At 42.9% G+C, this 72,089-nt stretch overlaps 2 protein-coding genes across 2 annotated transcripts; one reads left to right on the forward strand and one right to left on the reverse strand.

Annotated features, from left to right (window-relative positions):
• Positions 1–2,280: 2,280 nt before the first annotated feature.
• On the forward strand, positions 2,281–4,137 carry C3H19orf67 (chromosome 3 C19orf67 homolog). Its single transcript, XM_040342053.1, has 2 exons — positions 2,281–2,419; positions 3,463–4,137. Exons 1-2 carry the CDS (start codon positions 2,301–2,303, stop codon positions 3,683–3,685), a joined length of 342 nt encoding a protein of 113 aa, XP_040197987.1. The 5' UTR covers positions 2,281–2,300; the 3' UTR covers positions 3,686–4,137.
• A 2,610-nt stretch (positions 4,138–6,747) lies between these two features.
• PTGER1 (prostaglandin E receptor 1) lies at positions 6,748–39,197 on the reverse strand. Its single transcript, XM_040346339.1, has 3 exons — positions 38,684–39,197; positions 35,504–36,397; positions 6,748–7,425 (listed from the first exon to the last, which is right to left on the reverse strand). The coding sequence occupies exons 2-3, from the start codon at positions 36,308–36,310 to the stop codon at positions 7,180–7,182; spliced, it is 1,053 nt and encodes a 350-aa protein (XP_040202273.1). The 5' UTR covers positions 36,311–36,397; positions 38,684–39,197; the 3' UTR covers positions 6,748–7,179.
• Positions 39,198–72,089: the final 32,892 nt, after the last annotated feature.

Below are 72,089 nucleotides of genomic sequence, written 5' to 3' on the forward strand. Positions count from 1 at the left end.
ATGAAGAAAGAGGAATAGGTTACCTCAGACAGTCCCTTATATAGGCTACGGTCTGGGAGGGGCTACACTGGCCCAGGGACTGCTGGGAAGGGTAGTTCTTTGAATTTTTTAAGTTACAATAAATGTTTACTGTATTTCTGCTATGTGCATTATTAAAGAAAGATAATGCATAAGATACTCGCCTCCTGTCTTCATATAATTAATATTTTCCGTCACAAGCTAGGAAAATCTCGAATTATAATTATACAATCATCTGACAAATTGTATGTATGAGTAATGCCCCTGGAAGAAGCGGGCAATATAAGAAACCGCGAAATAGCATATGGAAACCCTGGGCCATATACTATACGCCAGACACTTTTGACTCAAGAGTTCTCATGTCATGGTATTGATACCCTTTCATGGATAATAGTGAAATAAAATAAATGAAATCCACCTTCGGAACACCACTACCCTCTCCCTTCCCTCCATTAGTTCCCATTCCCATTTATTAGTAACTTTTTTTATTTATGTTTATTTATATCTGTATAATACTTCAACTCCTACAACAGTACAATTATTATTGCATTTATCTGTATTTCAATGCTGTATCTCATTCTAAGTTGTTGTCATCTGACATACTGTAACTGTTGTAATCTATTACTTTAAAATAAAAACATTATAAACAAAGAAACCGCGAAACATGTTGAGCTCTTCTCAATATAAACTAGATGATGTTGACATTCTATCTACAATGACAGAATGTCTTTTAGGCACTTTATAGTTGTTATATTGAGGCGATTAAGTTCGCATTGTTGCGCTATATAAGTTACTCACTCACTCACTCTATGACTAAAGAAGTTTATTTTATGAATATGTAAATTATGTATATGTTTTTTGTAATAAAACCTTCTTTATACTTTTCTAATTTTGACTGGTAATCAGTTGATATATGGTACCATACAAAAACAATTTTGTGGCGCTAACAAAATTGTTTTTGTATATTTTGACTGCTTTCTTGTTTCACTGGATTGTTTGTGGCTGCTTATTATTTGGATAGCGCAGATTTATTTTTGTTTTTGATATATGGTACCATCAAAGTCCAAACCCCAGCCGCCCCCCAAATGCATATTTCATATATGTCAACAATAAAATTCATGTTTTTTATATATACAACCAAATTCGCAGTGCCTTAAAATTCCAGCTATGGGATATTCTCTCTTTGTTCAGTTGATTTGGATGTGGCACTCTACAGAGACATACTTACCGATATAATTATCCATTTATATGTCTGTACATGGGGGGAAAACATATTTTTCTCATCACAATTTCAGGCGGCGCTTCCAAGTACTGCACAGTGATTGTACTTTAACGTTTTTCTTTCGTAATGCAAGCCTATTAGGCTGGCCATATATTATTTTTTTTTCTCCTTTAGCCAACAGACTGATGAATGCATTCCCCCATCCACACAAGTGAGTCAGAATACAACAGCTACTACTGTCAGAATACACTGATCAGCGCTGCAACCGATTGTCTACAGCCCGGTGATCGAGAATTTTTTTTTTTCAGCACTCCTTCTACTTCTTCTTTTCTTCAGCACTCCTTCTACTTCTCTCGAGCAGAAATGGCCATAGATGTATTGAAATGTAGGCATCCCAGTCGAACTGGCTGAATTTGAATCCACCTATGGCCAGCTTTAGCCTGCTTTGATTGGACTGACTGATACCAATAGACTTGCTACGTGGCTCGCTGATTTTATCGCAGCAGTTGTTGAGCAGAGCTGTAAATCACACTCCTTGACATACAAATAGTCGGTAGGGAGAATCTAAAATGTACGGAAATATTACGCATATATATCAGATAGACAAATCTCTTTCTAAAAAACGATAACATAATAATAAAAAAAAATGTTATTAAACATGCTATAGTTTCCCTTTAATATTGTACAAAAGGTAAGGAATAAAAAAAAAAAAGTGTGCAAATAATTGCAGTGCTGAATGCGTGCCCTTCTATCTGTCCCCCAGTATGCCCGCTGTCCTCTGTGGGAGCTTCTGTATTGACGGCAACTATCAAATATCAATCTTCCGATATTTCAGCCAAGCACCATACTCTCCATCTCTGCCTAACCTCTACAAGAGACTGCGTTGGAACGTAGAGGTCATGACAGGGAGTGCTGGAGGAAGCATGAACACTACCCAATAGTATGACGTTGTTTTTTATAAACCGTGCATCTATCTTTATGGAAACGTTCAATTACTGGTCCACCTAAACTTTCTGCCTCTCTTCACAGTTACTTCTTATGCTGTAGAGAAGAAGCGATAATGGGAGTATCTGAGGTTTTCAGTGCACCCGGTTCCTCTGAATCTCAGAAACAGATGGTATGGTCCATAGGAAAATGGGGTGCCCTGGATCCAACAGAAGATGCAGATATGGAGTCCTGGTGAGGATGGCATTGGGAATTAGTAATAAAAGGATCTTTAGCTTACAATGATTTGTCGTCCCAGATAGCAAAGATAACTTGCCACAAAATTGTGGTAGTTGAATTGTAAGTCTTGTTAACTTGCTGCACATTTTCATTGGCACGTTGTACACTTGCAGAGCACTTGAAGCACAAATTCTAGTTGACACTTTTCCAAATTTAGGGATGACTCTGACTCTGCAGACTTGCAGAATGTTTGCAAAGAAAGTTGATCTGAAGTCATGCGATGCAGACTTGCAATTGTGCAACAAACTCGTGAACCCTGGCAAGTCTAGCAATAGCTTAGCAAGTCATTTTCAAACTTCCAGCTCAATTACTTGCTATCTGGGGTGTCTATCTCAAGGTACACCATGTGGCCAACTTAGGCCCCTTTCATACAATCGGCCGCAAAGATCCACCTGTGTGTTTTTCAGGTGGATCTATGCGGGCCTCCCATTAACTTGTATGGGCAGGCGGATGTCAGCGGAGATGTGTCCGCTGACACCTGCCTGCCATCCGATCCGACAAGATCCGCTGAAAAGAGACGGCGATACGTTTGCCAGCGGATCAGATGGGATAATGTGAAATGTGTTATCTCCATTACAAATGCTACTTTTACTCCCGTCTCATACTTTATTCTGAGCATGCGCGGGTTTCTTAGCATACACACGCTCGAGTTTCTCGTCGGAAACCAGCCCGACGAGAAACTCGACGAGCCAATTTGAGACTCCTGTCGAGGAAAAAGAGAACTTGCTTTTTTTTTTTGCTCATCGAGTTCCTCGACAGTGTCCTCGATGAAACATTTACACACGACCAGTTTCCTCTGCAAAAAAGCTTTCCCACCAAGTTTCTTGATGGATTCTGCCAGGAAACCGGTCGTGAGGTACGAGGCCTTAGTCTTGCCATTTAGACATTTTTCTGCATTATGTCGTGTTTTGTGTTTGTACTGATTACTAGGGATGCATTATTATATTCTATGCTACTAAACCTTCATATTGTATGTGTGATCTCTACCTGTCTTTCAGGATCTTATGCTCACAGCCGACTGCATACTACAATCTTCTTTTCATAGTTGGCTTCCATGAGCCTTCTCACACTGCTGCCACTGATCTGCTGGTACAAATCCTCAGTGTCTCTAAGGAAAGCAATTCAACTTTGCAAGCAACACCCCCTGACTTCAGTGCTATCATGCCAACATCTGATACTCCAAGTCCAGGAAAAGATGAAGAGAGAAATGAGACACCATAGTTTATTAATGTAATCTTGTATACAAAATGTCGTGCAAGGTGACATATTCATTGTGTTTTCTCTCTCTCTGATATAAGTTTGTGAGGTTCCATCAAATTTGTGAAGGCTTCATGTAGCAGCATCTTTGACTGGATGGGCTTGTAATCACAAGTGTGAGCTTGTCATTCCTACAAAAGTTTGCCATGGCATTCGTCCATGGATATTTATACAGCTTCCCTCTCCTGGTTGAGCTGCAGCGTGCTCTTTGGCCAATAAACTCAGTGACTGCCCAGGCCACAGAGCAGGCCACAAGGGCAAAACAGTGTAAAAATTTAGTTGTATTCTATCTGCAGGAAATGTACAGTAGGTTCTATATCAGGGGTCTCAAACTGGTGGCCCTCCAGCTGTTGCAGGACTACAAATCTACATGAGACATTGCCAGGCTGACAGTTACAAGCATGACTCCCATAGGCAGAGGCATGATCTTCACGGCGCCTGCGCAGTCAGCTCCTAGTCTGTGCGCAGGCGCCGTATAGCGCCGTGAAGAGCCGAGTCCTACTCCGGCTATTTTCAGGAAGCGTGACGCGCCATAGCCGGCCCTCAATCATGTTCCCCTCTGCATAGGAATGCCTACTCCCTGCGGGGAGTCTGAAACTTAACTACGGGATTAAACTGTGAGTACGGCGCAAAAATAAAATAAAGGCATACTGTAGCTCACGCTAGTATGCTGGATTTCATGGTAGAAACTTGTTTTTTAGGGTGAACCACCGCTTTAAAGGAAGTGTGTAGTGCTTTTGTGTATATGTACAGTGAATATTTATTCTTTTTTTTAGGACTCAAAACCCGTTTAAAAACTTCTTAACTTCTTTAAAATTGTACAGTATTGCCTTTTAATATTTCAAAAATACTTTTCCTGCCAGCAGGTGGAGCTCAGGTTCTTTTTCACACATTTTGCAGGCTCATCTCAGCTGCTTTGTTGAAATAAAACCTGTTGTTTACAGTGCTAAAGTTAAAATTTACATACAGTTGTATGAAAAAGAGCAACGAGGACATACACCTGAATCTTGAGCCATTCTGACAGGCAGAGCTCCTGTCCTCCCCTGCAGTGTGGTAGCTTGACTGATCCATCCCACCCTCCACATATTCCTATTTGCTCTTTACTATGATGGGCTGCCTCACTGGGAGGTAGAAGGGAGGCGCAAACTTCAACAACACCAGGGAGTGCCAGAGGTCTACACATCAGAATGGCCTGGCATTTGGGCATGGAGGCAGGACCTAGAGTCTTCTGCAAGTATATGTAAGCATCATTACATGTAGGAAGGTTAATTATATGAAAGATTTTCTTTAAAGGGGTTGTAAAGGTTTGTTTTTCATTTTCTAAATAGTACTAGTGCATTGTTGATTCACTTACCTTTTCCTTTGATTTCCCTTCTAATTTTTTTTTTCTTTGTCTGAATTTCTCACTTCCTGTTTCTTCTTAGTAAGCTTGCCCCCATCATCTGAGCCATTCTGGCTGGGGGTTAGTCAGCGAGCTCACCCCCTCGCTTGGGACTACATCCCTATGGGGAGACGCTGTGTTCACAGAACGGTTCGAATGATGGGGGCAAGCTTACTGAGGAGAAACATGAAGTGAGAAATTCAGACAAAGAAAAAAAAAAACATTTAGAAGGGAAATCGAAGGAAAAGGTAAGTGAACTAACAATGCACTAGCTTAAAGCGGGAGTTCACCCGGAATTTTTTTTTTAACATTAGATTTTAAACAAAACACCCGATTCTGCTTCCCGTAATTAGGCCCAATCTAAAGTTAAAAATGTATTTTTTGGGTGAACCTCCACTTTAAAGGAAGCTATTTAGAAAATAAAAAACAAACCTTTAAAACTCCTTTAAGTCTTATCCTCTGGTATCTCAAAAAGCTATTGGAGCAGCCTATATTGTCACCATTATGGTCAATGACATGTGGTTTCAGTTTTGTCTAAATTGCAAGTATCTACATTGGATGGAGCAGGCCACAGGTCAGCTGGAGAGATAACACTGGTCAAATGTCCATAAGCCCTAAAGCTATCTATACATGGAGCAAGAACTATTACTTTGCAATAATTTCACAGTGTATGGGGTATGAAACATCACATCAGAGAACCTCAGAAGAACATTGTCACACCTTAATCTCCAGTATATTGGAGATTTTCATCAAATTACCCAGTGTCCTCTGTTAAATATGCAGAGATAATCTAGCCCTGAATAGAGATAAGCCACTAGGGAAAGCTCTTCCAGTAGACAAAAAGAAATAATGGGCTAGATTCAGAGAGAGTATCAGTAGATACGGCGTCGTAACTCTGAATCTACGCCGTCGTAAATTTAAGCGTATTCTGGAAACCAGATACGCTTAAATTAGGCTAAGATACGAGCGGCGTAAGTCTCCTACGCCGTCGTATCTTAAGGTGCATATTTACGCTGGCCGCTAGGTGGCGCTTCAGTTGTTTGCTTTTTGTTTGTTGAGCTAGATACGCCGATTCAGAAACATACGTGCGCCCGGCGGATTTTTTTACGTCGTTTACGTAAAGGCTTTTTCCGGTGTAAGGTTACTCCTGCTATATGAGGAGTATCCAATGTTAAGTATGGACGTCGGGATAGCGTAGAATTTTGCGTCGTTTACGCCGTTTGCGTAAGTCGTTCGCGAATAGGGCTTTGCGTAAATTACGTTCACGTCGAAAGCATTGACTATTTGCAACGTGATTAGGAGCATGCGCACTGGGATACGGACGGCGCATTCGCGCCGTTCGTTAGAGACGTCATTTACGTGGGGTCATGTTTTATTTACATAAAACACGCCCACCTCTTCAGAATTTGAATTTGGCGCGCTTACGCCGGCAGATTTACGCTACGCCGCCGTAACTTAGGGCGCAGATTCTTTGTGAATCCAGCCCCAGCCTCACTAAGTTACGGAGGCGTATCGTATCTGAGATACGCTACGCTCGCACAAACTTACGGCGGGCTATCTGAATCTAGCCCATTGTGTATTTGAGGTGGGAAAGGATCTTCTGAGGGTATGGTCATTTCATATATGACCAACTTAAGACTGCAACGAGCAGCAACATTTTATTTTCAAGTCATCCAAGTCTTATACTGTATGTCTAAGCCCATGATCTGATTCCTTGATTTCTAGCATTCTCAAGACTACTATCATGCACATTCAAAGTTCTAATGAGGTGTCCAATCGTTTTTCTCTCAAGGACTTTTGCATTCTTGTGCAAGATCCATATGTACAGCAAGAGGTTGTCTTCTCTGCAGTGTTCTTGTATTTCGCCTTGTAATCATCCAAGGCCAAAATAAGACACATTCTTTGATTTGTAGAACTGGTTACTACAGCCATTCATGGGAAAAATTCCAATGATGTGTGCAATTTTTAATTTTCCAAGATCTTTGCATTCCTGTGTAAGATCTTTATGTACAACAAGCAGTTTTCTCCTCCACAGAGTTTATAAATTGTTCCTGTATGATGTTTTGGTGGAAGGAATCTATAGATGGCTGACTGCACTGCGGTCAGAGCTCTGGAAGTCTCCAGGATCCCAGCGGATTGGTTTTCCCCCTCGTACTCGAGCCACTCTCACAAAGATGCTGCAAAGACGGTGAAGCACCGAGCGGCGAAGGAGAATATACACCCATGGATCTAGGATCTGGTTGCAGGAGGCTAGGCGTACAGTTAACAGCAGCCAGTTGGGACCAGGGAGAGGGGTACCAGTCTGTAACATCACCACGGAGACCTGCGGAGAGGAAGACATTGAGAGTATAAAGACACATGTGATACAATCTAACACCTCATTAAAAAACACCTAAATGTACCTTTAAAGAAAATGATATGCTATAAATAAGGGAGTCGGGGAAGTGTTTTTGTTTTTTTATTTTACTAGGTCTTTAGTCATTTGGAATGGTAATATTAAAGCGGGAGTTCACCCTAAAAAAATGTTTTAACATTAGATTGATGCTCATTTTGTCTAGGGGAATCGGCTATTTTTTTTTAAAAACGAAGCAGTACTTACCGTTTTAGAGAGCGATCTTCTCCGCCGCTTCCGGGTATGGTCTTCGGGACTGGGCGTTCCTATTTGATTGACAGGCTTCCGACGGTCGCATCTATCGCATCACAAGTAGCCGAAAGAAGCCGAACGTCGGTGCGGCGCTATACGGCGCCTGTGCACCGACGTTCGGCTACTTTCGGAAAATCGTGACGCGATAGATGCGACCGTCGGAAGCCTGTCGGAAGACTGTCAATCAAGAAGGAATGCCCAGTCCCGCAGCCCATACCCGGAAGCGGCGGAGAAGATGTATCTCTAAAACGGTAAGTACGGCTTAGATTTAAAAAAAACTAGCCGATTCCCCTTGATAAAATATGAGCATGAATCTAATCTTAAAAATTGTAATTTCCGGGTGAACCTCCACTTTAAGCTCTTCCTTTTGCTCCACTTTTGTCGTAGACAAATTAAGCCCCATTGCTCAACTTCAGCCAAAACGTTTCCTTTTAATTCTTACAGAGTGGGGAAAGGGAAAAGCACTTATCAGGCTTTTATTATTTTCTGCTTTCCCATTTAGGGTGTTGTAAGGGCAGGAAATAATTAGATATAATTCCAATGGGAATAGGAATAGAGGGAAAGTCCATTTATTTAGTAAAATGATCTGGGGTTAAAACATCAGTAGGGTTTTTATTGCTTTCTTTTTCCTGGCCACTCTCATTCTTGTCCTGGTGTCATAAAGACAGGAAGAAAAGGAAATGTATCTAACTGGGACACAGGCAGCCATTAAAATCCGATTCTTAGGGCCCTTTCCCATATACGGATCCCGTGAGGAGCTGTACCGTTCTTATCCGCTTGCTCAGCGTGGACTGCTCCGTTGATCCCTGCTAAGCCGACAGGGACCGTCCTATCAGATCTCCGCTCTCCCCTATGGGGGGATCAGAGGAACACGGACCGTCTGTCCGTGTACACCCGATCCTGCAAAATAGGATTTTCCTCCGTCTGCAGAATCGGAGCATAGCGGACACCGATGAGATCAGATGTTCATCCGCTGACACCCGCTATCTCATAGGGATACATGTATGTCCCTTTTTCATCCGTAAACGGATGGATAAAAAAACGGACATACGGTCCGCTGGTGTGAAAGGGCCCTTATCCTCTTTTTAAAAAAAAGGGTGGAGATGGACTTTGAGCTCCACTAAAGTTGTATATCAAAGCTGTAATTCATTCAGATTAATCAGAAAAAAGATAGATATTGAGAACTACACCCAACCTGAAACTTGAGATAGGAGACAATCATCCATGCAAAATCCATACCTTCTAAGCAAGACCAGATAATGAGAATTAGATCTTATATAGAGAACATGAGGCAAGATGATACTATGCAGTATCCATACACGTAGAATAAGAACAGAATTAGACCCTGTGTACAGAACATGTAAAGCGGTACTATGCATTCTCCATACATACAGAATAAGAACGGATACTGAGAATTATACTGAGTATACAGAAAACATGCATTTTATATCCAGCACGTATAACAACATTTTCAGTATGGAACATCTATTTCAGCCTTTCAGTGTTCTTTCAGAGGTTGCTAGAGTTTCCTGGATAATTAATTTCTTTCTCTTAGATAAGTAACCAATGACACCAATGGTTACCATTTTTTATATATCTGTAATGACCACTATATCTTCCCAATATAGGGGACATTCTTCACCTTGATCACCAGAGTAATGGAATCCCTTACCAATGAGCACCAATGTAAGGTGAGATTTCTCCCACTGACTGCCAATCTAAGGGCACCCTTCTCCAATCCCCACTAAGTCTAACCGGACCACTCTCCACTGACCACCAAAGTAGGGGAGCTCTTCACTAACCACCAATGTAAGGGAACAGTATTTTTGGCCATTACTATTTGTTTATTTTCATTATTTTTACTGAAAAAAATTGTTATATAGAGCAGACCTGGGTGTAAAAGGGGTTATGTATGCCACATTCTTTATTTGGTCACGCCAACAGATATAGATCACTGTAGATATAGTAAATATAAGCAGGGGTTCCCTAAAACCCAGAAGATAGTTCAAGGGTTCCTTAATTTTTAAGGCTGGATTCACACTTGTGCAGTGTCCTGCTTCAGATGTGGGGCCATAGAAAATGGTACGGTACAATTAGGGCGGAGCTACTGGCGTCACACGATACATTCCACTGATTGGCAGACAGAAAAACTTCAAAGCGCACGTCAAAGGAAAGTGCAAAACAGACACCACGTTTTTTTCTAAACCCCGTATGGCCCCTATGGCAGTCCGACTTGCAGTGCAAACGCTCACCTGAATAGGCCGGACCATTCTAACCCTTCCAAACTGTACCGACCCGAACCGCTCCACTCAGTGGAAACGATGCATTAGTGAACTGACCCTGTATGTGACCTGCTATGATCCAATGGGCAGTGCTAATGTACTAACAAATATTTTGGGCTTTTGTCTGCACTTAAAGTAAAACTCCAGCAAAAAAAACTTTTTTGTTTATTTTTTTTTGATAGGCCAAGGAATATTTAAAACTTTGGTCACAAATGTACTACATGTGGCCTTGTTAGGGAGATTTCCACCATTGCTTCCTAGCAAGGAAACAAACCAACAACACATTTTTTTTTCTAGTAAAGCAAGGGAAGGTAGTGAAAGTGGATATATCCAACTCAAAGTGGGGTAAACCCCAGAACCATTACGGGCCAACATGTTGCCACTGCTGAAGGCCAAACCATTCACAATTACCTGCGGGAAAATCATTACATCAACCTGTCCTATGTGATCAGTTAGCCAGTGTCCACTAATACCTTAAAGAGACAGATAGCGTGCTTTGGGATTCTTGTGTTTTCTTGGGATATCCTGTTTAACACTCACCTTCCTGCCCACAAGTGATGTTGTTTGGATAATAAATTCTTCAAACACCCGGATTCTTTAACCCATTATATGCCAAGAAACTCAGCATGAGATGAAATAGTACTTGGAAGCTTCCAAAGCAATATGCCCTTGAAACCTATTTTTGGGTGAACCTAAGGAGTGAGTTTGCTCGATCCCAGATTCTGTTTCTCAAAAAGGTCGAAAGGATTTTTCCATTGTATTCAATGAAATTGCTCTGCCTTAGTTAAGTTATATTAAAGACTGTGTATACCTACCTAACTCAGTTGTCATAAATGAAAAGAAGCTTTGCTGGTAGTCCTGTTGAAATGTTGAGTGTTTAGTCTATGTTTAAGACTGTCCACTAGTTATGAACCTCAAACCGTATTAATGTGCCTTCGGCCCATGTACATGGATTGTGTTCTACCTTGTTGTTATTAAACAGTGTTATTTACTTCCACTCTTACATTCCCTTTGTGAGGAAATGGCATTTGATTGAATGTTGGAACCGTGCCCTGTTATGATGTTTTGTCACAGAGATCCTTTGATGAAGGAATGTCTCTTATGATTATGTTGAGAACATGAACTTCTGTACCATTGTCACTATCGTATGTTGATTGAAGGGATGTTATTTTGATGCACTACACTCAAAGGGACCGAAGAAATAGGCTTAGCCCACCTTACTGGACTGTAAACTGTATAAAGTGTGTCAAAGTATATAAAGTTAGGTTGCATTATTTTTTCATTACTGTGGGTCAGAATTATATTCTTTATTTTAAGGGTTATGTTAAATGAACTCAGATTTGTTAGTTTCTCTTAGAAGGTCTGATGTCTCCCCTTACCCTTCCGGACCTTCCAATAGTTCAGGGGTCAGTAATTTGTGATGCACAGTTAGGGGGTCAGTGATTTGTGACCCACAGTTCAAAGGTCATTAATTTGTGATGCAGAGTTCAGAGGTCAATAGTAAGTGACACAGTTCAGAGGTCAGTAGTAAGCAATGTCGACTTCAGGGGTCAGTAGTTGGTGGCGCAGAGTTTAGGCGTCAGTAGTTTGTAAAGCAGAGTTCAGAGATCAATAATTTGTGATGCAGAATTCAACGGTCAGTAATTTGTGATACACAGTTCAAGAGTCAGTAATTTGTGATGCACAGTTCAGGAGTCAGTGATTTGTGACCCACAGTTCAGGGGTCATTAATTTGTGATGCACAGTTAGGGGGTCAGTGATTTGTGACCCACAGTTCAAAAGTCAGTAATTTGTGATGCAGAGTTCAGGGGTCAATAGTAAGTGACACAGTTCAGAGGTCTGTAGTAAGCTACGACGACTTCAGGGGTCAGTAGTTGGTGGCGCAGAGTTTAGGCATCAGTAGTTTGCAAAGCGGAGTTCAGTAATTTGTGATGCAGAATTCAATGGTCAGTACTTTGTGATACACAGTTCTGGGTTCAGTAATTTGTGATACACAATTCAGGGTAGGGTTGCACCGATACTAGTATCAGTATCAGTGCCGATACCAAGTATTTGCACAAGTATTGGTACTCATGAAAATGCACTGATCCCTAAAACCGATACTTTCAGGCTCGGTTCTTTGAGCTGTCAGTGGGTCTACCCTGTTGACAGCTGAAGTGTTAAAGAAGTCCAGTAATTGGAGCTGTCAAAAAAAAAAAAAGCAGCTGGCAATGTTTATTAACAACATTGCTCAGCCACTGAAACACTAAAATAAAAAGAAACATTGTTTCTTTTTGTATCTTTCTGTTTCTTGATCTGCAGATCAAAGGGATGAACACATGTGGGTATGGCGCGATATGTGGCTCCAAACAAAAATAAAAGTCTGATCCACCTGCTTGCCTTAAAAGTTGGGGCAGCTTTCAAGCATTTTCCTGGGGCACCCCTGGAGACCTTAGATGGCACCCCAGGGTCCAAGGACACCCCTGTTGAGAAAGGCTTCCTTGGATGTGTGCAAGTGCCCCTCAGCGGTCCATTTATAAATGTTTTCACACAAGATTCACACAACTTTCACCCAAGGTTCATGTATTTTTTATATTTGTTCTCAGCTGGTAACGTGTGAAGCCTGGGTGAACGTTGTGTGAATATTGTGTGAAAACATTTATAAATAGTTTTTATACCAGCTACTGTTGATTAGTTCCAGCAGACTTTGCCAAAGAGAATATGAGTTATAAATATTAATTAGTTTTCAAATCTCTTTTAATGGGTTGCGCTAGAGAACTAATACATATTTGTGGCTGTGAAATTTCTAAACCTTCCAGAGGAGCTTTCTTTAAAAGCATATGTGTATTGTTTAAGCCTGCTTTTGGTCTGCATTTAGACTAAGGTGCTTTAGGCTGGATACTTAGGGGAAGTGGAGCTGAACTGTCCAAAAGAAGTGAAGCAAACCACAGGAAAATTCACAGTTAGTGATATTTAGGCCGTCTACAAGAACGTTGATGAACAATCACTGCATAAAAGCCTTGCTGTATGTACAGGGTGCCTGTACTTGCTATTCCCCTATGAAAACATATGCCTGGGAATTGTTGTAGGGTACCCTATTTAACTATCACCCTCCTCCACAGAAGTATAAAAAAAACTTTTTTAATAAAAAATTGTCGACTTACTAAAATGTATTAGGAGGAAATGTTCGCACACAGTATATAAGTTACTGATGTCTTTATATAAATCGGCACAGTCTGTTGGCAGCACAAATAAACTGTCCTTCAGCACTAGTATAAGTGTAGCGCCCTCCTAGGTAGGTGCTAGAAGAGAGTATAGTTTTTGATCTTTCTGCTTACCAGGAAGATGGTAAAACCATCTTTCTGCTTACCAGGGAGCAGGATCGATTGGTTAGGTCTGCTCATTGTACTCAGGTGCAGCTCAGCTTGTTTGACTGTCCCTCACTGGTCCAATAGGGGGGCATATTGGACAGTGGGAGGGGACCTGACAAGTGAGTGCAAAGGCTTTGTTACAGTCCTGGCAATTGGCAGAGAAGTGCTGCATTGCATGCTGGGATACTGTATTAATGCCCCAGGCATATGTGCTCAGGGTTAGTTGAGCTGGAGAACAGAGATCTGGAGGAAGGGGGGAGGGTTTTCATGCAGCCTTTGGTGGTTGACCCAGGGGCCTAGATAGATAGAGAAGCTGAACCCAGAGGTCATGCAGAGCTGACTGGAAGGGAGACACCAGGAAAGATCTGATTCTGCCTACTGTGAGTACAGATCTGTGTCTTTGGGGCTTGTCATGTGAGGGCCACCCCTTCAGCTAGAAGAGTCAGTGGACAGGTGTCAGTAAAGGGGATGCTAGAGAGTGTCCTGAAGATAATGTAGTGTATCAAGTCTGCTGCTAGTGAGAGCAAGAAGACTTAATTCCTCCATACCTGTGGCTGTATGGTTAAAGCAGTGTGACTGCTTCCACAGATAATCCTGTGAGGCCAAGTAAGAGTTGCCCTTATCCATTGTGAATAGTATCAGTTGGAGTATCCCACTAATCCCTGCTCCCATTCAAGTACTAAAATAAAATACAAAAACCTAAATACCCTGGACTGGTCATTGAGTAAAGCAGGAGTAAGGGTGGTATAGGTGGAAACTAGGGTTGTCCAGATACCGATACCAGTATCGGTATCGGGACCGATACCGAGTATTTGCGGGAGTACTCGTACTCGCGCAAATACCCCCGATACCTAAATAGAATACTTCCCCCCCTCTTCCCCCCCCGCCGCTGCCGCCGCATCGAGGGACATGGCTAGAGGGACATTGCTGCATATGTGAGGGACATGGCTAGAGGGACATTGCTGCATATGTGAGGGACATGGCTAGAGGGACATGGCTGCATATGTGAGGGACATGGCTAGGAGGGACATGGCTGCATATGTGAGGGACATGGCTAGGAGGGACATGGCTGCATATGTGAGGGACATGGCTAGGAGGGACATGGCTGCATATGTGAGGGACATGGCTAGAGGGACATGGCTGCATATGTGAGGGACATGGCTGCATATGTGAGGGACATGGCTAGAGGGACATGGCTGCATATGTGAGGGACATGGCTAGAGGGACATGGCTGCATATGTGGGGGACATGGCTGCATATGGGGGGGACATATTTAAAAAAAGTATCGGTATTCGGTATCGGCGACTACTTGAAAAAAAGTATCGGTACTTGTACTCGGTCCTAAAAAAGTGGTATCGGGACAACCCTAGTGGAAACCCCTAGCAACCAAGTGGAAACCCTTAGCAACCAGCTGCAGGTACCCAGGGAGAGGCCTATGAAGTCAACACTCAGAAAGCCCTACAGGGACAGTGCTACACAAGCAATCCAGAGAATATACTGTACCGGTATTTTACAAGAGATATTACTGGAGGGTGGATTCTGCTACCAGGGATAGTGACCCTTCTTGGCATAGGCCGTAGATGTTTCTGCTATCTGTACTCCACACCTCCATACCAGAGTGTACAAAGTGAAAAAGAAACCTTCGCTTAGCTATCACCCCTCATATGGAATCTGACCCTATGCCAAGCACTGTCCGTAAAAAGAGGGTTCCTTTCCCTACCACACACTTGCCAGAAGCATTCCAAAATGACATGGGGTCCCCTATTTAAAAGATTCCCTCACCCAAGTTGGCAGCCAAAATCTCTTAAAAGTTCAGGGCCAAATCCACAAAAGAGATACGCAGGCGGAACTGCTGTTCCGCCTGCGTATCTCTGTGCCTAACTTTGGGAGCGATCCTCAAAAGGATTTTTCCCAAGTTAGGCAGAAGATCCGACATCCGTAATTTAGTTACGCTGTTGAATCTTCGGATGCAGTACCGCATCCGCCGCTGGGGGCATTTCGAGTCGAAATCCCTCCTTGCGTATGCAAATTAGTACTTACGGAGATCCACAAAGCTTTAGGCATTGTGTGATTTGCGTAAGTTACGAATTTGCTTGCGCAAAACTAAGGTTGGTTTTATATGGACTAACTTTAGTAGACCATGCAAAACCATACCTTTTTTTCGATCGCCGCGTTTTTTTTTCAAATTTGATTTTTTTTTCCCGTCGCGTAACTTTTTTTTTTTCCCGTCGCAACTTTACGAACCCGTCGCTATTCACAAAGCCCGACGTAAACTACGTATGCGCGATGCACGTCGGGAAAAATGACGTCACACGCATGCGCAGTCCGTCCGGCGCGGGAGCGCGCCCTAATTTAAATGGGAATCGCCCATTTTAATTAGGGATCGCTTAAGATGCAAGGAGATCAGCTACACTGGCGCAATTTTAGAGGTAAGTGCTCTGTGGATCGCTACCTAAAATACTAAAATTGCGCCAGTGTAACTTTTCTGCCTAAAACTAAGATCCGCAATTTCTTTGTGGATTTGGCCCATAGTGTCCAATCAGGCTACTTTCCTCTCTCAAGAGTGTCTTGTACGGAATCACTAAGCGATCAATTCCCTTATGAGACCACCCTTGCCATGCAATAATGGCATGAAGCCACCTACAGGTGGGAAGGCTTACTGCACCTGCTCACAGACCAGAACCCAGATTATTCAACCTACTGTATTCCGAGGACTATTTCTAAAGTTGAATAATACTGCTTGGAAGCTTCACAAATTCTTTTAAATGAAATCTGTTGAGAACCCTGGAGTGATAGTATATCATTTGTGTTTACATTGGCATTCAGAGGCGTCTTACATACTTCATTGGGGTGAAAGTGGAAGGTTCCTTCGGTGCACCAAAATACCATGACAGATCCAAATATATAAATACATCCTCTGACAGTGTGTTACAAGTCACAGTCTTGGGAATCCAAGGACAACGTGTGGCTCCCAAAACACTGAGTAGAGAGACGCTGTTCTAGAAGAAAGGGAAGTTTCAATCAAATTGCTTTTCATAAATGTTTATGTATGAGAATAGAAGGAAAAGTAAGCCATAAACATCAAGAACATCTGAGAGAAGATGTGGAAACCAAAATAACTCCCATGGAATAGCACATAGGAAGATACTCGATAAGCAGTCAAATAAAAAAATGCAACCAAAAACCCTCCACTAGAATACTTTGAAGTACAGCAATGGGCTCTTTAAATAGATATAATATAGAGCACAATTTAAAAAAAGATGTTAACCACTTAAGACCCGGACCAATGTGCAGGTAAAGGACACTGCGTCGCTTTAACTGACAATTGCGCGGTCGTACGACGTGGCTCCCAAACAAAATAGAGCTTTCTTTTGGTGGTATTTGATCACCTCTGCGGTTTTTATTTTTTACGCTATAAACAAAAATAGAGCGACAATTTAAAAAGAAATTCAATATTTTTTACTTTTTGCTATAATAAATATCCCCAAAAAATTGATAAACATTTTTGTTTTCCTCAGTTTAGGCTGATACGTATTCTTCTACATATTTTTGGTAAAAAAAAAACGCAATAAGCGTTTATTGATTGGTTTGCGCAAAATTTATAGCGTTTACAAAATAGGGGATAGTTTTATGGCATTTTTATTAATAGTTTTTTTTACTAGCAATGGCGGCGATCAGCGATTTTTTTCGTGACTGCGACATTATGGCGGACACATCGGACACTTTTGACACTATTTTGGGACCATTGTCATTTTCACAGCGAAACGAGCTATAAAAAATGCACAGATTACTGTGAAAATGATCCTGGCAGTGAAGGGGTTAACCAGGAGGGGGGCGCTGTAGGGGTTAAGTGTGTTCTGAGGGAGTGTTATTACTGTGGGGGGCGTGGCTGTGCGTGTGACGTCACTGATCGTCTTTCCCTAACACAGGGAACAGACGATCACTGACAGCCACACTAGGAAGAACGGGGAAGGTTTGTTTACACTCACCTCTCCCCGTTCTTCCTCTCTGTGACCCGATGGCGGGACACCGGCGGCGATCTGGTCCGCGGGTCCCGCAGGCGTGGTCACGGAGAACAGGACCAGGTCGCAAGCGTGCCTCCAGCAGCGCGCTCGCGACCGGGCTCTTAAAGGCGACGTACAGGTACGTGCTTGAGCCCAGCCGTGCCATTCTGCCGACGTATATCGGCGTGAAGGGATCCTTAAGTGGTTAAATAAAATGAATAAAAAGGGGAGGTAGGAAAAGAAAGACATCTTAGTTTGTTAACTATCAAGATAGACATACAAGATAGTTAACAAGCCAAGATGAAGAGAGAGACATGAATAACGCATAACACATACTTAAACATCAATACTGAGATCATTAGTACACAGACACATGGAGCTTTGGAAATACTCCAAAGATTATGGGCGCAATGGCAAAGTGAGTGTTGTTAGAACAAGGACTAAGAGAGAGTGATGGAAAAAGCAAACAGAATGTTGGAATGAGTCTAGACAAGAGATCAGAATGAACACAAACTATCAGTACAATAGAGACAGCAAGCTGAAGCACTCAGTATTAGACAGACGGAACAATTAGAGTATGTCCCACAGGACATATATGAATGTATAATGGGCTTCATGTACAATAGAATCTAAAGTTCCTAGCCATTTTTATAGCCACATCATAGGAAATTGGAGAACAACATGTGGCTCCCAAGCCAGTAGTTTGGAGCCGTTGCTCTCAACTGTACTGGAGAAAAGACAGTAGAAATATGATCATTACTTTTTATATATGACAGGACTTTGATGTAAGGGGGACTCCTCCTAAGGTGCACTCTGAAGCAAGGAAGTCCCTGATGTAAGGTGAACTCTGATGGTGATCCCGATGAAAGGGGGAAACTTAAAGTGGACTTTGATGTAAGGGGAGCTCGGATAGTACCCTGTTGTAAGAGTGTAGTCCTAAGATGGATTCTGATAGGGACCCTGATGTAAGGGGAGCTCTGATGGTACCCTGATGTAAGAGGGTAGCCCTAAGATGGATTCTGATAGGGACCCTGATGTAAGGGGAGCTCTGATGGTACCCTGTTGTAAGAGGGTAGTCCCAATATGGATTCTGATAGGGACTCTGGTGTAAGGGGAGCTCTGAGGGTACCTTGTTGTAAGAGGGTAGTCCTAAGATGGATTCTGATAGGGACCCTGATGTAAGGGGAGCTCTGATGGTACCATGTGGTAAGAGGGTAGTCCTAAGGTGAATTCTGATAGGGACCCTGATGTAAGGGGAGCTCTGATGGTACCCTGTTGTAAGGGGGTAGTCCTAAGATGGATTCTGATAGGGACCCTGATGTAAGGGGAGCTCTGATGGTACCCTGTGGTAAGAGGGTAGTCCTAAGGTGAATTCTGATAGGGACCCTGATGTAAGGGGGGCTCTGATGGAAACCTTGAATGGGACTTTGATGTTATGATTGTTTTTCATTACTTTTTATATTTTATAGGACTCTGATGTAAGGAGGACTGCTAGGGTGGACTCTGGTGTAAATGGGGCTCTGATGAGGACCCTCATGCAAGGGGGTACTTATGGGGATCCTGAATTAAAGCCTGGTACATGCGGTCTGAATATCAGCAGGACCGGCCGACATTTGGACCTTGTGTATAGCTGCCCTTCCAACAGAAGCCGGTCTAAGGACCGGCTTTTGTCGAAGGGACATGCTGGAAAACCAAAGCCAATGATTGCAAGTGCCGATTATTGTGTTCTGGTGAGGGGGGAGTCCCACTGTCAGAACACAAAGGCACAGAAGGAGAGATTGTGAATGTGTGTACCAGGCATGGTGGACTCTGTTGTTAAGGGACCTCTGATGGGCACTCAAATGTGATGCCGCATACACACGATCATTTTTCGGCTTGTAAAAAACAACGTTTTTCAGCCTCTAAAAAAAACAAAGTTTTCCCAACTTCATCATTAAAACGACGTTGCCCACACACGATCGTTAAAAAAAAATGCTCTAGCAAAGCGCGGTGACGTACAACACGTACAACGGCACTATAAAGGGGAAGTTCCATGCGGATGACGCCACCCTTTGGGCTGCTTTAACTACTTTACCACTCTTATGCTGATGACACGCAACTGTATTTTCGCATATGCAACAAAAAGGATCATTCTCTTGGACTTGAGAAATGCCTTAATCTGATAGAAAACTGGATGACAAAGAGTTATCTTAAAACGTCGTTAAAAAATGCAGCATGTCTGAATTTTTTTTGTCGTTTTTCATAACATGAAAAATGATGTGAAGCCCACACACCATCGTTTTAAATTTTTTTTTTTTTTTTAAACGTCGTTTTTTACATGCCGAAAAATTATCGTGTGTACGCGGCATAAGGGAGGTTCTGGTGGAAAAATCGAATGTAACAACAGATTTCTAAGGTGGACTCTAATGCAAGGTGAACTCTGATGGGGATTCTGATGTAACAGGGGACTCCTAAGCTTGACTTTGCTACAGGTTCAACTCTGATACACCCTTTTTTGGGGGGAGGGGTATGAGAAGTGACCCTCCTCGAACAGGATATTGCACTTAACCTGAAGGAAAACAATAAAACCAGAACCTTTGGTAAGTGGAAGAGTATGTTTGATACTACAGTTGGCAATGCCTCCACCCATGAGAGGGCCTCTGTGTACAGAGGCGATCTCCTTCTTGGGAAATTAACCTAGTAATCTAATCAAAGTAATTGGGGGAAGAGACCAGCATTTAACATTAAAGGAGTTCTCTAAGCTAAAACTTTTAACCCCCGCTGTGCCCGGGCTGTAAAACTATACAAAATAAACTTTCACTTACCTGCCTACGATCCCCCGTTGTTCCGATATCGCTGTCCCGTTCTCCGGTCCCGGTCTGTTCCAGACCGGGACCGCGGCCGCAGCAATGTCCCGTCGCGGCCGCTGATAGGCTGAGCGCACTGTGAGTCACTGACCCGCAGGAAGTGGAACAGAACGGGACGGCGATATCGGAACAACGGGGGATCGTAGGCAGGTAAGTGAAAGTTTATTTTGTATAGTTTTACAGCCCGGGCACAGCGGGGGTTAAAAGTTTTAGCTTAGAGAACTCCTTTAACTATAAGTATATACTAGATGCACACCAATATGGAAGTAATATGAGCTGGATAAAGATTATTAACAGTACATACATCCAATGTACAAACAGGTAATATCAGCAAAGCGCCCATCGGTAGTCCTGGTGGAATTGTGCACATATACCTGGGTATATATAGTTATTAATAAATCTTTATTAATCTTTATTTTTTTACCTTCACATGAATTTTGCAGCAAAGTACAGTTGCATTGGGGCCTGTGGATGATTGCAATGTGGTGCCTTTCTTGGTGTTGGAGACCTGAAGACAATGGCCCGGATTCAGAGAACACTTACGCTGGCGTATCTACAGATATGCAGCGTAAGTGTCCAGATGCGCCGTCGTATCTATGCCCCTTATTCACAGCACTAGATACACCTGAAATATGGCTTCCTCCGACCGATGTAAGTTGCCGTACGCCGTCGTATCTTGGGTGCATATTTACGCTGGCCGCAAGGGGCGCTTCCGTTGATTTACGCGTCGAATATGCAAATGACCTAGATACGCCGATTCACGATAGTACTTGCCCCCGTCGGATTTAGCTACGCCGTTTACGTAAGGCTTACGTCCGGCGTAAAGTTACCCCTGCTATATGAGGCACAGCCAATGCAAAGTATGGACGTCAGGACAGCCGTCGATTTTTACGTTGTTTACGTAAGTCGTACGTGAATGGGGCTGGGCGTAGGCTATGTTTACGTCACAGGCATTGAGCCAGCGTATGTTAGGGAGTAAATTCAACGTGATACTGAGCATGCGCGCGCATGCGCCGTTCGTTCGGCGCTTAATTTACATGGGGTCATGCTTCATTAGAATACTACACGCCCACTGCCTTGCTTATTTGAATTAGGCGGGCTTACGCCGGCCCATTTACGCTACGCCGACGTAACTTTGGGAGCAAGTGCTTTCTGAATACAGTACTTGCCTCGCAATGTTACGTCGGCGTAGCGCATATGAGATGCGCTACGCCGCACTAAAGATACGACAATGTATCTGAATCGCGGCCAATATCTGCAGTGATGGGGAGATTTTTCAGCTGTCCAACCAGCCTGGAACACAGCTTCTCACCAGCAGGGACCATGGTGTGGAACTGGAACTCAGAGTTGGCCTATCGACTCTATCTTAGTCCTTAGCAGTTTCTTACCGAGAAAACAATACCTGCCAACTTTTTGAGATGGGAATGAGGGACACCAATCAGCAAAAGTATGCAGGCATAGGACACACCCCTTGCCACGCCCCCTTAAAGGAGAAGTGAACAACAAAATAAGATTGGTTAAACCCACAAGTTTTTTTTTTTACCACTACTATTCCTTTATAATGGCTTTTGGAATTTACAAATGCAGCAATTTAGAAATCAAATGAAAGGTTTAGCACTGGAAAACACTTTTTGATAGATAAAAAGTGCATTTTATATACAATTATATAGATCAGACCAAAATAAGGGACAAATGAGGAGGAATGAGGGACAGAGGGACATTGCTCTAAATCAGGGACAGTCCCTCGAAATCAGGGAGCTATTGAGAAAACAAATCATACACAAAATTCCTAGCCGGTTGTCAGAGCTGACTCAAGGTTGGATAGGAGAGCTGAGTGGTGCTTATGCACCTGATGATTTCTATGTGCTCTACTTCATTTTGAGACACGAGTGACTAATTTTAAGCAGTTTTACTGATTAAAGATTTAAATTACTGCACTTAGCTGCACCATCTTTTTATTTTTGAGTTGATTCTAATCTGTCATGCAACTGCACCTCTACCTATCAAGTGGCTGTCAAATGTCTAAGCTGGCTCTAGCCTATACAAATTTTTGATCCCTAAGCTAAAACTAGTTATAGAATCCCAGACCAGAGGGGATAGGGTTAGCCAGAATAACAGGAGCTGCATATAAACTCTATAGCAATAAACAGGTTCACCTACCAATATACTGGAAGGTGACCACTACACACATGTAGGGGGATATTTACTAAAACTGGAGCACGCAGAATCAGGGGCCGCTGTGCATATTAACCCCCTTAGCGGTGTTCCCGAGCGTGACTCTGTGTTTTTTTCCTGCTGTAATCGGTATCCCCGAGTCACGCTCGGGGTAGCTGTGCAGAGCCTGCAGCGGCGCGGCTTACCTTCTCCTGGCGATCCAGCGATGATCTCCCATTGCTGTGATCGCCGCCGAGATCCCCGCCGCGCTGTCCATCGGACTTCCTGGTTCCGTTCCCTGCAGCAGCAATGGTGCATGGGAGCAGAACTGGGAGGGAAATTCAAATGTTGCACAAACACAAACACATAAAAAGGAGGTGATACAATGTAATCTGAGAGGTTTAGGCCTCGTACACACGACCGAGGTTCTCGGCAAAAACCAGCAAGAAACTTGCTGGGTTTTTTTTTTTGACGAGGAAACTGGTCGTGTGTACATTTTTCGACGAGGAAACTGTAGAGGAACTCGTCGAGCCAAAAAGAGAGCATGTTCTCTTTTTCCTCGACGGGAATGGAGAAAATTGGCTCGCCGAGTTCCTCGACAGCCTCACAAGGAACTCAACGAGCAAAACGATGTGTTTCGCCCGTCAAGTTCCTCGGTCGTGTGTACGAGGCCTAACACTGTATCACCTTGGAATCTGACACAGTGCCCTTTCAGTGTCCCTTGCCATTGTCATTTGTGCCCATAAAAAACTTTTAAAAATGGCATCAAAAAAGCGCTTTCTTACAAAGGCGCTTTTGGATGAGTTGAGCGACAGCGGCAGCGACGCGGAGTTGCTCGCAGAACAGAGCGATAGTGAGTCGTGGGGAGATTTGTCATCTGGATCTGACACTGACACTGATCCAGAAAGTGACAACGGCGATGATCCCGCACCTGACCTAAGTGATGTGCGCACTTGGTGCCCTATAGACAGCGGTACGGACCAGGCAGCGCCCCCGAGATTCCAATTCACTTGATCACCGTGGGATGAAGGTAGATGTGGAGAGTGACAACCCTCTGGCGTACCTGAAATGATTTCTTACTGAGGAGGTAATTTTAAAAATCGTCACAGAAACCAACCGCTACCATGATCAGCAATCCGCTACGCTGCGTGCCAGGTTTTCCAGAACCAGAAAGTGGGAGCCGGTGACTAAAGAGGACATCTGGCAGTTTCTGGGACTCATCATCCTTCAGGGGGTGGTGGGGAAACCGCTCCAGAAATTATATTGGACCACCAATAAGTTACTGGCCACTCCATTTTTTGGCACCGTGATGTCCGAATACCGCTTTTCGCTCATCATGAAGAATTTACACTTCACCAAGAGTTTGATGAGGCCACGTATCCTGCACCCCAACTAAAACAAATATGGGAGGTGTGCCAAATGATTGTCACCAACTTCCAGCGGACCTACGTGCCAGAAAGGGACATCAGTGTGGACGAAAGTCTGATGGCCTACAAAGGACGCCTGAGCTGGATACAGTTTATTGCATCCAAAAGAGCGCGGTTTGGCATCAAATTTTACATGCTCTGCGAATCATCCACCGGATATATCTGGAATGCGTCATTTACACCGGTAAAGGTACCAAGTTCAACGCCAGGTACAGCCGCTATGGGACGGCCACATCATCTGTCCTTACACTGCTGGACCCATTGCTGAACCAGGGGTATTGTGTGACAATGGAAAATTTTTACACATCTCCGGAACTATATAAGGTTTTGCTCCTAAAAAAAACGGATGGGTATGGTACCGTGAGGCCAAACCGACGTGACATGCCATCAATGTTTGGCAAGAAAATACTAAAAACTGGAGAGATGGGCAGATTTTTGTCAACCACCCGACGCCATCAGTATCTGCTAACAGACCCGGATGACGCGCTGTTGACGTTGTCAACCCAGAACGCCTGACAGGTCGTCATTTTATAGACTATATACCGCCAACCTCAAGAAAGTTAGCGCCTACCAGGATGTGCGTCGTTTGCTGTTCCAAGAGAGATGGCAATGGAAAAAAAGTCCGAAAAGAAACAAGGTACTATTGTCCTGATTGCGACGTCGGACTTTGGAACCATGCTTCAAAATGTTTCACACTCAGGATGTTTATTGAATTTCTTTGTTTGACAAATTTAATTATTTTTCATTGCATTATTGAATAAAATTATATTATTGATTAGATTATAATTCATGAGTTTGTGTTTTAAATTTATCACATCTGGGATGTCTACTAGAGTCTTGTTTGGTCAGGTTTAAGTAAGGATTAATAAGAATTGCAGGCCTATAATACATATCACCAAATTTCCATGCAAAAAATTGTACCGAAAGAAGCCGAACGTCAGTGCGGCTGTATACGGCGCCTGCGCACCGACGTTCGGCTACTTTCGGAAAATCGTGACGCGATAGATGCGACCGTCGGAAGCCTGTCGGAAGACTGTCAATCAAGTAGGAACGCCCAGTCCCGCAGCCCATACCCAGGAAGCGGCGGAGAAGATCGCTCTCTAAAACGGTAAGTACTGCTTCGATTTTAAAAAAACTACCAGATTCCCCTAGACAAAATGAGCCACAATCTAATGTTAAAAATTTGCTTTTCGGGTGAACCTCCACTTTAAGCTTTGACAAATAAAAACTAGACGCTGATAGATTACTATGCACAGCTTCATCAGAGTCTGTATGCACCAGTTTTAGTAAGTCTCTCCCTATAGTAGCAGAGACCTAGCTATCTGGCAATGTGCATGTAAGATATTAACAATAAGACAGAGCCTTGCTGTCACTAGGATTCAGATCAAGAAGTTATGGGCAGCTACAGTTAAACAACCAGAACACAGGAACAATTACCTAATAGTCTCTGCTTCTGGCCTGAATAAAACACAGCGGCAGCTCCTGTATGTGGACATGTGTTCTTAGCTCATCTTTCTCTTTCACCAGTTCCCTCTTCTAGGTATTCCAAGCCAGCCTGGCAGTGACAGGAAGTGTTAATACATAATTACATAATGAATATTATAGATATTATTTGATTTGCGCATAGTTTTTTTGGTATCTGAGCTTATAACTTGATTTGTTCCGTGTATTATTTATTGCGAAGTGGAGATTATTTTAATTATAATAATACATAGCTAGTTTATTCACAAATAAAAAAGTGAAGGGTATCAAATCCCTACATGTGGATTCTGATGTGAGGGGGAACACCTAAGATAGACTGTGATGAAAGAGGAGCTCTGATGGTGACCCTGATGTAAGGGGAACCAAGCCTGAGGTGTAAAATACCTATGATCTATCTATCTATGGGCATATATGTAATGAAAGATTGGATGATCTTTTAAAATTTTGATGAAGATGTAATTTCAGATATATTTGGGAGCTTTGGGCCAGATTCAGGTAGAAGTGCGGCGGCGTAACGTATCGTAGATACGGTACACCGCCGCAAGTTTTCATCGCAAGTGCCTGATTCACAAAGTACTTGCGATGAAAACTACGTCGGCGGCCTCCGGCGTAAGCCGTGTAATTTAAATGGACGTGTGCCATTTAAATTAGGCGCTCTCCCGCGCCGGACCTACTGCGCATGCTCCGTTTCGTAACTCCCGCCGTGCTTTGCGTGAAGTGACGTAATTTTTTCGAACGGCGACGCGCGTAGCGTAATTCCGTATTCCCGGACGGCTTACGCAAACTAAGTGAATTTTTAAGTTTCGACGCGGGAACGACGGCCATACTTTATACAGCAATACGATTGCTGTGTAAAGTTAAGGCACCAAAAACGCCGACTAACTTTGCGACGGGAAACTAGACTAGCGGCGTTGTAGCGAACGCGAAAATCCATCGTGGATCGCCTTAACTCCTAATTTGCATACCCGACGCTGGTTTACGACGCAAACTCCCCCAAGCGGCGGCCGCGGTACTACATCCTAAGATCCGACAGTGTAAAACAATTACACCTGTCGGATCTTAGGGATATCTATGCGTAACTGATTCTATGAATCAGCCGCATAGATACTCTGAGAGATACGACGGAGTATCTGAGATACTCCGTCGTATCTCCTTTGTGAATCTGGCCCTTTATCTTTACTTTCTGCTCGTAGCCAAAACAAGCAGGGAGATGGAAATCCCTTCAAATTAAGGAAATCCATTAATTCCCCCCAGTCACCAGAACTAGTGTCCCCATTGGAAGATTGTCCCTCGATTTAGTGGTAAATAAATTCAATGTACTGGTACGGGTTAGAGTAAGTGATAGTAGAGGCATAAATGAGCTATTATATAGCCTGCCAGAAAATGTAATAGCTGTGCCAAAGCAACTTAGAATAGAGTATCACTAGACTGGGATTTACTCATGGCTCAACAATGTCAGCAATAAACAGTGCAAATAAGCAATAACTGCAATGTTAATGATAATACTATAACTAGTCTAGAGTGCACTCCATGACAATACCAGGGATATGGTGCAATGCCCCCTTGTATAAGCAATAGGTAAAGGTCTCTGTGTAGCAGCTGTAAATTGACAGTCTTTTGTCCTAACTCTTTAGCCAGCTAGCGTTAGGGCCCAGTTAAACCGCTGGCGCACATGAGAATAGTTCCAGTCAAGCATGCAGGCAGCAATAAGGCTACGAGATGGCTGTATGGTCAGTTCCTAAAGGGTTAAGTCCCTCTAGCAGCAGCTAGAAAATCCGCACAGCAGTAGCTTACCAGTCCTGCCGATATTGCAGCTCACCATCCATTCACACACAGTGATTAGTCTCTGCTCTGCACCCAGGTGACTCTGTCAGCATTCCCAAACTCAGCACACCAGATCCTGCTCAGGACACCCATATGCAGCAGCATACCTCCCAACATTTTGAGATGGGAATGAGGGACACCTACTAACAAACGTATGTAGGCATAAGACACGCCCCTGCCACACCCCCTTAAAGGAGAATTAACAAAACAAAGTTAATTAAATCCACAAGGACTTTTTTTTTACCAGTACTATTCCTTTTTATTGGCTTTTAAAATGTACAAATGCAGCAATTTAGAAATTGGATGAAAGGTTTAGCTCTGGGAAACACTTTTAGAAAGTGCATTTTATATACAACTATATAGATCAGACCAAAATGAGTGACAAATGAGGGGAAAGAGGGACAGAGGGACACTGCTCCAAATCAGGGACAGTCCATTGAAATCAGGGACAGTTGGGAGCTATGTGCAGCAGTGCTGGTGCACATTGCACAGCGATAGGCACTCTCTGGTCTCCCTCACAACAAAAGGTTGTGTTCTATACAGCCCGAGAAAATACAGCTCTTTCCCCTTCTCCTGGCAATCTCCCTCTGGGAAATGCTCTTGATTACAGTAGAGTTTCTCCTCTGGACTACAATTCCCACAGTGCAGTGCTTCCTGACTCAGTCTATTAAACTCAAGCAGCTCCCTCCCTTTGCTGATATACCGTAGCTGTTAACCACTTCAGCACCACAGGACAGAAGCTACAAAGAGCAGCTGCAGCCAGTGTTTCTCTCACTCTCCATTCTTAGCCAAGCACCTGTTTACGTTTGGGATTTTCTTTTACTTTCACTTTTGATAGAAGTAAACAGAACAAATAGAGAAAGTGGATCTCTCTAACAGGGGCACAGACAGCAATAAAAGCCTAACATGTTCTATTCCAAACACATGCCAATCAATTGCCCCCAAAAAAGGCCGCCACATCACCGCTTTACTCACTGACAGTACTTGTCGTGGCCGGGAATGCCTGGAGGAGCACAATCCTGCCCTCTGCTTGTGATTGGAGAAATCATAAATCCCGTCCTCTTGTGTCCAATCACTGTGCTATGATTTGTTACAGCACAAGCTGATTTTTGGGACGGGAGGGTGTCCCTGAATGGTAGTTTGGAAATGTGGTCACCCTACTTGCAATATATTATTATGTGATTATCTTTATTAAAATAGAGTTTATATGCAGCTTCTGTTACCATGGATAACGGTTATCCTGTCTGGGATTCTTTAGCTAAATTTAGCTCAGGCCTCAGTAAATAGCATAGGGCAGGGCCGTGTTAGGCATCAGACGACCCATAGGTAGCTTGTGGTCCAGCTGCATGGCAGATTAGAAACTGTTAGGGACTAAGAAGCAGAGTAGATAGGCTGACAATGAGTTCCAGTGTCACTCACACCACAGGCTTTGTCGGAAGAAGCTGCATCACCACTGACCCAGCATTCTGTTCTTCTACACCAAAACAAACGCTGCACATGTAGTCATCTCCCAGGGGCTCCTGCAACTAGACTTTTGTTGGCACTTTCATCTGGAGGTATCTTTTCTAACCACTTGCTGTCTGCCCTATAGCAGTTTTACGGCAACAGGGTGGCAACTGTGTGCCCAAACACACATATATATATATATATATATATATATATACGTGATTATTGACTTCCGCCTGCAGGGGGTGCGCATGTGCCATTGGCGGGTCGGTTCTGCTGTGATAATTCACAATCTGCGGGTGACGGGCACTGGTTTTCCTCTGGCACCCACCGATCGTCAGCATTACACCGAGAACTGAGATATGCCTAAGAAGGCATATCTCCTTAGTAAAAGTAGAACATAGTTAACACAGGCTAGGCACACAGTTAACCCCTTGATCACCCTAGATGTTAACCCCTTCCCAGCCAGTGTCATTAGTACAGTGACAGTGCATATTTTTTAGCACTAACCACTGTATTAGTGTCACTGGTGTCATTAGTGTCACTTTTGACACTAATACAGTGTCAAAAGTGTCAGTATCTCTCCATATCTTCTGGTCATGCTCCCGCTTACAACATTTCTGGACAACAGTTAGAACGATCACCCAGAAGTTCACAGACCATGTAATTGGCGACGACCCCGCCTTCATTCTGAAGGCCTCTTGAGCCCCCCTAGGGAAAGAGAGCCTTGACTGATGGGGGCATGGCCAGGTACTGGACAAGGCGGTGGTCATGGTAGGATTGGCTACTTGGGGGGTTGGGTTGGGCCTGAGCTCAGATAAAAGGGACCGCCCCAGGGAATTCTGGGTCTTTTGGAAGCGCGCTGGGAAGAGCTGGTCACGCGACTTCCATACCGGCACGGAGTTACAAGAAGTCGATCATTAGACATCTATTGAACGCGGCCAAATCATGCATCCCCCTTAGATGGAAGAAGAGTACTCCCCCGTCAGTGGGAATGTGGTTGCGCAGGGTGGAGGATATTAAACAATTAGAAGACTTGGTCCTCACGGCCCAAAACAAGCAGAAGAAGCACACTGAGGCGTGGAGACTCTGTTCATCTACTCAGATGAAGGATCGGCTCTACTTGATTCTTAGTCTGGCAGGGAGATACAGCTGTGGTGGCTTTTGCGACTAGAGACGAGTCCCCGTCCCTGGGTCATCCCCCCCCCCCCATCTCCCCTTGGCTGTTTCTTTTTCCCATGTCTGTCTTTTTATGTGTGAGTGTGTGTGTATGTATATGTATATATATATGAGTATGTTGTTTTTGTTTTTTGTTTTTAATTAAGACGTTATGAGTATTGGACGGCCGATAGACGCGACAGGGTGTCAGCCCCCTCCCCCCGACTTGATGACTCTAGTGCAATGCGGAAAATATCTAAGGGGGTCATTGAACTGATGACTGGGAGCTTTACGTTAAGGGCCTCCTAAGTTGGGTTATCTACTCCAGTTTATACGTCCAGCTGTGTCTGAGATTTATATGTGTGAACTTTGCATGTACGTTTAAATTGTGTGGTAATGTTGTTATTGTATGTATGTTTCTATAAAATAAAAATAAATTATATTTGAAAAAAAAAGTGTCAGTATCAAAATGTCTGCCCCAATATTGCAGTCCTGATAGCTGACATTACTAGTATAAAAAAAAAAAAAAAAGATAAAAATTCCATAAACATATCCCATAGTTTGTAAACGTTATAATGTTTGTATAAACCAATCAATATACGCTTATTGGGATGTTGTTCAATTTTGAATTTTTTTTTGATAGGATATGTTTTATAGCAGAAAGTAAAACATTGTCTGGATTTTTTCATTTATAGTGCAAAAAAAAAAGAAAAAAAGACCAACAAAAGAAAGCTCTATGTGTGGGAAACAAAAATGACATAAATGTTATTTGGTTACAGTGTCGCACGGGCAATTGTCAGTCAAAGTAACAAAAAACAAAGTGCAAAAAATGGCCTGGTCATGAAGGGGGGTAAATCTTTCGGAGGTCAAGTGGTTAAATAAGTGTATAGATTCTCTCGGGTATATATGCACAACTTCGCCAAGACTCCTGTTGTGTTCATTTGCTAATGGCATATGTTTGTATAATGGATGAATGCGCTATTATTAATCTTTTCTACCCTACAGGGAAATATAGTCTGGACGCACACAGGATCAGCAGACTGTAAAGCTTAGATAGTAAAAGATAAAGCGAATTGGCTTCAGCTCTGTTCTCCACCCATAGAAGAACCCCCCCCCCGCCGCCCATCAACGCACTTCGCCCCATGTGGAGCTTAATGCCTCTGTGATTAAGCCCCACATGGGGGAATTGCAATGGGCGGTCCTCTATGGGTGGAAAACCGAGCCAAAGCCAATGGGGTAGATTCAGGTATGTGCGCTTCTTCTTACGGCGGCGCAGCGTAACGTATTTACGCTACGCCGCCGTAACTTACAGGAGCAAGTGCAGTATTCACAAAGCACTTGCTCCGTAAGTTGCGGTGGCGTAGCGTAAATGGGGCCGGCGTAAGCGCGCGTAATTCAAATGTGGAAGGGGGGGCCTGTTTTATGTAAATGTATGATGACCTGACGTGATTGACGTTTTGTACGGATGGCGCATGCGCCGTCTGTGTACATATCCCAGTGAGCATTGCTTCCAAGTACGGCGCAACGACTTGGTATTGGTTTCGACGTGAACGTAAATTACGTCCAGCCCTATTCGCAAACGACTTACACAAACGACGTATATAATTCAAATTTCGAAGCGGGAACGACGTCCATACTTAACATTGGCTGCGCCTCCTAATACGGGAGCAACCTTACGCAGAAAAAGCCTTTACGCAAACAACGTAAAAGACTACCCCTGGGCGCACGTACGTTTGTGAATCGGCGTATTTAGGTAATTTGCATATTCTACGCCCGAAAACAATGGAAGCGCCCCTAGCGGCCAACGTAATATTGCACACAATTCTACGCCGCCGCATTCAAGTTACGTCGGCGGAGGAAGCCTATTTTTTTAGCGTATCTGCCTCTGAGAATCGGCGTAACGATACGCGGGGGCGGATTTCAAATTACGGCGGCGTATCTGGAGATACGCCGCCGTAAAAGGTACGTGAATCTACCCCAATGTTTCTCATTTTTTACTATTTCAGCTTTGCGGTCTGTTGATCCTAACGGGGGCCGGGCTCCATTTTCTTGTAGTCTTAGCTGAGCCTGACGAGCCTTACCTCCCGACCAACACCAGCATACAATGTCACCAGCCACAGGACTTACCTTCTGGAGCATTAAAGCAGGGCTGTTTTATATAGACACCATTTATTTATTTATTTTACAACAGCCTATAGCTTATCTATATTCTGCACAGGAATCCCAATATTTATATGGCAGTGGAATAGATAAGTAGCTGTAGAGCTTTGGGCTTAGCAGAGGTTGTGGTGGCCTGCTTCATAGCCTCAGGTTCCTCTGCTGTCCCCTTCCTATACTGTACTACCATATACAACTATTGCTGATGTTTCCAGAGTATCCCCCCCTGGATAGAGAACACAGGTTATCAGAATAAATCACTGAACTTCTGTTGAGTATGTGAAGAATGAGAAAACCCCAAAGAAAGTTCAAGGATAAAAATGGAGAGAATTTTCAGTCTAGGAGGGAAGGGAGCACTGAGAGGACAAAGCAGAGCCCCTTCCACATTGAGGAAAAGCAGACATACCGCCCGGACCGACAGCGGGATACCCGGACTCTGAGGACAGAACTGACGTTGCACCATATTAGCTTCCATGGTGTTATCCAACAGCAAACCTACTAACCAAATTACAAAGTAAACTGAGGTCCATACATCAGTCAGTCTCTCTATATATTCCTCCATACATCAGTGTCTGTCTCTCTATATATTCCTCCATACATCAGTGTCAGTCTCTCTATATATTCCGCCATACATCAGTCAGTCTCTCTATATATTCCTCCATACATCAGTGTCTGTCTCTCTATATATTCCTCCATACATCAGTGTCAGTCTCTCTATATATTCCGCCATACATCAGTCAGTCTCTCTATATATTCCTCCATACATCAGTGTCAGTCTCTCTATATATTCCTCTATACATCAGTGTCAGTCTCTCTATATATTCCTCCATACATCAGTGTCAGTCTCTCTATATATTCCTCCGTACATCAGTCAGTCTCTCTATATATTCCTCCATACATCAGTCAGTCTCTCTATATATTCCTCCGTACATCAGTCAGTCTCTCTATATATTCCTCCATACATCAGTCAGTCTCTCTATATATTCCTCCATACATCAGTCAGTCTCTCTATATATTCCTCCATACATCAGTCAGTCTCTCTATATATTCCTCCATACATCAGTCAGTCTCTCTATATATTCCTCCGTACATCAGTCAGTCTCTCTATATATTCCTCCATACATCAGTCAGTCTCTCTATATATTCCTCCATACATAAGTCAGTCTCTCTATATATTCCTCCGTACATCAGTCAGTCTCTCTATATATTCCTCCATACATCAGTCAGTCTCTCTATATATTCCTCCATACATCAGTCAGTCTCTCTATATATTCCTCCATACATCAGAGTCTGTCTCTCTATATATTCCTCCATACATCAGTCAGTCTCTCTATATATTCCTCCATACATCAGTGTCAGTCTCTCTATATATTCCTCCATACATCAGTGTCAGTGTCTCTATATATTCCTCCATACATCAGTGTCAGTCTCTCTATATATTCCTCCATACATCAGTCAGTCTCTCTATATATTCCTCCATACATCAGTCAGTCTCTCTATATATTCCTCCATACATCAGTGTCAGTCTCTCTATATATTCCTCCATACATCAGTCAGTCTTTCTATATATTCCTCCATACATCAGTGTCAGTCTCTCTATATATTCCTCCATACATCAGTGTCAGTCTCTCTGTATATTCTCACAGTTATCAGTTGGCATGGTTCTCTTCTCTCTCTGTGAACTATAGAACACTCCCCTTTATGTTATGGAGAAGAGGAGAGGTGGAAGTGTTTAGTAGTCTTGTCCTGAGGAGACAACACTGCTTCTTCATATAGATTCCAGTGAGGGAGCATTGTCACCATTGGACAGGAAATGTGTTACTGGTAGAAAAAATCCTGAAAAAAAGCCTAATACAGCCACCATGTGTAAGAACTGGTAAACGGCAATAGATTCCTTTTTTTACTGGGTCTAGATGCACTTTAAATGACTTGCTAAAGCTTGGCTTTGGCAAAGAGATGGTTTTAATGACCTTTTGTTCATACCGGAACTGCCTTTCTTTCTAGAAAAGTCAATGGGACGCCAAAGCAGCTTGACGTAGAAAGGCAATTGCAGGTCAAACACATCTATGAAGGAAGTCAAAAGCATCTCACACTGATGTGAAAAAGAATCGGACTGCACCTGAAAGTTTCCTGCATTTTCTCAAGTCCCCGATGTGAGCCCTTGTTTGTTCTCATTACCACAGAAGTGGTTGTTTTTCTTTTTCAATGTTTCCTGCCAGACATAAATGTCATCAATAATCACACAGAAAGTGGTAATTGCCTGCTTTTCAAATCATCTCTAATCCCCTCCAGCAGACATGGCAGATTTTCCTGTTTTATTCCAGTAAAAACCATACTCATCACAAGTGCTTTTCCCCTTTCTTGATAAAGGGAGTTATTTACGAAAGGCAAATCCACTTTGCACTACAAGTGCAAACTACAAGTGCAAACTACGGGCCAGATTCACAAAAGAGATACGACGGCGTATCTCCTGATACGCCGTCGTATCTCTGTGATCCGCCCGTCCTAAATATGCGGCTGATTCATAGAATCATTTACGCATAGATAGCCCTAAGATCCGACAGGTGTAATTGACTTACACCGTCGGATCTTAGGATGCAATTCTAGGCCTGCCGCTAGGTGGCGAGGCCATTGCGGTCGGCGTAGAATATGCAAATGACTAGTTACGGCGATTCACGAACGTCCGCGATGCCCGCTTGTTTCCGTAGCGATACGCGTCGTAAAGTTAGGCTGCCTCCTAGGTGGTCTAAGCAATGTTAAGTATGGCCGTCGTTCCCGCGTCGAAATTTAAAAAATCACGTCATTTGCGTAAGTCGTCCGTGAATGGCGCTGGACGCCATTTGCGTTAAGGTCAAACCAATGACGTCCGTGCGACGTCATTTAGCGCAATGCACGTCGGGTAATTCTCCCGACGGAGCATGCGCAGTACGTTCGGCGCGGGAACGCGCCTAATTTAAATGGTGCCCGCCCCATTTGAATTAGGCGGGCTTGCGCTGAGCGGATTTACATTACACCGCCGCAAGTTTACAGGTAAGAGCTTTGTGAATCAGGCACTTACGCTGTAAACCTGCGGTGGTGTAACGTAAATCAGATATGTTACGCTGCCGCGGAGCAACCTAAATGTACCTGAATCTGGCCCTTAAAGTGCAAACTGCACTTGAAATTGCACTGAAAGTGCACTTGGAAGTGCAGTCGCTGTAAATCTGAGGGGTAGATCTGAAATGAGGGGAAGCTCTGCTGTTTTTTTATTTTCCTTGCATGTCCCCCTCGGATCTACAGCGACTTCACTTCCAAGTGCAATTTCAGTGCAATTTCAAGTGCAAAGTGGATTTGCCTTTAGTAAAGTGTAGAAAATTATTAAACCTTTGTTGGATTGGCCAGATCAATGGGTGGCTTATGAATTTATTTTTACAGTTTATTCTTTTTTAAATTACATGCAATTTTCCCAAAAATATTTGCTAGGTCCGGTTTTGGGTGTTGTAATTTTACTTTGTGGCACATTATAATTATATAGGTTCCATATCCATTGTTACAAATAAATACTCTTCGGAATCGTGAACTACAATCAATCAAATCACGACTATTTTAGAAGGAGAGTCAGACAGTATATAATGGAAAAGGACCTACCAGCAGAGGGCTCCAGCACACACATGACACCAGAGTGATTGCCAAAAGCTGTACCATCATCTCCAAATCATGGGAACGGGCTCCCCGACGGTGTCTCCTGCGGTCCCCTCCGGATGTTCTCTTAATCCGAGCTCTCAGTAAAGTAACTCCAACGATCATGTTGCATATCAGAGCAGCAGCCAGGGATCCCAAACCTAATCCAGAAAACAGTAAGCAAAATCCAGGGGGCTCCTGCAAGAAGCACCAGGTTCCTGAAGGTTGTAACCCATACGTTCCATAACCAATAAATGGAAGGGTGGACACCAGGAGAGCTACTGCCCAGGTCAAGGCCAAGCTTATCCGTGCTCGGTTGTGAGTAACCATAATAGAATGCCAGAGAGGTCTTGTAAGTCCTAGGCAACGTTCACATGCCATGAGAAGGCCAAGAAAAAGTGGAGAAAGGCCAAAGAACACCATACAGCATCCGAGAAACTGACATCCAGCCATTGATATTCCTCCATGGGAATAGAGCCATAGAACGAAGGATCCTGCGATGACATGTCCAGCCAAGTCTGTCAATAAAAGACCTGAGGCCAAGAGGAGGAACTGAGCTCTGGAACGTCGGAGGCGTCGAGAGTGGGAATATGCCCGAGCAAGGATCCAGAGACCAAGAGCATTGGATAATGCTCCTATTGCCATAGAGAGGGCTGGAAGGAGTGGGGTAGATGATGTGGAACGAGATGGTGCGGTGGTATAGGAAGGAGAGGTTGGAGGCCAAGGAGAGATCATTGAGAAAAAAGAAGAGTTGGAATGTATAGGTGGGGACATTAGAGGGTGACAAGCTAAGGGGAAGCAGTGATGGGACTGGGGAGAATGAAAGATGAGGCAGTAATGTTCAATATGTGCAGAGACAAACTTTCCAGCGGGATGGATGTTGGACCAATTTAGAAGATTAGGGTAGAGATGTCATCAACATTATGAACATGAGGATGAAATTGGAGGAAAAGAAAAAAAAACAAAAAACAAAGTTAAATTATGTCTTAATAATTCTTACACATAATTTGCACTGCATCAGCCTAATGCCGCGTACACACGATCGGAATTTCCGACAAGAAAAGTTTGATGTGATGTGTGTAGGCCACATTGGACTTTTTCTGACGGAATTTCGGACGGCAAAAATTTGAGAGCTGGTTCTCAAATTTTCCGGTAAACAAAAGTTGTTGTCGGAAATTCCGACCATGTGTACACAATTCAAAATCAAAATCAGAATAAATTCGACGCATGCTCAGAATCATTTAACTTAATTTTTCTCGGCTCGTCGTAGTGTTGTATGTCACCACGTTCTTGACGTTCGCAATTTCCGACAACATTTGTATGACCGTGTGTATGCAAGTTTGAGTCAACATCCGTCGGAAAAAAATCCATGGTTTTGATGTCGGAATGTCCGATCGTGTGTACGCGGCATTAGTGTCCAATGGAAACTATCTGTATAATGCTTTTTGTGATATTTTTTAAGGTTACAAATAAAATACATTTTTATGGACACTGTTTGGTTATTGAAAGTGTTTGGTTATTTTTTTTTGCAAAAAAATAAAATAAAATAAAAAATTTATTACTTTTACCTATTTTATGGGACCCCAAAAGATGTAATTCCCTGGATAATCCGCAGATATGACCATCTAGGTCTAGGACAATGATCACCTTCGATGTAGACCTATCAAAATCTACGCTTAGGTGACCATTACATAGATAACTGCTGTTAGTTGGGTTTAACTGTCCTTCATGAAAACAAGGAACATGTGAACCAAAGTTTTAATGTGGCCACTGTTCAGAGATTCAGGCCCCGTACACACGACCGAGTTTCTCGGCAGAATTCAGCCAGAAACTCGATCTATTCTGCCGAGAAACCCGGCCGCGTGTACACTTTCGGCCGAGGAAACCGACGAGGATCTCGTCGGGCCAAATGGAGAACATGTTCTCTATTTCCTTGTTAGTCAACATGTTCTCTATTTCCTCGTTAGTCAACTTGGCTCGCCAAAATCCTCGGCGGCTTCACAAGGAACTCGACGAGCAAAACGATGTGTTTTGCCCGTCCAGTTCCTCGGACGTGTGTACGGGGCCTCAGGCTGGGTTCACACTATCTTCACATGCGCCTCCTAAGAGCCGGTTCACACTGCGGCGGCACGACTTCGGGGGCGACTCTGCAAGTCGTCCTGAAGACGACTTCAGAGGCGATTAGCAAAATGACTTCTGTAGAGAAGTCAATGCAAATCGCCCCGAGTCGCCCCCAAAGTCGTACAAGAACCTTTTTCTAAGTCGAAGCAACTTGCGTCGCTCCTATTAGAATGGTTCTATTGCACAGAATGGGAAACGACTCGTCAAGTGGCTGAGCCGCCTGACGAGTCGCCCCAGTGTGAACCGGCTCTTACAGGGGTCCAGTGCATCCCCATTCACCATTTTAGGTCCAATTTCAGACCAAATTTTTGGCTAATTTCAGACCTGAAACGGACCAAAAGACGCACCGGAGCCGCAGCTCCATAGAGAGCTGGTCAAAACCTCCTGCTATTGCGAATTGGATGTACCCAGTGTGGACCCAGCCTTAAAGGGCTAAAACATTTTTTTTTTTTTCAAAACTTTTTTTTTTAATTAAAAAAATAATAATTTTAAAATAAAAAATAAAAAGATACAAATTGCTACTTTTACCTTTTTAATTGGGCTCCAAAAGATGTAATACCCTAAATAATATTCTGCATCTACGATCATCTAGGAAGCTCTCCCCTCTGATAAAGACACAAGAAAAGCTAAGCTTAAGATGACCATTACGTAAATAGCTGCCTAAGTTATGTTTAAATTTCCTCTATGACAAAAAGGAAAATGTGAATATATCCCTCAGAAAACAATAGATCCTTCTACAGCCTGAAAAGACATTATGAAGAAAGTTATAAATACTCGATGATTATTTTCCTGTCTTGCCTTACAATCCTAAAGATACTTAATAAAGGATATCATTATTTAATTGAATAATAAACACCTGCTCGAGATCTCATAAACGGGTTAATTTATAGACATGTCAGATTTTTTTTCAAATTAAGTGTATTATCCTACAATTTTGTATTTTATCAAGATTGTTAGATTGTCCTTACGGGTTACAGTGTGCATGGTTTTTATGTTTTTTTTTTTCAATCTGCCGGTAGCACTTACCTCTTTTTGGGACTTGTCGGGTCTCTGTTGGGTATGTCTTGTTCTTCCCTGAGTGACAATCCTGGGGTGTGTCTGCTTTAGCCACAGTCCATGATGTATTTGTCTTATTTCACTTTCGCTAATTACAGAAAAGTCCTACCGTGTTCTTCTCCGTTACACGTGCGTCTCTTTCCTGTCAGTGGTTTCTTACTAAACACCCCCTTCTCCTTCTTCTTCTTCTTCTCCCTCTTCTTCTCCTTCTTCTTCTATCCCCTTGGTGTCTCCACTCAGTCCATGGTGTGTACTTGTATGTCCCTTGTCTGAGCTCCACTCTTCCTATCGCAGGCACGCTATCTTCTTGTGCTTCTCTCATCCTCCCCTGGATGGTGCCTCCTCCTCCTCCTCCTTCCACAAGGACCAGGAGAAGGGTGAGAGAATGGGGCGAGAAAAGACAGAGACAAAAGGAGGAAAAGTAGTGATGAGATGGGAGATAAGAAAGAATGCATTAAAAGCTTTTTTTCGTAAATCTCAACAAATATAAGTCACAAATCAGTGAAGCTCTCTATTAATTAACACATTATTACATTTATTTTTAAAGCAATTACTATAACTATCTGAATTTGAGTATTAGTCCCCTGTGCAGCATAGCCCAGACTTGAAGCTGCATAGTGCTCATGCACTAACAAGGAACATGCTGATAGGAGGAGAGAGCAAGTGATGGGCTCATAGATCTGCAGCCTCTCTTTTCTGTCTGGTGATGGGACAAGATCTGATTCCAAAAACGTTATTGACATTTTTGAATAAGAACAAAAATGAATATAACAAATTCACATTGTGTAACAAACGATAATGGATGCAATAAATACCATAGACAGCATTGAATAATCAGATTAATAACTTTGCTATATATAGTAAGTTGTACAGCAAAGGGGGGGGGGGGGAAGAAAAGAAGGAGAAAAAAAAGGGGGGTGGTAGGGAAAAAGAGGGGAAGTGAAGAGAAGTGGGATAGAAATCATGCAATACATTGTGAAATAAAAGTAGAACATACAAGATAGCAATCAATCTGAGAGTGTTATGAAGAAGCATTAGATAAGCGAAGAAATTCTGCAGTAACCTTAAAATTCAGCCAACACGCCCATTTATCATAAAATTTAGTGGGAGTGTCTTTCGTCTGACAGATTAGATTTTCCATGTCGGCAATATGTTCAATTTTTCTCAGCCATTCAGATACGGAGATGGGACAAGATCTGTTATGCCTCGTACACGCGGTCGGATTTTTAACCGTGCAAAAATCCGCCGTGAGTCCGTCGGAAGTCCAACAGAAAGAAAGAGAACAGGTTCTCTATCTAAGGTACTGGGAAGCTTATATGTCCCAGATGATTGCAATTTATATACTTATATGTTCTTTTTATAGAACCTGAAGGACCGTAGCACTGTGGCTGCTGTGTCCGTCAGTAGTGTATTTAGGTTTTGTGCTGCCCTAGGCCTCACAAAACTCGTGCACCCCCTAATTTAAATATGACCCCTTCCTGTCAAGGCCACGCCCCTTTCTGTTTAAGACCCGCTCTGAAATTTCCGTGTAGGAACACTAGTTCTGAGGGCCTGGGGAGAGCAATAGGTTTCCTTAATTAGCATAGATTTCCTCTCACTTCCTGTTTGGCTATGGGGCAGGAAGTGAAGGGAAATCTCTGCAATGGGACAGGGATGGTAAAAAGTGTTGCCTATAGTTCTACTTTAAAGTGGAGGTTCACCCGGAAATGTTAATTTTTAACATTAGATTGATGCTCATTTTGTCTAGGGGAATCGGGTAGTTTTTTTTAAAAACAAAGCAGTACTTAACGTTTTAGAGAGCGATCTTCTCCGCCGCTTCCGGGTATGGGCTGCGGGACTGGGCGTTCCTATTTGATTGACAGTCTTCCGAGAGGCTTCCGACGGTCGCATCTATCGCGTCACGATTTTCCGAAAGTAGCCGAACGTCGGTGCGCAGGCGCTGTATAGAGCCGCACCGACGTTCGGCCTCTTTTGGCTACTCGTGACGCGATGTATGCGACCGTCGGAAGCCTGTCAATCAAATAGGAATGCCCAGTCCCGAAGACCATACCCGGAAGCGGCGGAGAAGATCGCTCTCTAAAATGGTAAGTACTGCTTCGTTTTTAAAAAAACTACCCGATTCCCCTTGACAAAATGAGCATTAATCTAATGTTATAAAAAAAAATTCGGGTGAACTCCCGCTTTAAGCATGAATTTCTGATAATTTTATGGAGAGGACTAAGAAGATATAACCATGCCAATGGTGCAGCAGAAAACATATAGCACAGTGAGGAAGGTTTGCGGTCCAGGGTGATAGGAAAGTCAAAATTAGAAGCAGCTTGCATTACAATAATGCCGCATATACACGATCGGTCAATCCGATGAGAACGGTCTGATGAAACTTGCTCAGAATCAAGTCGACGCATGCTTGGAAGCATTGAACTTCATTTTTTTCAGCACGTCATTGTGTTTTACGTCACCACGTTCTGACACGAGCGTTTTTTTAACTGATGGTGTGTAGGCGCGACTGATCATCAGTCAGCTTCATCAGTTAACTGAGGGAAAAATCCATCAGACCGTTCTCATCAGATTGACTGATCGTGTGTACAGGGCATAACAGTTTAGCGCAAGGGACTCTTTCCGTGCTGCCCCCCTGCAAACTGCTGCCCTAGGCCTTGTTGGCCTAGGCCAGGATACAGCGTTGGTGTCTGTGCCTTGGTGGTATGTTTTGGATCTGTTAGGAGCTTTGGGGACCCTACTCACCTGTGTCCCCTTTGGATGTAGGAGGAACATCGGTACCTTCCCTGGGGGCCCGCCTGTCCAACCATGAGTCTTTACAATGATGTGATTGGGTATGATTCCTGCACCGTGTGATTATTGTGTTCTTGACGCTTATTTGTGTATAGACAATTAAATTTATAATTTTCTAAAATGATTTTATTTGCATTGTATAGTGTGACTCCGTCTAGATACTAGCCCCTGACGAAGGAACGGACAGTGTCCTGAAACGTGTTGGGCTCTTTTGGACCTTCTTGGGAGTTCACGTACCATCGTGTTTTTTGTATAAATTACTATTTTTATACTTCAAAGTTGTTGCCCTTAAAGTCCCAATTGGGGGGTTTCTCCTTTTCTCTATCTAAGGTCTGTCGGACTTGCGACAAAAAAAGTCTGATGGAGGCTACACACGGCTGGACTTTCCGAGAAAAAAAGCCTGTCTGACTTTTTTTCTCGGAAAGTCCGACCGTGTGTACGAGGCATAAGTGTAATGCTGCGTACACACGGTCGTTTTTCGGCATGAAAAAAAATGAAATTTTTCAGCATGTCCAAAAAACTTAATTTTTCCAACTTCATTGTTAAAAACGACGTTGCCCACACACCATCGTTTTTGAAAAATTATGAACAAAGCGCGGTGACGTACAACACGTACGACGGCACTCTGAAGGGGAAGTTCCATTCGCCTTTGGGCTGCTTTTAGCTGATTCCTTTTTAGTAAAAGACAATTTGCGCTTTTTTGTCTGTTACAGCGTGATGAATGTGCTTACTCCATTATGAACAGTAGTTTTACCAGAACGAGCGCTCCCGTCGTATAACTCGCTTCTGGGCATGCGCGGGTTTAAAACGTTGTTTTAGCCCACACACGATCATTTTTTACAACCCGAAAAACGACATTTTAAAAAACGACATTAAAAAATGCAGCATTTTCGATTTTTTTTTTTCCGTCTTTCAGAAGCCGAAAACGATGTGAAGCCCACACACGATGATTTTAAATGACGTTTTTAAAAATGTCATTTTTTTTCATGCCGAAAAACGACCGTGTGTACGCGGCATTACAGTCTAAATCCATTTTTTTAGTTCTATTTTAAAGAATAAGTACACTTTTTTTAGGTTTTGTAAAAAAATTGGTGACGGATTAAAACACCTGTGAAACCCAAAGGTAAACGCTGCGCTAGAAATATTAATAAAAATAAAAACTGCCGTATATACTCGAGTATTAGCCAAGTTTTTCAGCACATTTTTTTGTGCTGAAAATGCCCCCCTCGGCTTATACTCAAGTCACCTTTTTGCGCCTGATCTCCTGGACTTTGGGGACCCGGTACCGGCCGGCTGTAGGTCCCCTGGATCCCACACTTGCCACTCTTCCTCTACAAGTGTGCAAAGTTTGCTGGCCGGGAGCACCGATTTTTTAAAGCCGGGCACCCCTTCCATAGACTCCCATGTTAAACGGTCATTTCTCTGGTGACTTTGGGGTCGTAAACTCCCATGTTAAACGTCAGTCCAGTCATGGACACAGTGAGGCATGGGCACAGTTAGGCATGGGCACAGTGAGGTATGGTCACAGTGAGGCATGCACATGGACACAGTGAGGCAAAGTGAGGCACAGTGAGGCATGCAGATGGACACCCTAGGCTTATACTCGTTTTCCCAGTTTTTTTGTGGTAAAATATTTTTTTGTGGTAAAATTAGGTGCTTCAGCTTATATTCGGGTCAGCTTATACTCAAGTATATACGGTAATTGTGACTTCTGTATAGAAGTTAATGCAATCGCCCCGAGCCGCCCCCGAAGTAGTACAAGAACCTTTTTCTAAGTCGGAGCGACTTGCGTCGCTCCTATTAGAACGGTTCTATTGCATAGAATGGGACGCGACTCCTCAGCCGCCTGACGAGTCGCCCCAGTGTGAACCGACTCTAAGAGATAAGCCCAAGAGGTAAACAAGCATTCAATCTGATTACCCAAAATACTTCATGTTTACATAATGAAGAAAAACTCTCAGTCTCTAACCGGTTTCTCCACCCTCCACTCCAACCTTCCTATCACCTTCACCCCGAGATATTTAAGTGTCTCCATCATGTGACACATTAAAGTGTTTCCACCACATTGGTGTACTTTTTTCTCCTACTGACATACAAATGATCTATCACATAGTCCCCTTGTTGTTTGTCTGCATCTTAGAAATAAATTGAGTGAACTTCAGAATTTAAGAATTGGTTGTCCATCAGTTTGTTGCATTGTGAGAATTATAATAATCTGAAGTTCACTTCTCATTTCACTGGAATGGGGGGGGGGTGTTCTGTAGTCCAGCCAGGGAGAACTGACACAGCTGACAACGCTGCTTGGGATTTCAGTACAGCAGAGGCAATGTTGTCACTTCACTACAGGAAGATAGAAGTGCACTGGCTTCCTTGAAGATCAACAGGCATTTTTGTGTCCTTGCAGCACTTTTTAATTACTTGAGCCCAGGCCATTTTTTTTTGCTATCCAGCACTGCGCTACTTTAACTGGTGATTGCGTGGTCATGCAATGCTGTACCCAAATAAAATGTATATCATTTTTTCAATCAAATAGAGCGTTCTTTTTGCGGTACTTGATCACCACTTTTTTCTTTATTTTTCCTAGATAAAAAAAAACTTCCGAAAATGTTGAATTTTTTTTTTTATATATTTTTTACTTTCTGCTGCAAAACATGTCCATTAAAAATAAAAAAATAAATCAAAGTTCTTCATAAGTTTTGGCCAAAATGTAGTCTGCTACTGTGCTACATATCTTTGATAAAATAAAATCCCAATAAGTGTATATTGATTGGTTTGCGTGAAAGTTATAAAACCTACTAACTTTTTTTTTTTTATACTACTAATGGCGGTGAGCAGCCACTTATAATGGGACTGTGATTGTGCGGCAGGCAATCTAACACTAACTGACGCTGGGGGGGAACTTACTGAGAGCCCTTCAAGGTACGCCTGTCAATTTTTCAGGCGACCCTGATCGGACCCACGAGTCTCCTCTATGGAGCGGTCGATGTCAGAGTATACATGTCAGCTGACACCTGCTGCCATCCAATCCAGGCGGATGGTGGTCCTATTTTACATCCGTCGGATTGGATCAGATGGAAACGGACAGGCGGTCCATCCAATTTTCCCATAGAGGAGAGTGGGACTGTGTCCGTGTCTGCTCTGCACAGAACGGACATGACCTGTCATTAAGAGAGTGATCTGCCAGAGGCACCCGTGTGAAAGGGGCCTTACTGCCACTGTCATCACCAGTGACAGTGATAATACTATATACCCATGATACTGGCTGGGAAGGCATTAACATCTAGGGGTGATCAAGGGGTCAAATGTGTGCCTAACAATGTGTAATGTGTGTAGCTTTTTACTACAGATCTCTATGTTTCTTATCCCAGCTTTGCAGAGATAAGAAACAGAAAGATCGATCTCTCTGTACAGAGCTCTGTGTTGATTGTCAACAGAAGCAGCACAGTGATGAGCTCATCTGCCTGTCACTCTGCTCTCTGCTCCTATTAGCATACTCATTGTCAGCACATGAACTGATTGTCTCCCATTCAATGCCTGCAATAAATGTGTATTTTTCATACCAGTAGTGTAAGAACCTGACATTGTATCAGCCTCTTCAATCCCTCGCACAACAGATCTTAGACTGAGAATGAGAGAAGCAGAACAAGGAATAAATCAACCATGCTGTAGTGCTCAAGGGAAAAGCTGATGGGAGGAGAGAGCATAGTGACAGAGAGGTGTGCGCATCAGTCTGCTGCTTCTTCTTTTGCTGTCTGAACAGAGGCTGAGTGAGGGACTATCCTGTAAGTGTAAAGGGGTTGTAAAGACAAACATATTTTCCATGCAAAACGGCTCAGATGCTGGTGGAAAGCAAGAAGAGGAGTGACAGGAAATGGCATTTTCAAACCTGGATTACTGTATTTTGGAGGTCAAAAGGAAAAACGAGGTAAGTGATATTTAAATGCTCTAGCTTACAGCAATCAATTGATCTAATAAAAAACAAACCTTTAGTGTTCCGTTAAAGTGTTACTTAACCCACAACAGTAAAATCTGTCTGTATATGCAGTAAAGCATGCTTGTTATACTTACTGTGGAACCTAAGGGGTTAATTCTCTGCATTGTGTAAAAAGGCTGTTTGATCCTGTCTTCTCTGATCCTCTCCTTCTTCCACTGTCCCTGACCCATCTCATGCGAGAACAGAGGCTATTTCTTGTTAAAAAAAAAGAACAGAGGCTAGGGGACAAGCTGCACATTGGTGTGTATTGCTATAGAGTTTTGTTTTTTTTCTTGGGAGAGTGCATGTGATCAGCACATGGCCAATCAGCACTGTCCAGACAGAGGGTCAGGGGTCTTGCAGCCTCATAGGACAGTCAGAGGAGAATGAAAATTCCTCCTTTAAGCTTTAACCAGACACTAATACTAAGTCACAAAACTGCTATATACTGCTGATGAGAAAAGGTATTTAGCAGTTTATATTTATTAAAATAATTGCATTTCCATGTTCTGTGTACCGTGGGAGACCAGATATACAAAAAAAAATTATATAGCACAGCTTAGTAGCCTTCGTGGTGTGGTGGCTGCATTTGTTTTTTAAAAGTCTTTTGCTTTATTTTCTCTGGGTCATCCTGCAAATAACACACTTCCCCTCCCTGGGTGGCTACGTCACTCCTCCACTGTATCTGTGGAGGGAGCCGCCATGGTTGTCACCTGAGGCTGCCTCCCTGGAAAGGACTACAAACATGTCTGTATCTCTTCATCGCTATTAGATGGGGGAAGGGCCATTGGTAGTTTACAAAAGAGAGCTAGGACGCAGTGGCGGCTAGTGCCGTAGAGACACAAGACACCCATTTCCACAACCCCCCGTCGGTTGGTTGCTTGTCCTCCCACAAGCACCGCAGTTACGCCATCTAGCAGCTTCGGCTTCTTCCTGCGTCACTTCCTCCTCTGCAGTGGCTTTCTCCTGGCAGCTTTACCCTGCATCTCTGGCTTCATGAGCTATGACTAAGCTTCTATCCATGATGTGAAACCTGTTAGCTTTTTTGTCCCCTATGTCCACTTTCTACCATTCTACCATTTCTACCATTGATTGCAGTGTTGCATGAATTTTTGGATGTTATACAGCTTTGGATTTTATCCTTTGTTCATTTTGTTTTAATAAATCAGAGTGCGGCAGTCCAGGAACATTTCTTTTTTCCACGTCTCCGGCTTCATGGCGGCTGCATCCTCAGCGGCTTCCCTCCTCCCTCGCCGGCCAATGAGATTGCTTTTCCTCTCGGCCAATCAGGTCTCAGGATCCGCTTCTTGATAGGCCGGAAGGAGAATCAGGAAGACAATAGTGAATATTAATTTGCTATTGTCACACAACTGGGTGGGCACAGGGCGCAGTACTTTGCGCCCCGAGCCCACCCCTTTTTTAAGCCAATTAGAGCCTCTGTCTCTAATCATGTGCTTCTAGAAAAAAAAATACCCCATTGGAATCCATGCATCCGGCAACCTGCATGTAGATTAGGGGCCGTATACATAGATTAGGGGGACGGCATCCCTGCGCCCCTAATGGACGGGCCACCACTGCTAAGAAGAAAGACATTCAGTGCAGCTCACAGGGAATGACAAGGACAGGCATTTCTGGCAAGATCAACAGGGATTTTCTGTACTTGCTGAAAATGTTCTTAGTGTTAAAAAAAAAAAACCTACGAAATACAAATAGTTGTGGCGCAATAGTGTGGGCTTTTCAGGGTAAAAATAGGCAATGAGTAAGCGACATAACACCTACCAGCTACCTTTGAAACGCCCTCTGAACAGAGATCCACCACAGATCACTCTTGAGAGGGTGATGCAAGTGTAAACAAACAGTGATACAGAGGAACGTTCCATCAAAAAAAAATGAATTACTCAGGTCAGCAGCGCCATAAACAGGTGTGAAACTTCACAGACACAAACCGGGTGGAATGTTCTTTTTATCATGAGCAGAATAGATGTCACTTTGATCGTGGTGACAAAAAGCAGTGACATGTGAAAAACACGGATATTTTAAACAATGTATTAAAGCGGAGTTCCACCTAAAAATTGAACTTCCGCTTAACCCACTCCTCGCCCCCTCACATTGCCACATGTAATTTTTTTGGTGGGGGAGTGGGGGCTTTAGGAGAAGTGGACTTCCTGTCCCACTTCCTCCTTCCGCCGAGGGGCTGGAAAGGCGATTAGCTTAATCGCCTTTTCACAGCCCCTCCCTGTAGGCGAGCGCCTGTCCAACAGGACAGCGCCGCTCTCGCGCATGCACACTGCCGCTCGCGCATGCGCAGTGGGTGCCCGGCCGTGAAGTCACTGCCGGGTGCCCACACTAAGAATGAAGACGCCGGCCGGCGAGGGGGGGGGGCGAGGAGCGGAGCCCCGGCCGGCGCGTCGCTGGAGCCGTGGAGCAGGTAAGTGTCAGTTTATTAAAAACCAGCAGCTACACTTTTTGTAGCTGCTGACTTTTAATAAACTTAAAAAAAAGGTGGAAAACCCCTTTAATAATCCTCATATCCTTATGTGTTCTCTGCGCTATTTGCACCCTTATGAAAGATTATCTGTGGCAAGTAACCGACTTTTCGCAGGTATGTACATAGAGAAACATGTCTTTATAAAACATATTACCGCATGCGTTTCCTTGTGCTATTAACCTCCCTGGCGGTATGATTCTGTCTGGAATTACGTACCAAAAGCGGTACAATTATTTGCAAGGAAATTTGGCGTTTTATACTGTAGGCCTGTAATTCTTAGGAATAACTCACTTAAATCTGACCAAACAAGAGTCTAATAGGCATCCCAGGTATGACATTTTTTAAAAAACAAAATGATAAATTATAATATAATAAATAATTATAAATAATTATAACAAATAATAATATAATTCTAATAAAAATTATTCAATAATGTAATCAACTCAAAATCACTGAAATTTGCTCAGTTGCAGAATTGTCGCTGTCATTATTTTTTTTTTTTTATGACGAATTTCCCCACAAATCGCTATCGCACAATTCTGCAAGTGATTATAATTTATTATCGCTGTTTTCTAGCTGATCTAAAACCATTTTTGACATAAAGGGACACTTTTGGACAATCTACAGTTTCCAGGCAGAAAGAACAGTTTTTATTATATAAAAGAACATGTAGGACACTGGGCAGACCACTAGGGACAAGGGGTGTGTGTATTTTTTACATACAGTACTGTAATCTATAAGATTACAGTATACTGTATGTATAGTGTTTGTTTACTTTTTTGAATTTGGCGCCGATCTCCGCTCCTGTGCGTCGTAACGTCGCAGGGAACGGAGATCGGCGGCACAGGAGGACGCTGTGTGAATCGAGCGAGGTCCCGCTCGCTCACACAGCGCGGTGGCATCGGTGGATCCAGGAGAAGGTAAGCCAGCGCGCGCTGCAGGCTCTGCATAGCTACCCCGGGCGTGACTCGGGGTTACCGATTTTGGTAGAAAAAATCAACCCCGAGTCACGCTCGGGGTTACCACCAGAAGGGTTAATGCTCATTGTGGTGCACATTTGTTTTGTTAAAGCTGAACACTGAGAAGCTATAAACAGCACAATTTAATGCAGCTCTGAAATAATAAATACATCATTAAGTTTATTTATTTTTTAATGCAAATCTAGCCCCGGGCCCCAGCGCTGCCAGCACAGTAGTGGATGCATGGACCCCGCACTATTATTTCTGCTGCTTTCCGGCACTATCTGTGTCCCCCTCAGGTAGCCGCAGAGCAGAGGAGCAGCTGTGGGGAGAGATAGAGAAAGGACCCCGATCAGTGCGGAGCTATAGAGAAACAGAGAGCTGGAGGGAAGTCCCGCCCACCATACAGAGGAAGGGCATATGGACTGCTGTGCATCCTGGGACAGCAACAGCCTGCTGGGAGAAATTGAGACTTGTGGGAGATGTAGTCCCCAGGCAGACTGAGACTGTATATCAGATTGGCAATGGAGCAACACATTTCAGCATGACCGGGATTCCATGGAGAGGAAAAGGAAGGTCTGTTCCCAGGTTCAGGGGAGATGTGGTGAGGTCTTTGTGGGAGACAGGCTGTTAGCAGAACCCTTTGCCATCACATCAGGGATGCGAAGAGGTGGTGTAGCGGGCATCTTCTGGTACATGAGAACGCCACGGTTGCTGACTAGTGCCATTGCCTAATCAATGGGGAGAAAACCACTGTCGCTTACTGGTGCTGCCACTTGATCATTGGAGAGAAAACCACTGTCGCTTACTGGTACTGCCACCTGAACATTGGGCAGGACACCACTGCTGCTTACTGGTGCTGCCACCTGATCAATGGAGAGAACACCACTGTCGCTTAGTGGTGCTGCCACCTGATCATTGGAGAGAACACCACTATCTCTTACTGGTGCTGCCACCTGATCATTGGAGAGAACACCACTATCGCTTAGTGGTGCTGCCACCTGATCATTGGGGAGAACACCCCTGTCGCTTACTGGTGCTGCCACCTGATCATTGGAGAGAACACCACTGTTACTGACCGGTGCTGCAGCCTGATCATTGGAGAGAACACCACTGCTGCTTAGTGGTGCTGCCACCTGATCATTGGAGAGAACACCACTATCGCCTACCGGTGCTGCCACCTGATCGTTAGAGAGAACACCACTGCCCCTTACTGGTGCTGCCAGCTGAATATTGGAGAGAACACCACTGTAGCTTACTGGTGCTGTCACCTGATCATTGGAGAGAACACCACTGTCGCTTACTGGTGCTGCCACCTGAATATTGGAGAGAACACCACTGTCGCTTACTGGTGCTGCCACCTGATCATTGAGGAGGACACCACTGCCCCTTACTGGTGCTGCCACCTGATCATTGGAAAGAACACCACTGTCGCTTACTGGTGCTACCACCTGATCATTAGGCTAGGAGGTACTTATCTGGAGTGTTCCTATGCTGGATCTGGGTCACAATATGCTGGCCAGCATTGAAAGTTGTAACATTGTCCCCTAGGCATGACCATCCCCAGTATATAGGTTTAGGGGGCGATTCTCTGGACCATTTCGGTATATCATATTTGCTACTCTTTTTTTACATATTTGTTTGAGGGGTTGTTGCCATCTCAATTTCTGTGGTTACTATATATATATATATATATATATATATATATATATATAGTTACAATAAATATCCCCTCTTGAGCCTGAGTGTTGGAGAGTGCGATGCTGCTTACAGAGGTGGGCTCTGTGAACAGGGGACCCAAGAAAATTGTGTTTTTTTTCAGGGGTAAGAGCTACAAGGGTATTGTAAGTACTTTATTTTGTCCTGGTATCGGCTTCTTGCAGTCACTGCAGCAGAGCTAAAGTTTGAGAGGAAGAAGCGGCACAAGAAGCCAATCAGATCATTTGTTGACAAGAAGCATGCTGATAGGATGATAGAGTAGAGTGACAGGGAAATTTAATCTCATCACTGTGCTGCTTCTCCTTTCATGGTTCAGTCACAGGCTGGGGCAGGTCCTGAACACCCTGGGCTCAAAGGACTTAAGTGGACTGATGCTGGGCCATTGGACTGAGGACATCTAGTGGCGGAAAAAAGTACTGCCAGGGAAATCTCTGAAAAGAAAATGAATAGTGCATCAAAAGTGGCTTTTGTTATTTTGTCCTTTAATGGGCTATTTATTTAGATCTTTTTATACTTGGCTGGAACCAAGTATTTGTAAAAATACTTGCATTTATTTATGCGAATGTGCAAATTGAAGCAGAAATATTCAAGAAATATTTAAGAAATTTTTCATGATGTGTTGGAAAGCATAATGCATGTACTATACTTTCCCTATTCATTCAAATCAGTTAGTAAAATCAGTGTGTACAGTAAAAGGCTCCCTGTAAAGAAGACATGGAATATTATCACTCATCTCTGGAGAAGAAGAGGAACGTCTGGGAGATGATCCTGCAGAATCTCAGACTTCTGGTCTCCCAGAAAGTGCTGTGGTTCCTCCCGTGGACCCTACATCACTAAAAGACACAGTGGTGACGTAGGGGCCTGTAGATCACACCACTGAGTTAGGGGAGGACCAGGAATCTGACACTCCTGGAAGTGTCAGATTCTACAAAATGTTCAACTTAATCTTCACTTCTGCAGAGATCAGTGGCACCAGCAGAGGTAAATATTCCATGTTTTCTTTGCAGGGAGAACATTAGTGTACAGTTTTACTTGAGCTCTTTTAGCCAGATTCACGTAGTCCGGCGTATTTTTAGGAGGGCGTAGCGCAGCTCATTTGCGCTACGCCAATGTAAAATAGAGAGGCAAGGCCAGTATTTACAAAGCACTTGCTCCCTAAGTTACGTTGGCGTAGTAAATGAAGCGCCGATCGTACAGCGCATGCTCAGTATCACGTCGAATTTACTCCCTAAGATACGCCGGCTCAATGCCTGTACGTGAACGTAACCTACGCCCAGCCCCATTCACGTACGACTTACGCAAACAACGTAAAATACGACGGCACTTCCAACGTCCATACCTTGTATGGGTTGTGCAATCTTTTTGGTGGTTTATCTTTACGGCGGAAAAACGCCTTACGTAAATGGCGTAGCTTACTGCGACGGGCGTACGTACGTTTGTGAATAGGCGTATCTTGCTCATTTACATATTTGACGCGTAAATCCACATACATGCCCCTAGCGGCCAGCGTAAATATGCAGCCAAGATACGACGGCATAGGAGACTTACGCCGGTCGTATCTTGGCCAAATTTAAGCGTATCTGGTTTCCAGAATACTTTTAAATATACGACGGCGCTCATTCGGACTCTACTGATACACCGTCGTAAGTCTCTATGAATCCAGCTATTTATCTTTTAATCTTTATCTGTGTTGCATTTTAAGCTGGTGCAATGACCTGCCCCAGGTTTTCTCTTTTAGGGTGGCTTTTGTTTCCTGCAGAGAATAGAGTTTAAAGAGAAGTGTGGGTTTCAAAAAAACAAACATTTATACAAACCTATTTAAATGCAGTATTGATCCTATGCAACAGCTGTCCGCCGCTGGCTCCACACCAATAACTAAGTGATCAAAGTCTGTTGATCACTCGGTTCTTGGATCCACTCTGAGCACAGACCAGTGACTGTCAGTCACCATCTCTGGGCTGGAGAGGGGGCGGGAGTGGCTGGCTCAGGATCTCAGTGGCGCACTGAGAGGATGAGCCAGCTGACGATAAGGCATCTGGGTGGATCCTAACATTATTGTTGGGATCCCTGCAAAGTTTAAAACAGCTCCGTGACGTTAACCACATGAAGAATTTAACCCGCTTTTGGCCGAATCTGGATCACAGAAGTGCACCACAGGAGAACTATAACCAGAAGAGAATCAGCCCTACTTGTCTGTTAATCAGGAAAATACTTAATTGTGGCCACTAGACAGCGGTAATGATTATAGGAAATAGTTCCTATAATCATCAGCTCCATCTAGTGGCCATAATGCAATATTTTACACATTTTATCTCTGTTCTGTATGAAGAATAACACTCAACCTGGAGAGAAAATAGTTTAATAAAATTTGATTTTTGCCCCCATTCACAGAGGACAAATGTGCATGCATTTACACAGGATAATCAGCTCTGCAATTTACAAAGGCAAAGGCTGGTGTATTAGTTTTATCTCAAAAGGCACATTACCTAATAAACAGAGATCTTTCATCCATTAATGATGCATGATTGGATGCTTGGCTCTTCTCCAAGCGCTGTGGCTTTCAGCCAGTTTGCATAGTTTTTCTATCATGTGGTTTCCCAGACAGAATTCTGATGATATTTACATGATATTTAACTTTTAGCTCCTGATAGCTCCTGATTGCAGACTAATAGACTTGTTCCAGGTTCACAGCCAATTGCCATTTAAATTTTCAACTCCAGTACAACAGGTTCACTTAAAGTGAATGTAAATCCTAAGGCTGCATTCACACCTGAGCATCATGTTTTTCAGGATTTTGTTTAAACATTTGTATAGGCGTTTTTAAGCATTTTTGTACAGCATTTTCAAAGCGTTTTTGAGCTTTGTTTTTTTTTATTAGCCAATAGGGAAAAATATCATCTGTTCCATCATTTGTTGTTATGTTTTTCATCCACTTTTTTTTAATGGCTTAGGGATTAAAGGTTATGGTTAGGGGTTAATTTATTTAATATTATTATTGATTATTTACTTGTTCTATATATTTTTTTTAGGTTAGTATTAGGATTAGGAGTTAGGGTTAGGCGTTATTATTAGGGGTAATATTAGGGTTAGGGGTTGGGTCTAGGGTGATTTTATTTATTTACAGTATCTCACAAAAGTAAGTACACCCCCTCAGATTTTTGTCAATATTTTATTATATCTTTTCATGTGACAACACTGAAGAAATGACACTTTGCTACAATGTAACATAGTGAGTGTACAGCGTGTATAACAGTGTAAATTTGCTGTCCCCTCAAAATAACTCAACACGCAGCCGCTGGCAACAAAAGTGAGTAAACCCCTAGATAAAAATGTCCAAATTAGTCCGAATTAGCCATTTCCCCTCCCTGGTGACATGTGACTCGTTAGTGTTACAAGGTCTCAGATGTTAATGGGAAACAGGTGTGTTCAATTTGGTGTTATCACTCTCACTCTCTTATACTGGTCACTGGAAGTTCAACATGGAACCTCGTGGCAAAGAACTCTCTGAGGATCTGAAAAAAAGAATTGTTGCTCTACATAAACACTCAGAACAGGCCTTGCCATGGTCAACCAAAGAAGTTGAGTGCACATGCTAAGCATCTTATCGTGAGGTTGTCTTTGGGAAATAGACGTATGAGTGCTACCAGCATTGCTGCAGAGGTTGAAGGGGTCAGCCTGTTAGTGCTCAGACCATACGCCGCACACGGCATCAAATTGGTCTGCATGGCTCTCATCCCAGAAGGAAGCCTCTTCTAAAGATGATGCACAAGAAAGCCCGCAAACAGTTTGCTGAAGACAAGCAAACTAAGGCTTGGATTACTGGAACCATGACCTGTGGTCTGATGAGACCAAGATAAACTTATTTGGTTCAGATGGTGTCAAGCGTGTGTGGCGGCAACCAGGTCAGGAGTACAAAGACAAGTGTGTCATGCCTACAGTCAAGCATGGTGGCGGAAGTGTCCTGTTCTGGGGCTGTATGAGTGCTGTCAGCACTAGGGAGCTACAGTTCATTGAGGGAACCATGAATGCCAACATGTACTGTGACACACTGAAGCAGAGCATGATCCCCTCCCTTTCGGAGACTGGGCCGCAGGGCAATATTCCAACATGGTAACAACCCCAAACACACCTCCAAGATGACCACTGCTTTGCTAAAGAAGCTGAGGCTAAAGGTGATGGACTGGCCAAGCATGTCTCCAGACCTAAACCCTATTGAGCATCTGTGGGGCATCCTCAAACGGAAGGGGGAGTAGCGCAAAGTCTCTAACATCCACCAGCTTCATGATGTTCTCATGGAGTGAAAGAGGACTCCAGTGGCAACCTGTGAAGCTCTGGTGAACTCAATGACCAAGAGGGTTAAGGCAGTGCTGGAAAATAATGGCAGCCACACAAAATATTGACACTTTGGGCCCAATTTGGACATTTTTAACTTAGGGGTGTACTCACTTTTGTTGCCAGTTTAGACATTAATGGCTGTGTGTTGAGTTATTTTGACGGGACAGCAAATTTACACTGTTATACAAGCTGTACACTCACTACTTTACATTGTAGCAAAGTGTAATTTCTTCAGTGTTGTCACACGAAAAAATATAATAAAATGTTTACAAAAATGTCAGGGGTGTACACGCTTTTGTGAGATAATGTATTTGTATTAATATTTATTATTATTTTTGTTTTTATTTGTGTTTATTATTTATTTATGTATTTATTAATTATTATTATTATTTATTTTTCTCCTCCAGCGTTTTGGCGTTTCGTGCTTTAGGCTATAAAATGCTGAGGTGTGAATGGGACCTGACAATAAACGATGAACGTCCCTTGTTGGTTCCCTTTTAGCTTTGTAAATATACCATTGAAAGTGTTTTTATATCAATAAGTGCAAAAAAAAACTGTTGAATCTGTTACAGGTCAGAGCTGTCCTACAGAATGTGCTCATTTTATTTCAGGGAGTCAAATTAGTCCTCCCAGTTCTTATCTTGATTAGTCTGTATGATTTAGATAAGGAAAGGTTTGATTTATTTAGCAAAAGAAAACTGGGCAGGGCTGACACCACTCAGTTCACAGCAATGCTTTGGAATTAGGAGCCAAGTGCATTTTTGGCAGACCAACTACTAATGTTCTGTGTATGCTGGCCCCTTAAGGGGATAGAATATAAAGAAAATGACTATATATATATATATATATATATATATATATATATATATATATATATAACATATTCAAAGTTATAGCTATAGTTATATAATTTATATGGGCTGAAAGTGCAGACTCTCAGGTTTAATTTGAGGGTATGAACATCCGAATCTGAGGAAGGGTTTAGGAATTACAGCTCTTAAAGTGGAGGTTCATCCAAAATATAAATTTTTAACATTCGATTGAGGCTAATTTTACTAAGCAGAATTGGGTGTTTTTTTTTAAATGAATGCAGTACTTACCGTTTTAGAGATCGATGTTCTCCTGCCGCTTCCGGGTATGATCTTCGGGACCAGTGGCGGTTCGTCCATAGAGGGCGCTGGAGCGCCGCCCCCTCTGGCTCTCACCGCCACTGAGTGAAATAACATAGATTCATGCATTGCACAAATCTATGTTATTTTCGCCGCTGCCGCTGTTATTCAGATGGTCGGCGCTCAATGTCCGGCCATCTGAATAACGTCAGCTGGTTGGCTGTAGGGAAATGTCTATCAAAGCCAACGGCTCTGATAGGCTTTCCCAATACAGCCCTCGGGTCCCGGAAGCTTATTCTCAGAGCGCACAGACTGTACGCCCCTTGAATAAGATGACAGGCGTCTCAGCCAATCACGTTGGCCGGTTCTGGCTACCTGTAACCTGATTGGCTGAGACGCCTGTCAGTCATCGGGGGCGGGAGAAGACATCGTGGGACGTGGATGCCTGACTCCAGTAAAGGTAAGTGCCGGGCGGGGGGGGGGGAAGAACGCAATTTACAGGGCACAGTGGGGACAATTGGCACAGCGGCGACCATTAAAGGGCACAGTGGCTGCGTTTAATGGCATGGCACAGTGGTGACAATGGATGGCACAGTGGCTGCGTTTAATGGCATGGCACAGTGGTGACAATGAATGGCACAGTGGTGACAATGGATGGCACAGTGGCTGCGTTTAATGGCATGGCACAGTGGTGACAATGGATGGCACAGTGGTGACAATGGATGGCACAGTGGCTGCGTTTAATGGCATGGCACAGTGGTGACAATGTATGGCACAGTGGCTGCGTTTAATGGCATGGCACAGTGGTGACAATGGATGGCACAGTGGTGACAATGGATGGCACAGTGGCTGCGTTTAATGGCATGGCACAGTGGTGACAATGTATGGCACAGGGGCTGCGTTTAATGGCATGGCACAGTGGTGACAATGTATGGCACAGTGGCTGCGTTTAATGGCATGGCACAGTGGTGACAATGGATGGCACAGTGGTGACAATGGATGGCACAGTGGCTGCGTTTAATGGCATGGCACAGTGGTGACAATGTATGGCACAGTGGCTGCGTTTAATGGCATGGCACAGTGGTGACAATGGATGGCACAGTGGTGCGAATTGATGGCACAGTGACTGCATTTGATGGCATGGCACAGTGACTGCGTTTAATGGCATGGCACAGTGGTGCGAATTGATGGCACAGTGGTGCGAATTGATGGCACAGTGACTGCATTTGATGGCATGGCACAGTGACTGCGTTTAATGGCATGGCACAGTGGTGCGAATTGATGGCACAGTGGCTGCATTTGATGGCATGTAACAGTGGCTGCGTTTGGGCACAGTGAGACTGCAATTTTTTTTTTCCTTTGCGCCCCCCCAAAAATTTTGAGCACCAGCCGCCACTGTTCGGGACTGGGCGTTCCTATTTGATTGACAGCCTTCCGACGGTCGCATACATCGCGTCACGAGTTCCCGAAAGTAGCCAAACGGCGCCTGCGCACCAACATTCGGCTACTTTCGGCAACTGGTGACGCGCTGTATGCGACCGTCGGAAGGCTGCCAATCAAATAGGAACGCCCAGTCCCAAAGATCATACCCGGAAGCGGCGGGAGAACATCGATCTCTAAAACGGTAAGTACTGCATTCATTTAAAAAAAAAAACACCCGATTCTGCTTAGTAAAATTAGCCTCGATCTAATGTTAAAAAAAAAATTTCGGGTGAGCTCCCGCTGTTAAGAATAGCCAGCCCCATTTATCAAGGGACCAAAAGTAATTGGACAGTTGAATCAAAAGCTTTTTCATGGCCAGGTGTGAGCTACTCATTTGTTATTTCTTCATCAAATAAGCAGGTAAAACATCTGGAGTTGATTCTAAGTGTGGTATTTGCATTTGGAATCTATTGCTGTGAACCTACATCATGTGTTCAAGGGAGCTGTGAAACAGGCCATTGTAAGACTTCAAAAACAAAACAAATTCAACAGAGAGATAGCAGCAACATTAGGAGTGGCTAGATCAACAGTTTAGTACATTCTGGGTAAAGAAGAATGCACCGGTGAGCTCAGCAACATAAAAAGGCCTGGATGTCCACGGAAGACAACATTGGTGGAAAATCGTAGGATCCTCTCTATGGTAAAGAGAAACCCATTCGCAACATCCAGACAAGTGAAGGACACACTCCAGGAGGTGGACGTATCATTGTCAAAGTCTACAACCAAGAGAAGACTTCACAGGAGCAAATATAAAGGATTCACCATAAGGTACAAACCATTCATAAGCCTGAAGAATAGTAAAGCCAGATTAGACTTTGCCAAAAAAACATCTAAAATAACCAGACCAGTTCTGGAAAAGCATTCTTTGGACGGATGAAACTAAGATTAATCTCTACCAGAGTGACGAGAGTGTGGAGAAGGCTTGGAACATCTCATGATCCAAAGCACACAACATTGTCTGTAAAACATGGCAGAGGCAGTGTGATGGCATGGGCATGCATGGCTTCCAGTGGCACTGGGTCATTGGTGTTTATTGATGATGTGACAGACAGAAGCAGCCGGATGAATTCTGCAGTGTTTAGAGATATACTGTCAGCATAGATTCAGCCAAATGCAGCAAAGTTGATTGGGCCATGCTTCACAGTACAGATGGACAATGATCCAAAACACACTGCAAAAGCAACCCAGGAGCTTTTGAAGGAAAATAAGTGGAATATTCTGCAATGGCCGAGTCAGTCACCTGATCTCAACCCAATTGAGCATGCATTTCACTTGCTGAAGGCAAAACTAAAGGCAGAAAGACCCACAAACAAAGAACAACTGAAGACAGCTGCAGCTGGAGCCTGGCAAAGCACCAGAAAGGAGGAAACCCAGTCTTTGGTAATGTCCATGGATTCCAGACTTTGGGCAGTCGTTGCCAGTAAAGGATTCTCAACAAAATATTAAAAATGAACATATTATGTATGATTGTAGATTTTTCCAATTACATTTGTGTGTATAAAAATGGTTGCAGTTCCTAAAAATTGTACTTTATGTTCAACCCATTGAATTTAAGCTGAAAGTCTGCTCTTTAAATTAATTTGGATTGTTTTGTTTTATTTAAATCTGGTGGCATACATAGCCAAAAGTGTGAAAATTGTGCCTGTGCCTTTACAGCCTACGAAAGTTGGTGCAGTCAGCCGTGGGGAACTAAGGGGTTGAATCACAGTAATCTACCAGTCTCTTGCCAACCCAACTGACAAATCCTCCTACAGCCTGGGAAGATTCACTGGGATATCGAAAAGTGGCAGAGGGTCCACTCCAGATCTTATACCGGTTTATTAAATATCTCCCTTATAGAGGCTAACCTCAAGGTAATGTCTATATGGTATTATACTCCTGCAAAGCTGGCTTCCATCTTCCCAACAGCGAATCCCCTATGCTTCTGAAGATGCCATCTTCGGGGTACCATGTCCCACATTTGGTGGAAATGCCCTCGTATTAGGCAATTTTGGAAAATAGATCTTTAACATGATCTACAAAATCACTGCCTACTCCCTTGAACCCCATCCACAGCCCTCTTGAATGACGACTTGCCGAAGACTCACAAACACACCCGTAAATTTATTATTTTCATCCTGACTGGTACCAAAATATCTATTGCTAAAGCATGGAAGCAACCCAGGGTCTCCCTTGCAGCTGCCACTCGCAAAATCTCATGGATTATGACCCAAGAAAAATTAGCCAGCATATTAACAGACTCTGCATCTAAATTTGAAGCTATTTAGGAACCCCGGGCGCATTACGTTGGGATCACGATTACTACGATTCCAATTCCTCTTCAATTCTATCCTATCCAGGTGATTGGCCCCCTATCCCCCTCCCCCTCGCCTAATTCTTTTCTTCTCACCTTTCCCTTTTCTTTCTACACTTCAGATGAATTCATCTTGTTCAAACCATTATTACCTAATTGGGTTTACTAGGTTCTACAGGACCTTTACCTTCGTCGGTCTTACTATCTGTTACAGACCCATGCGGCTAGTCGCAGGGAGTGAGGGAGCCCCCCCCCAGGGCACAGTATGCTCCCATTAGGGGTGCCTCTTCTCTAGCCTTCCTCTGTTCCTCAAAGTTAGCAGCGAATTAACCAAAATATGAAGTTGTTAGCTAGACTGTTCCATTTTGTCTCTTGGCTTTATGTTATACAAGATGTGCCATATGTATGTGTATTTCAAGATTTTCTTATGTCTTAACTGAGATGATTTCAATAAAAAAATTAGAAAGAAAATTGTGCCTGTGTCCAAATATATATGGACCTAACTGTATATATTTATTAAAAAAATGTATATTGCCTCCCAAGCGCTCTAATGACGTGTACATATGCTCGCAATTTTAAACAACAAATGCTCGATGGGAGCTTTTAGTCGGAAATTCCAACCGTGTGTAGGCTCCATCGGACATTTGCTGTCGGAACTTCTAACAACAAAAATTTGAGAGCTGGTTCTCAAATTTTCCGGCAACAAAATCCGTTCTTGGAAATTCCGATCGTGTGTGGACTATTCCGACGCACAAAATTCCACGCATGCTCTGAATCAAGTACGAGACGGAAGCGCTCGGTCTGGTAAAACTAGCGTTTGTAATGGAGATAGCACATTTGTCACGCTGTAACGAACTGAAAAGCATGAGGCTGAAAAGCGTGAATCCTCTCTCACCAAACTTCTACTAACACGACTGGTATTGAACTTCTCTTTTCTAGTGCCGTCATACGTGTTGTACGTCACTGCGTTCTTGACTTTAGGAATTTACGACAATTTTTGTGTGACCGTGTGTATGCAAGACAAGTTTGAGCCAACATCTGTCGGAAATGTATCCACGGTTTTGTTGTTGGAATGTCCGATCGTCTGGGCTCTTTAAAACTGTGTCGCTCTGCTTCGATCGACAGTGGATCTGTGAGCATACCTTTGCACACCTTTTCTTCAGTGCACTTGGAAAGTCTTTAGTTGATTTAAACTGAGAGTTCAATTGGCCTTTAAATAAACCAGGGTGCTTTGCTTTCCTGCCTCTTATATGACATATTGTATTCTCTGACTTCAGGTGCACGTTAATGATTTTCTTGCCTCCGGTTTCCTCTGTCTTTTTATCTTCCTCGTTGTCTCTATTCTGTCTGGCAGAGATTCTTGTTTATCATGAATTCTGGCCTTTTGTGAGATATCAAACATAGCCTCCACCCCCCATCCTCAGACAGACGCACTGCTGTACGCAGAGGGTGCCTCTCCTAATAAGGCATTGTGTTCTGGATATTCCCCAATTCTGGGACCCTGGAAAACCTCATTCTTTGCAGCATTCTCAAAGCCCCAACAGCAGCGACAAAGACGTGTGGACTGTGTCAAGGTTATGCTGGAACAACAGGACAGAAGAGTCAGCACGGGGCTTACGGGAATAGCGCAATGCAGTGAGCACTGAGCAATGTCATAATTAATATTTGTACTCTTGAGGTGTTTAACAGGAATGCAGCATGACTATTGTGGTAACTGGTCAGGGTAGTTTAGATGGTTTTGCCGCAGCAATTAAACTGGAGTTATGAAAAGCATAATTTCCACTTAAGCTGACCACATAACATAACCCCAAGGCAGTATCATGATTTTCTGAAAATATAATTTAAAAGAGAAGTATGGGATTCATAAAAAAATTATACTCTTCTAGGTGAATGCAGCATTGGTCAAATGCTTTATCTGTCCCTTGCCGGCGATCAAAGACTGCTGATCACTCAGCTCGTGGTCTTCAGCCTGCAGAGAGCTAGTGACTGACATCAACAAGGCGTTTTGCTCCACACAACTGCTGCTCACTGGATATTTTCTCTTTTTGAACCATTCTCTGTAAACCCTAGAGATGGTTGTGCGTAACGATACCAGTAGATCAGCAGTTTTTCAAATACTCAGACCAGCCTGTCTGGCACCTTAAACTATGTCATGCTCCAAATCCTTTAAATCCCCCTTCTTCCCCATTCTGATGCTCGGTTTAAACTTCAGCAAGTCATCTTCTTTACCACGTCCAGATGCCTAAATGCATTGAGTTGATGCCATGTAATTGGCTGATTAGCAATTTGTGTTACCAAGTAATTGAAGAGGTATACCTAATAAAGTGGTCGGTGAGTGTATGGCCAAAGCTTTTTTGGTCATACTTCTGTGGATCACACAAGTGCACTTACTTTTGCATTCCTGTCACCCAGATTCCCCCTGCTCTGCATGGATTACGACAAGAATGTCAGGATACACCCAGATGCCTGACGAGTACACTGCTGAGAGCCTGAGACAGCCATTCCCATCCTCTCCAAAACCCTGTGCTTCAGTGAGCTCTGGAGAGGCAGAGCACAGAGCGGTGACCGACAGTCTCCACTCCATACTCAGAGAAGACTGAATGACTGAGCAATTAGGTTTTTGATCACTCAGTTCTCAGTGTAGAGTTGGTGGGGGACAACTGCAGCTTGGATTGATACTGCACCCATTTAGGTGAATATGAATGTTTATTTTTTACTTTTGCATCACAGGGGCGGGGAAACTCACTTACGTTTCTCAGCAGCCTCTCTACTTATTATTTGGCCTATTACATTACAGGGGGTGGGGAATCTCACTTACATTTCTCAGCAACCTCTCTACTTATTATTTGGCCTATTACAATACAGGGGGCGGGGAATCTCACTTACATTTCTCAGCAACTTCTCTACTTATTTGACCTATTATGTTACAGGGGTTGGGGAATCTCACTTACATTTACTTACTTATTATTTGGCCCACTACATTACAGGGGGCAGGGAATCCCGTCACACTTTTTACAGCTACCTGAATCATCTGCCCTTACTCAAGAGGTGATCAAATACCACCAAAAGAAAGCTTTATGTGTGGAAAAAAAAGGGCGTCAATTTTGTTTGGGAGCCACGTCACACGACCGCTCAATTATCATTCAAAGTGCGAAAGCGCTGAAAACTAAAAATTGGTCTGGGCAGGAAGGGGGTGAAAATGCCCTGTATGGAAGTGGTTAAAGTTTCTTCTCTTTGTATAAACTACTTTTTCCTTCCATATCGTCTCTGTAACTATGTTAACCCAATCTCTTACAGAGAGGGGCTTCTCTGCTTGCCATCTCTGCACTATTAATTTTCTTGCCTGGAAAAGACACCTCATCACTACTTTAGTTATACTCGCTGTTCCACTTATTCCATCCCCCAGACCCAAAATACAAAGTCTGGGGTCCATTTCCAGCCTAGTTTTGTATATCGTGTTTATAGTATCGAGGATCTCTGACCAATATCGTAACAATATTGGGCACCTCCATACCATGTGTAACAGGTCCCCCGTGTCCTGGCACCTGGGGCACTTTGCATCTGTTCTCCACCCAAACTTGAATAGTCTCTTAAGTGTATTTGTCCTGTGTACCAACATCAAATGTGAGACTTTCTGCGTGGTGAGACCGATACCAAGTGTCCCTTCTCTAATATCCTCTTCCATTGCCCATCTGATATTGTGCCTAGGTCATCTTCCCATTTTCCCCTCAATGCTTCCTCCGCATATATGTGGATATATTTCTGATATAAATCCCCCACTCCTACTCAGGCTACCTATTCTTTGGTAAATAGGGGTATTAGTCCAGACCGGGCCTTGTTTCTCAAACTGAGAATTTAATGCGTGTCTAATTTGTAGGTATTTATAAAATGAGTGTTTGGGTATGTCATATTCCTCTCTCAGCGCTGTAAATGTTTTTAACGTACTTCCCTCATATAACTGGACCAGCCTATCTATCCCCTTTATTTCCCATTCTTTGATTTTTCCTATCATCTTCAGCTCCCGAAGGTTCCTATTATTCAAGAGGGGGGTATATTCTGTCGCCCCACCTTGTCCCCTTAGTGACTTTACTGCTTTCCATACCTTTATGGCCAGCCTTACTGTGGGGGTTCTATTGACAAAAGAGTTCAACCCCAATACCTCCACTACTATCTTATGGGGTGCCCCTAATATCATTAATCCCCCATTTATACCTCCTCCTGAATCTTTACTAACTCCTAAGTGTTGCAGATGGGCTGCAAAAAAATAGCTCTGGGGATGTGGCACCGCCATACCCCCCTCCCTTGTTGATAACTGTAAAGTTTGTAAACTTATCCTGGATTGACCTCCTTTCCATATTAGTTCTCTAAACAGTGCATCAATTTTTTTTAAACCATTTCTTGTGTATCCATATCGGGGAGTTGTGCAATAAGTATAGTAGTTGTGGCATCCACAGCATTTTAATCAAATTGCATCTCCCTGCCACTGATAATGGGAGCCACTCCCAGATTTCGATTTTACTTTTAAATTTAGCCAGAAGGGGGACTATATTATTGTTTATATACTTATTCGAATCTCTTGCTATATCTATACCTAGGTATTTTATTGTCTCAACTACTTCCAATTGGGGAATTTCTGACAGTATTTGATTCCCAATAGGGTCCACCGGCATAAGTACTGATTTCTCCCAGTTTTTGACCAGTTCCGAGAGTCTTCCAAATTCTCTGAAGGTACTCATCGCCTGCCTGAGGGATTGCTCTGTATCCCCCAGGAATAGGAGGACATCATCGTCATATAATGCAATTCTCTCCTCACCTGTCGCTCTCAAGAACCCTTCAATATTTATATTTGATCGTATTGCAATAGCCAGTGGCTCCATTGCAAGCGCAAAGAGCAGGGGTGACAATGGACACCCCTGTCTTGTCCCCCTTTCTAGTTGGATCTTACCTGAATAATCATTGTTGACTCTAATTCTAGCGCTAGGTCCATTATACAATATTTTTATACACCTGATAAATGAGGGACCTAAACCAAATTCTCCCAATATTCGCCAGATATACCCCCACTCTAGGCTATCAAGGCTCTATAATTTTAATGGTCGGTTTATTTTAGCAGCGAGAGACAAAATAACAAACAAAAAAATCCAGAAAAATGCATTTCAAAAAAGTTATAAATTGATTTGCATTTTAATGAGTGAAATAAGTATTTGACCCCTTCACAAAACAGGACTTAGTACTTGGTGACCAAACCCTTGTTGGCAATCGGAAGTCAGACGTTTCTTGTAGTTGGCTACCAGGCTTACACACTTCACAGGAAGGATTTTGTCCCACTCCGCTTTGCAGATCCTCTCCAAGTCATTAAGGTTTTGAGGCGGTTGTTTGGTAACTTGAACCTTCAGTTCCCTCCACATAATTTCTATGGGATTAAAGTCTGGAGACTGGCTAGGCCACTCAAGGACCTTTTAGTGCTTCTTCTTGAGCCACTCCTTTGTTGCCTTGGCCATGTGTTTTGGGTCATCGTCAAGCTGGAATGCCCATCCACAACCTATTTTCAATGTCCTGGCTGAGGGAAGGAGGTTCTCACCCAAGATTTGACGGTACATGGCCCCACCCATCGTCCCTTTGATGCAGTAAAGTTGTCCTGTCCCCTTAGCAGAAAAACACCCCGAAAGCATAATGTTTGCACCTCAATATTTGATGGTGGAAATGGTGTTCTTGGGGTCACAGGCAGCATTCCTCCTACTCCAAACACGGCGAGTTAATGCCAAAGAGCTTGATTTTGGTCTCTTCTGACCACAACACTTTCACCCAGTTCTCTTCTCAATCTTCCAGATGTTCATTAACAAACGTCAGATGGGCCTGTACACGTGCTTTCTTTAGAGGGGGACCTTGCTGGCGCTGCAAGATTTCAGTCCTTCACAGCGTAGTGCATTACCAATTGTCTTCTTGGTGACTATGGTCCCAGCAGCCTTGAGGTCATTGACAAGACTCTCCCGTGTAGTTCTGGGCTGATTCCTCACCCTTCTCATGATCACGGAAACTCCACGAGGTGAGATCTAGCATGCGGCCCCAGACTGAGGGAGATTGACAGTTATAGGGTTTCTTCCATTTGCGAATAATCGCACCAACTGTTGTCACCCTCTCAACAAGCTGCTTTGCAATGGTCTTGTAACCTATTCCAGTCTTGTGTAGGTCTATAATCTTTTCCCTGACATCCTTTGACAGCTCTTTGGTCTTGGCCATGGTGGAGAGGTTGGAATCTGATTGATTGCTTCTGTGGATAAGTGTCTATTATACAGTTAACAAACTTAGATTAGGAGCACACCCTTTAAGAGAGTGCTCTTAATCTCAGCTTGTTACCTGTATAGAAGACACCTGGGAGCCAGAAATCTTGCTGATATGGAATCAAATGCTTATTTCAATTATTAAAATGCAATTCAATTTGAGAACTTTTTTGAAATGCATTTTTCTGGATATTTGTGTTGTTTTTCTGTCTCTCACTGTTAAAATAAACCTACCATTAAAATTATAGACTGATCATTTCTTTGTCAGTGGGCAAACGTACAAAATCAGCAGGGGAGCAAATACTTTTTTCCTCATCGTATTCTATTTAAGTATTCTTAACTCAAAACGTACCTTTGTTTGATCATGACACCTCCTCCAAATTCCTTTTTATTTTTTTTTGTTTGGTCGCCATGGTCCCACTGTATGTAGGAATGTAGTCACAACTTCTTACTTGCTTTTGGAGGTGGACTATGGGATTTGTAGTGTGCATAGAGCAGTGGACCATGCTTGTTTCCAACAAACAGAAGTGAAGGGGGAAAAGCAGAGGTTCTGGGGTTCAAGAAAATGGAAGCAAGGAGGCAGAAAACCCTAGTAAGAAACAATTTCATGAAAAATAGGCTTTAGAGCCATTAAGTAGTGGATGTGTATGGATTATTTAAAAAAAAATAAGAACATCACTCAGTGTCACTTTAAGGTCTATGATCCCTAGGATCAAACACGCTGACTACAATATTATAAAACATTCTTCTTTTTTAGTTTTGCATATGTTCATTTCCTGCCTTTAGATGGCTTCACGTGCATTTAAATTGATTAAAGGAATTCTATTATAGTCAATCATTTTTCTAAGAAGGGAGAGATGAGCGTGCTCTGGTGAGGCTGGGTATCTGGTCCTTAGTAGCAGTGGAGAGGTGGCACTGAAGGCAGCACTTTGTAGAGAAGAAGCAGCTCTGGAAGTCATTAAAGGAAAGAGAAAGGCGTCTCTATGTGCAATGGTTAAAAGATTTATTACAGGCACACTGGGATGAAAAACACAAGATAGTAAGAGGTCATAGGCATAGAATGATGTATCCCCATCTACTCCAATCATTCACTAAAATTCTAGGACTGCTCCTCAACTCTGGTCTCATGTTAGCTTATCCTTGGTTAACTGGAATACATCTACAGTTTCTTGGTTGGGCTCCCTTTTCTATAATACGTAAAAATTGCTATTTTTTCCTGAATATTGGTCCTCTCAAACCCAGTATTAAAATCTCTATATAATTTTATACTTGATATGATCCTACAAGAAGTAACACATCTCTAGACAAGCAATGCATTTGTCTAAAAGATTTGGGGGACTTTCTTATTAAAGCGTTTTTTATCCCAACACTTCATATTCCTGATATGTGCCTTCTGTCCCACGTACTTGTATGAAAAAGTATCCTGAGCTCTTTTTATTACTTCCTTTGGGTGAAATCCCTGGTGTTCCTGCTAGTCTCCTTGCTTTCCTATTAAAAGCTGACCACACTAAGCAGGATAGCATTCTGTAGTCAGTTCTCTAGTTATGCTGGGAACTCGGCCTGCTCTCCTCCAATAATTGAATGAATGAATGAAAACTTATATAGCGCAGCACATGCGAACTTAATCACCTCTGGGCGCTTGTTGTTCCTGTCTCCTTTGGTATCAAAAGAGATGAGTCTTGATCTTTCTCCTGAACGCCAAGTGGTTCTCCTCCAACCGAATGCTGGTTGGTAAAGCGTTCCATAGTCTAGGCCCTTGGACCGCGAATCTCCTTTCTCCTTTGGACTTGTAGTTGGCTTTCGGTATCTGGAGGAGATTTTGATTGGTGGATCGCAGAACGCGATTGGGATTATGAGCTTTTATTTTTTCGCATAGATAATGGAGAGCATTCCCATAGATACATCTATGCGTTAGACAGAGTGCTTTAAAAGTGATTCTGTCTTTTACTGGTAACCAGTGAAGGGATCTCAGTGAAGGTGAGATTGATTCCCAAGGTTTTTTCCCAGTCACAAGTCTAGCGGCCGTATTTTGAACGACTTGTAGACTAGCGATTTGGTACTTGGGGAGTCCGAGGTAAAGGGCATTTGCATAGTCCAATCTTGAGTTTACAATAGCTCCCACCACGACCGCTATGTCTTCCTTGGGAATAAAAGGAGTAAGTCTGCGTAGTAGGCGCAGCAGATGGTGAGATCCGCTGACTACAGACCCTATTTGTGCATCCATTGTCATGTAGGAGTCGAAGATGACCCCAAGACTTTTGACTTTGGCGCTAGGGGTGATGATTTTGCCCAGAATGGGCGAGGGGGTCCAAGTTGTTGCAGGTTGATTCATACGCTTGGCGTGAAACAGGAGAAGTTCTGTTTTCGCTCCGTTGAGTTTAAGATAACTCTTTGTCATCCAGTTCTCTATCAAAGAGAGGCATGTCTCTAGATTGAGGTGATGATCCTTTTTATTGCAAATGCGGAAATATAGTTGCGTGTCGTCTGCATATGAGTGGTAGAGCAGTTTTTGACTGCTAATAATCTCAAAAAGAGGGCGAAGATAGATGTTGAATCATCAGGCTTGTCCTGACACACCCCCACTGCAAAGGCATTTACTGGGAAGATCAGTGTACTGTCGCTTCTCCTACCCCCAGCTCTTATGCAGCTGAGAACAGAGGGAATGTGATCACTTATAAAAAGGAGGAAAAATGTTGTTTTTTTATATCTATACAAAAATGTTTTGCCTTCCATTTCTGTTTTAAACTGAATGGGTTGTTTTACAAAATGATCGTTTACAATCTCTTTAACTACTAATGGTTCCTTGTGGATGTGAATATTCCTGCCTATTACTCCATCAATTCCAAATCCCTCTACTCCAAACTTTCCTTACTACTATGGAGAAAATCCAAATGAAGATCAAACTAATCTCCTCCACTGAAAAACATCATATCCCTGACTTTAATCCTGGAATGGAAACAATAACAAAAGTTGTGACTTTCTAAAAAATTTACCAATTTTCAATCCCAAATGTTAGGGGACAATGTCATCTCCTGGGAACAATATAAGTCCAAATACAACCGTCTATGCTGGGAAATGGTCAAATCTGCATATCTAATTCACTTTTTAAGGTTTCTCAGGAGTGGGAGATGGAGATCTATATCAAGATGTCCATAGCAAGATTATATTATTGCTGTGAGAGGTTAAGGGAAGTTCCAAAACTGTGATGACTGAAACGTTATTACTCCTGGATGTCCTTTGTGCCATTGAGATGGAAATGTAATCTACCACATTCTTGCTTCAGACGCTGTAATTAACCAGGATTTCTAATAGATACATGGTGGACGTGTCCAATTGTGTCCGTCTTCCTGAAGCTAATTAATTTCCTTTCCCAGCCTGTAACCATTTGTATGTACTAAACATTACCTAACCTAAAATATATTGTAGTAGTATTCCAGAGAGTCAGGTTGAAGTTAGACTTGGATCATAGTTGCATTTAAATGAATTCATAGGAGTTGTTGATTTGATTGCTAGAACAGAAATCTTTAACTGCAAGAAATGTAGCGTCAATCAGACATACTGTGAAAAAGTATTAATACCCCTTGAAATTTTTCCATATTTTGTCATGTTACAACCAAAAACGTAAATGTATTTTATTGGGATTTTATGTGATAGACCAACACAAAGTGGCAAATAATTGTGAAGTGGAAGGAAAACTATAAATGGTTTTCCAAACGTTTTACAAATAAATATCTGAAAAGTGTGGCGTGCATTTGTATTCAGCCGCCTTAACTCCGATACCCCTAATTAAAATCTAGTGCAGTGATGGCGAACCTTGGCACTCCAGATGTTTTGGAACTACATTTCCCATGATGCTCATGCACTCAGCAGTGTAGTAGAGCATCATGGGAAATGTAGTTCTAAAACATCTGGAGTGCCAAGGTTCGCCATCACTGATCTAGTGGAACCTTCAGAAGTCACCTAATAAGTCCACCTGTGTTTAATTTAATCTCAGTAGAAATACAGCTGTTCGGTTCGACATTATTTGGAATCCCTGGGCGACGCAGACAATTACAGTCGGACATTAACAAAGTTTGAGGAATATTGTGGGGGAGAGGAGCCCCTCCCCCGCGTTGTTTCAAAAATGTACACACTGTTGACTGCACCCCCAGAAGACTTTAAAATGTCATGCATGGCCAAATGGGAGAGAGATCTAGGCCAAACCGTCTTTCCAGCACAATGCCAGAATATTTTAGACCTGTCGTTAAAATCTTCAAGGTGTACGAAAATACAAGAATTAAATTATAAAATATTAACACGTTGGTATTATACGCCATCGGTCCTAAATACATTTTTTTCAGAAGTTTCTGACAGTTGCTGGAGAGGATGCGGGGAGAAAGGGACAATGATACATACCGTATATTCTGGGCTTGCCCAGTAATAAGACAATTCTGGCAAACAGTGCAGAAAATCACTCAAATATTCACAGAGTATCAGATTCCAGAGGATCCAGCTTTTTTCCTGTTACACTATATACAAATTCCACCCAAAAGATATATGAAGTCAGTTCTGTGCCATTTGATAAATGTGGCAAAAAGCTGTATTGCAATAAATTGGAAGGATCCAAAAGTACCTTCAATCTCAATGTGGCTCAAAGTCAAAAGCGTAGGAATAATGGAGAAACTTCTGCCAATGACGATAGATAGGAGAGAACAAATCAAAATAATATGGGCACCATGGGAGATATTTGTACAATCAGAGAAAGGTAAAAAGCTATTAGGAGAGGAAGAACAATAATTAGTTTGGTAGGGAGAGAGAGTAAAAGGAAGGTATTTTGGACATCATGCATCAGAGGAGACAATGGGTGCCATTTTTTTTCTCCCTCCTTCTTCCCATTTTTCCACGTATAGTGGAGATGGGGAGTGGAGGAGATTGGGGTCTTGAGGAGGGGAAAAGGGGTTAGGGTATGGGGGAAAGAAAACAGGGAATGAAGGAAAATGTAGTTAAAGGAAGAAGCGGCTAAAACAAGAGACTAAAAAGAGTGGAATATATGGATTAATTAAGGCCGGTGGATGTAGTGGGGGTAAAATAGAAATACCGTATTTATCGGCGTATAACACGCACCTTAACTTTTAGAGGGAAGTTTCAGGAAAAAAACTTTCCACAGCCCCCTGCGTATAACACGCAGGCACAGTTTACCCTCTATTTTCAGGGTAAAAAAGTGAGTGTTATATGCCAATAAATACAGTAATTTGAAGAAGGAATAGTATCTTTGCTATTTTTTGCTTTTCGCCCGCTAAAATGGGAATTTAAGAAAGGCCTTTTTGATGTACGATTTCCTTTGATGTACTATACGTGTCAAAAAAAAAAAAATATTTATATATATATATATATATATATATATATATATATATATATATATATATATATATATATATATATATATATATATATATATATATATATATATATATATATATATATATATATATATATATATATATATATATATTAATATAATATAATATATATATATTAATATAATATTTTTTTTTTATATATATTTTTTTTATTTGAATAGTATATGAGATATTAGCCGACTTTGAAGCTGTAATGTAATATTTATATACCCTGTTTGTTTCAGTTTTTAAAAAAGAGTGAAAGGAAAAAATTGAAAATAAAGAATAAAAAAACAAAAAAAAAAAAAAAAAACAGCTGTTCTGTGAAGCCCTCATAGACATGGCCGTCCAGCTAAACCGACAGGCCAGGCAAGGAGAGCATTAAATCAGAGAAGCAGCCGAGAGGCCCATGGTAACTCTGAAGGAGCTGCAGAAATCACAGCTCAGGAGGGAGAATCTGTCCACAGGACAATTATTAGTTGTGCGCTCCACAAATCTGGCCTTTATGGAAGAGTGGCAAAAAGAAAGCCATTGTTGAAAGAAAGTCATAAGAAGTCCCGTTTGCAGTT

The sequence above is a fragment of the Rana temporaria genome, chromosome 3 (genome assembly GCF_905171775.1).
Source record: "Rana temporaria chromosome 3, aRanTem1.1, whole genome shotgun sequence".
NCBI classification, from domain to species: Eukaryota; Metazoa; Chordata; class Amphibia; order Anura; family Ranidae; genus Rana; species Rana temporaria.

Bases quoted from the DNA above. Each gene is read 5' to 3' on its own strand.
- C3H19orf67 (XM_040342053.1), top strand. From the start codon at position 2,301: ATGGGAGTATCTGAGGTTTTCAGTGCACCCGGTTCCTCTGAATCTCAG. The intron at 2,420-3,462 runs GTGAGGATGGCA...CCTGTCTTTCAG, and splicing joins GATGCAGATATGGAGTCCTG to GATCTTATGCTCACAGCCGA.
- PTGER1 (XM_040346339.1), bottom strand. From the start codon at position 36,310: ATGTCCCCACCTATACATTCCAACTCTTCTTTTTTCTCAATGATCTCT. The intron at 7,426-35,503 runs GTAGGTCCTTTT...TCCTCTCCGCAG, and splicing joins TGTGCTGGAGCCCTCTGCTG to GTCTCCGTGGTGATGTTACA.